Source organism: Misgurnus anguillicaudatus, unplaced genomic scaffold, assembly GCF_027580225.2.
Source record: "Misgurnus anguillicaudatus unplaced genomic scaffold, ASM2758022v2 HiC_scaffold_31, whole genome shotgun sequence".
Taxonomy (NCBI): Eukaryota; Metazoa; Chordata; class Actinopteri; order Cypriniformes; family Cobitidae; genus Misgurnus; species Misgurnus anguillicaudatus.
In genome coordinates this window covers 5715819-5787907 of record NW_027395281.1, presented here as the reverse complement: position 1 = coordinate 5787907, position 72089 = coordinate 5715819, and the positions used below count along the sequence as shown (strand labels likewise).

General features: G+C 37.9%; 2 protein-coding genes and 1 long non-coding RNA gene across 3 annotated transcripts; all 3 read right to left on the bottom strand.

Annotated features, from left to right (window-relative positions):
• Positions 1-26943: 26943 nt before the first annotated feature.
• On the bottom strand, positions 26944-31898 carry LOC141362994 (uncharacterized). Its single transcript, XR_012368520.1, has 2 exons — positions 30574-31898; positions 26944-27501 (listed from the first exon to the last, which is right to left on the bottom strand). It is a non-coding gene; the product is annotated as an uncharacterized lncRNA (long non-coding RNA).
• A 3350-nt stretch (positions 31899-35248) lies between these two features.
• Positions 35249-46463, bottom strand: LOC129453201 (myosin heavy chain, fast skeletal muscle). The gene is made up of 40 exons (XM_055217326.2): positions 46309-46463; positions 45873-46085; positions 45635-45778; positions 45410-45566; positions 45297-45324; positions 45098-45212; positions 44919-45011; positions 44758-44821; positions 44568-44666; positions 44381-44484; positions 42914-43052; positions 42706-42824; positions 42461-42610; positions 42206-42376; positions 41819-42125; positions 41568-41638; positions 41391-41478; positions 41194-41311; positions 40951-41074; positions 40734-40870; positions 40394-40649; positions 40051-40293; positions 39791-39967; positions 39541-39686; positions 39360-39450; positions 38886-39275; positions 38675-38801; positions 38484-38602; positions 38193-38389; positions 37922-38105; positions 37665-37830; positions 37453-37577; positions 37001-37309; positions 36710-36913; positions 36507-36632; positions 36131-36301; positions 35945-36049; positions 35760-35855; positions 35525-35656; positions 35249-35334 (listed from the first exon to the last, which is right to left on the bottom strand). Exons 2-40 carry the CDS (start codon positions 46071-46073, stop codon positions 35317-35319), a joined length of 5811 nt encoding a protein of 1936 aa, XP_055073301.2. The 5' UTR covers positions 46074-46085; positions 46309-46463; the 3' UTR covers positions 35249-35316.
• Positions 46464-54649: 8186 nt separating this feature from the next.
• LOC129453202 (myosin heavy chain, fast skeletal muscle) lies at positions 54650-66441 on the bottom strand. The gene is made up of 40 exons (XM_055217327.2): positions 66331-66441; positions 65910-66122; positions 65682-65825; positions 65442-65598; positions 65329-65356; positions 65122-65236; positions 64941-65033; positions 64780-64843; positions 64599-64697; positions 64417-64520; positions 62967-63105; positions 62678-62796; positions 62421-62570; positions 62166-62336; positions 61786-62092; positions 61533-61603; positions 61363-61450; positions 61168-61285; positions 60940-61063; positions 60711-60847; positions 60368-60623; positions 60041-60283; positions 59781-59957; positions 59532-59677; positions 59349-59439; positions 58875-59264; positions 58659-58785; positions 58468-58586; positions 58185-58381; positions 57913-58096; positions 57657-57822; positions 57447-57571; positions 57042-57350; positions 56769-56972; positions 56545-56670; positions 56199-56369; positions 55336-55440; positions 55151-55246; positions 54922-55053; positions 54650-54751 (listed from the first exon to the last, which is right to left on the bottom strand). The coding sequence occupies exons 2-40, from the start codon at positions 66108-66110 to the stop codon at positions 54734-54736; spliced, it is 5811 nt and encodes a 1936-aa protein (XP_055073302.2). The 5' UTR covers positions 66111-66122; positions 66331-66441; the 3' UTR covers positions 54650-54733.
• Between the last annotated feature and the right edge of the window lie 5648 nt (positions 66442-72089).

The following is a 72089-nucleotide window of genomic DNA, read 5'->3' as shown; positions in this document are numbered from 1 at the left end:
AGAAATCATACCAGGAGAATCAGCGTCGTCTGAAACGCCTAGAAAAATAGGTCCCTGGTGACAAAATTTTCAGACCCATACTAAAAATTTTCAAAAAAAAAAACAAGTCCAAACTCAAAAATACTTCTCACAGAAATCATACCAGGAGAATCAGCGTCACCTGAAACGCCTAGAAAACTTGGTCCCTGGGGGTGACCAAGAAAAATCTCAGGGGGTGCACTTCCAGGGGGTGCACTCTTCGTATTTATGCCTATAACCTAACCTAACCTAACCCTAACCTAACCCTAACCTAACCCTAACCTAACCCTAACCTAACCTAACCCTAACCTTCCTATCAAGAGATATTTGAGGATCAGTCATTTGACTGATCCTGCATTTACCCCCTATACCTAACCTAACCCTAACCCTAACCCTAACCTAACCCTAACCCTAAACCCTAACCTAACCTAATCCCTAACCTAACCTAACCTAACCCTAACCCTAAAAGGGAACAGTTTGAACTTGGATTGAAGTCTCTACGACCTTCCTATCAAGAGATATTTGAGGATCAGTCATTTGACTGATCCTGCATTTACCCCCTATACCTGGTGTAACCCTAAAATCACAAAAAAACACCAAGTCCAAACTCAAAAATACTTCTCACAGAAATCATACCAGGAGAATCAGCGTCGTCTGAAACGCCTAGAAAAATAGGTCCCTGGTGACAAAATTTTCAGACCCATACTAAAAATTTTCAAAAAAAAAAACAAGTCCAAACTCAAAAATACTTCTCACAGAAATCATACCAGGAGAATCAGCGTCACCTGAAACGCCTAGAAAACTTGGTCCCTGGGGGTGACCAAGAAAAATCTCAGGGGGTGCACTTCCAGGGGGTGCACTCTTCGTATTTATGCCTATAACCTAACCCTAACCTAACCTAACCCTAACCTTCCTATCAAGAGATATTTGAGGATCAGTCATTTGACTGATCCTGCATTTACCCCCTATACCTAACCTAACCCTAACCCTAACCCTAACCTAACCCTAACCCTAAACCCTAACCTAACCTAATCCCTAACCTAACCTAACCTAACCCTAACCCTAAAAGGGAACAGTTTGAACTTGGATTGAAGTCTCTACGACCTTCCTATCAAGAGATATTTGAGGATCAGTCATTTGACTGATCCTGCATTTACCCCCTATACCTGGTGTAACCCTAAAATCACAAAAAAACACCAAGTCCAAACTCAAAAATACTTCTCACAGAAATCATACCAGGAGAATCAGCGTCGTCTGAAACGCCTAGAAAAATAGGTCCCTGGTGACAAAATTTTCAGACCCATACTAAAAATTTTCAAAAAAAAAAACAAGTCCAAACTCAAAAATACTTCTCACAGAAATCATACCAGGAGAATCAGCGTCACCTGAAACGCCTAGAAAACTTGGTCCCTGGGGGTGACCAAGAAAAATCTCAGGGGGTGCACTTCCAGGGGGTGCACTCTTCGTATTTATGCCTATAACCTAACCCTAACCTAACACCCATTGTCACTCGTTTTTACTCCTTTTCACTTCTTTCTCACACATTTTCACTCGTTTTTGCTCGTTTTTACTCGTTCTTTTATCCCCCCACCATCCCCTTTCCTAACCCCAAGGTTCGTGGGGAAGAGGCATAGCCTTTCTCAGTCATTTTCAACCCTTTTCACCCTAACCCACTCGTTTTTCACTCGTTTTTCACACATTCTTTTATCCCCCCACCATCCCCTTTCCTAACCCCAAGGTTCGTGGGGAATGGGCATAAGAAACCATTCAAAATCACAAAAAAACATTCAAAAATCACAAAAAAACACCAAGTCCAAACTCAAAAATCCTTCTCCCACGACGTACGGTAAATCTGAACACTTTCGTCTGACATAATTCGACTACGAGGAACACGCCACACTTGTCCCCGTGTCTCTATGACCTTCCGTTCTCGAGATATAAGCATTTTAATGTTTATTTCCGGTTTTACACAGACTTCCGGTTATCACAGGAAGTCGAGCGTGGTACCAAAAGAAGCGCAATCGAAAAGGGAACAGTTTGAACTTGGATTGAAGTCTCTACGACCTTCCTATCAAGAGATATTTGAGGATCAGTCATTTGACTGATCCTGCATTTACCCCCTATACCTGGTGTAACCCTAAAATCACAAAAAAACACCAAGTCCAAACTCAAAAATACTTCTCACAGAAATCATACCAGGAGAATCAGCGTCGTCTGAAACGCCTAGAAAAATAGGTCCCTGGTGACAAAATTTTCAGACCCATACTAAAAATTTTCAAAAAAAAAAACAAGTCCAAACTCAAAAATACTTCTCACAGAAATCATACCAGGAGAATCAGCGTCACCTGAAACGCCTAGAAAACTTGGTCCCTGGGGGTGACCAAGAAAAATCTCAGGGGGTGCACTTCCAGGGGGTGCACTCTTCGTATTTATGCCTATAACCTAACCTAACCTAACCCTAACCTAACCCTAACCTAACCCTAACCTAACCCTAACCTAACCTAACCCTAACCTTCCTATCAAGAGATATTTGAGGATCAGTCATTTGACTGATCCTGCATTTACCCCCTATACCTAACCTAACCCTAACCCTAACCCTAACCTAACCCTAACCCTAAACCCTAACCTAACCTAATCCCTAACCTAACCTAACCTAACCCTAACCCTAAAAGGGAACAGTTTGAACTTGGATTGAAGTCTCTACGACCTTCCTATCAAGAGATATTTGAGGATCAGTCATTTGACTGATCCTGCATTTACCCCCTATACCTGGTGTAACCCTAAAATCACAAAAAAACACCAAGTCCAAACTCAAAAATACTTCTCACAGAAATCATACCAGGAGAATCAGCGTCGTCTGAAACGCCTAGAAAAATAGGTCCCTGGTGACAAAATTTTCAGACCCATACTAAAAATTTTCAAAAAAAAAAACAAGTCCAAACTCAAAAATACTTCTCACAGAAATCATACCAGGAGAATCAGCGTCACCTGAAACGCCTAGAAAACTTGGTCCCTGGGGGTGACCAAGAAAAATCTCAGGGGGTGCACTTCCAGGGGGTGCACTCTTCGTATTTATGCCTATAACCTAACCCTAACCTAACCTAACCCTAACCTTCCTATCAAGAGATATTTGAGGATCAGTCATTTGACTGATCCTGCATTTACCCCCTATACCTAACCTAACCCTAACCCTAACCCTAACCTAACCCTAACCCTAAACCCTAACCTAACCTAATCCCTAACCTAACCTAACCTAACCCTAACCCTAAAAGGGAACAGTTTGAACTTGGATTGAAGTCTCTACGACCTTCCTATCAAGAGATATTTGAGGATCAGTCATTTGACTGATCCTGCATTTACCCCCTATACCTGGTGTAACCCTAAAATCACAAAAAAACACCAAGTCCAAACTCAAAAATACTTCTCACAGAAATCATACCAGGAGAATCAGCGTCGTCTGAAACGCCTAGAAAAATAGGTCCCTGGTGACAAAATTTTCAGACCCATACTAAAAATTTTCAAAAAAAAAAAACAAGTCCAAACTCAAAAATACTTCTCACAGAAATCATACCAGGAGAATCAGCGTCACCTGAAACGCCTAGAAAACTTGGTCCCTGGGGGTGACCAAGAAAAATCTCAGGGGGTGCACTTCCAGGGGGTGCACTCTTCGTATTTATGCCTATAACCTAACCCTAACCTAACACCCATTGTCACTCGTTTTTACTCCTTTTCACTTCTTTCTCACACATTTTCACTCGTTTTTGCTCGTTTTTACTCGTTCTTTTATCCCCCCACCATCCCCTTTCCTAACCCCAAGGTTCGTGGGGAAGAGGCATAGCCTTTCTCAGTCATTTTCAACCCTTTTCACCCTAACCCACTCGTTTTTCACTCGTTTTTCACACATTCTTTTATCCCCCCACCATCCCCTTTCCTAACCCCAAGGTTCGTGGGGAATGGGCATAAGAAACCATTCAAAATCACAAAAAAACATTCAAAAATCACAAAAAAACACCAAGTCCAAACTCAAAAATCCTTCTCCCACGACGTACGGTAAATCTGAACACTTTCGTCTGACATAATTCGACTACGAGGAACACGCCACACTTGTCCCCGTGTCTCTATGACCTTCCGTTCTCGAGATATAAGCATTTTAATGTTTATTTCCGGTTTTACACAGACTTCCGGTTATCACAGGAAGTCGAGCGTGGTACCAAAAGAAGCGCAATCGAAAAGGGAACAGTTTGAACTTGGATTGAAGTCTCTACGACCTTCCTATCAAGAGATATTTGAGGATCAGTCATTTGACTGATCCTGCATTTACCCCCTATACCTGGTGTAACCCTAAAATCACAAAAAAACACCAAGTCCAAACTCAAAAATACTTCTCACAGAAATCATACCAGGAGAATCAGCGTCGTCTGAAACGCCTAGAAAAATAGGTCCCTGGTGACAAAATTTTCAGACCCATACTAAAAATTTTCAAAAAAAAAAACAAGTCCAAACTCAAAAATACTTCTCACAGAAATCATACCAGGAGAATCAGCGTCACCTGAAACGCCTAGAAAACTTGGTCCCTGGGGGTGACCAAGAAAAATCTCAGGGGGTGCACTTCCAGGGGGTGCACTCTTCGTATTTATGCCTATAACCTAACCTAACCTAACCCTAACCTAACCCTAACCTAACCCTAACCTAACCCTAACCTAACCTAACCCTAACCTTCCTATCAAGAGATATTTGAGGATCAGTCATTTGACTGATCCTGCATTTACCCCCTATACCTAACCTAACCCTAACCCTAACCCTAACCTAACCCTAACCCTAAACCCTAACCTAACCTAATCCCTAACCTAACCTAACCTAACCCTAACCCTAAAAGGGAACAGTTTGAACTTGGATTGAAGTCTCTACGACCTTCCTATCAAGAGATATTTGAGGATCAGTCATTTGACTGATCCTGCATTTACCCCCTATACCTGGTGTAACCCTAAAATCACAAAAAAACACCAAGTCCAAACTCAAAAATACTTCTCACAGAAATCATACCAGGAGAATCAGCGTCGTCTGAAACGCCTAGAAAAATAGGTCCCTGGTGACAAAATTTTCAGACCCATACTAAAAATTTTCAAAAAAAAAAACAAGTCCAAACTCAAAAATACTTCTCACAGAAATCATACCAGGAGAATCAGCGTCACCTGAAACGCCTAGAAAACTTGGTCCCTGGGGGTGACCAAGAAAAATCTCAGGGGGTGCACTTCCAGGGGGTGCACTCTTCGTATTTATGCCTATAACCTAACCCTAACCTAACACCCATTGTCACTCGTTTTTACTCCTTTTCACTTCTTTCTCACACATTTTCACTCGTTTTTGCTCGTTTTTACTCGTTCTTTTATCCCCCCACCATCCCCTTTCCTAACCCCAAGGTTCGTGGGGAAGAGGCATAGCCTTTCTCAGTCATTTTCAACCCTTTTCACCCTAACCCACTCGTTTTTCACTCGTTTTTCACACATTCTTTTATCCCCCCACCATCCCCTTTCCTAACCCCAAGGTTCGTGGGGAATGGGCATAAGAAACCATTCAAAATCACAAAAAAACATTCAAAAATCACAAAAAAACACCAAGTCCAAACTCAAAAATCCTTCTCCCACGACGTACGGTAAATCTGAACACTTTCGTCTGACATAATTCGACTACGAGGAACACGCCACACTTGTCCCCGTGTCTCTATGACCTTCCGTTCTCGAGATATAAGCATTTTAATGTTTATTTCCGGTTTTACACAGACTTCCGGTTATCACAGGAAGTCGAGCGTGGTACCAAAAGAAGCGCAATCGAAAAGGGAACAGTTTGAACTTGGATTGAAGTCTCTACGACCTTCCTATCAAGAGATATTTGAGGATCAGTCATTTGACTGATCCTGCATTTACCCCCTATACCTGGTGTAACCCTAAAATCACAAAAAAACACCAAGTCCAAACTCAAAAATACTTCTCACAGAAATCATACCAGGAGAATCAGCGTCGTCTGAAACGCCTAGAAAAATAGGTCCCTGGTGACAAAATTTTCAGACCCATACTAAAAATTTTCAAAAAAAAAAACAAGTCCAAACTCAAAAATACTTCTCACAGAAATCATACCAGGAGAATCAGCGTCACCTGAAACGCCTAGAAAACTTGGTCCCTGGGGGTGACCAAGAAAAATCTCAGGGGGTGCACTTCCAGGGGGTGCACTCTTCGTATTTATGCCTATAACCTAACCCTAACCCTAACCCTAACCTAACCCTAACCTAACCCTAACCCTAACCCTAACCCTAACCTAACCCTAACCTAACCCTAACCCTAACCCAACCTAACCCACACCCTAACCCTAACCCTAACCTAACCCTAACCCTAACCCTAACCCTAACCTAACCCTAACCTAACCCTAACCTAACCCTAACCCTAACCTAACCTACCATTTTCCTAACCCCAAGGTCACATGACCTAAGCGTATATCCCCCCCATTCCCTAACCCCAAGGTCACAAAACCTAAGATTATCCTTCATTGACAAATAGCCCCCAACCCTGTAGGCCACAACCCTTTATAATTGAAACACTATACATTCATAATCCCTATATCACAATACATTGAATTCATTTATACTATACAAAAGTATAGTAGCATAATACACAGGATTTTACACACAGTATAAATATAAATATTAAAAAAATACCCCATAGGAGGCACACACACTATATACACAGTATATATACACACATATAATAATTCATATTAAAACACAAAAATTACAAACACAAGACACTGATGAGATTAAAATTATACATGATTAAAGAATTGTTCACCTGTTGATTGTGGATGTGGAACTCACAGTTTCTCTACGTACATGGATACCTCAGGTATGTTCTTATACCTTTTGACATACGGTACAACAACCATACATACAGTGGGACTGTGGGGTGGGGGCCTTTCTGTTCCTGGGGGTGCTGATGGGATTGCTCGGAGTGGTCAGTTGACTGATGGCCCATGCAAACCGAGTCTGGACTTGTTCAGTCTCTGGACTAACCTGAACTCCTAACCCTAACCTAACCCTAACCTAACCCTAACCCTAACCCATAACCCTAACCTAACCCTAACCTAACCTAACCTAACCCTAACCTAACCTAACCTAACCCTAACCTAACCTAACCTAACCCTAACCTGAACTCCTAACCCTAGGTTAGGTTAGGTTATCTTGGGGTTAGGTTAGGGTTAGGTTTAGGGTTAGGGTTAGGTTTAGGGTTGGCACAGTTTTAGTTTTAGGGTTAAGTTAGGGTTAGGTTTAGGGTTGGCACAGTTTTAGTTTTAGGGTTAGGTTAGGGTTAGGGAGACTTGGGAGCATCTAGGGCCAACACGTTACACTATACCATGTTGCTATGATTGTCTAACATCTGGGGTTAGTGTTTTTATTGGCTTTAGGCAATGTAGATAATTCCTAACCTATGTTGTTTATTTGGCAGGAATCTTGATTATTCTGGTTTTTGCTTCTGGTCTTCATTCATTAACCATCAAGTTGTTTTCATTGATCCATGTGCAAACTGAGGACAATGAGGTCAAGTAAGGAATATTTCATCTTTACCTCAAAATAACAAATGGAACTCATTCAGAACCAAGACCACCAATGGAAGACATTCTTTCTGTTAAGTAACAGTTAAGTCATTTTTTCTAATTTATATGTGCTATCATGTAATATGCTTATGACTTACATCGTATGTAGGTTTCAGGCTTTGGATTGAGAAAGCATTGCTTTCAAACAAGGATGTGTGTACTTGCGTAATTCCGAGTTCAGACTGAATGATTTTAGCCCTGATTTTGACTTGCTGATAGGTTTTGAGAAATCGCAGACATATTCCCAAAATCACAGGCATATCAGTGCTTGTGCGCGTGAGTTGACAATCACACAGTGTGAGTTATTAAACACGCAATCTGAGAGAATCAGCGATAAGTCACAGACACTTGTGAGATATCTGGTATGCTAAATTTCTGGACCTGTCGGCAATTCAAATTGATGCCATATGAAATGTATTCTGACTGAAAAAAACATTGATGATGACCTACAGCCAGTAAGACAGTACCATGCTGGGCAACTGAAAGTTTAGGGAGGAGTTATGAAGGTACAGACCATAATATCAGCAATCATGGATTTGGTTCAGAAGTGGGCTTCTACTTTTATTAGGGGTCAAGCCCAGAATGTGGCGAAGACCCCTATTGTATCCATAAGTTTTCTTTTTTATTATTATTATTTTATATTATTCCTCCGCCATTGCGGTCTATGGCAGCCCATAGAACCTTACATAGGAAAGTTATGAAATTAGGCACACTAATAGAGGACTGTCCAAATAATATCCACAGCAAATTTGGATTCTCTATCTCAAACCCGCTAGCACCACCAACAGTCCAAAGTTGCACTTACGTTTTTGCTCATAACTTCTGATCCGTAAGAAACAAAATTCTTGCTTCCTCTGATTTCATGGGTCAAGACAATTCGATTGGACCCTATGACGTCATTTTCCATCATGAACATTTTTCCGCCATTCTGAATTATTCGTAAAACCTACTTTTTCAAACTAGTCCTAGAGTTTTTACCGATTGCCACAAAAATTGGTATGTAGCATCTAGAGACCCTCACGGCAAAAAGTTATTAAAAGAATTTCGATAAACCAATCCGTTGTCATACAGCGCGTCAACGAATTTTACGTAGAGCGCAATAAAACATATTTTAGGCTGTATCTTCGCCAAACTTAGACCTATTGACACGAAACTTGGTACTTGAGATGCCAGTCAGGAACTGAGGGTGCATGCACAGTTTCGTTGCAGTGCCACCTAGTGGACAGACGAATGTTTTATCCGCCTATAACTTTGGCTGTGATCAACGTATTTTCATGGGACTTGTTTCCTTGGAGTTTTGAATAGTTGTCAAGCCCAACGATACCAACCATGCCTGGATTCGCCTTATGGTTTGCCCTGCGCTTCAAAATACAGAGATATAGACAAAAAACTACTCAAGGTGGACAAGTTAGGAGGTGAACAAGTTCGTTTTAAGCCTATAGCCTGCTGTAACCCTAATTTTCACCATTTCGGTCAACCCTTCTCTACACACTTTTTCACTCATTTTCACTCATATTCACTCATTTTCACTCGTTTTACTCATTTTTCACTCGTTTACTCGTTTGACCCTTGATCTTGTGCTTAATTTCCAGCACTTTGATGTTTATGTTGGAGGTGCTGCAGATCAGGTTGTGGTATACACAAATCACAACCCTTTGATTTTTCTCAATCACATGCACAATTGTAACCAGCATTTAATGAGGTGGAGTTTAATTCTGCAAGGTTATAACTTGAAGATTAGGCACATTTCGAGGATATGATAATGTAGTTGCAGATACATTGTCTCTTGCTTAATTGGTATATCGTTGTAAATAAATTGTGAAGAAACAATTTATATTTATTGCACGTAGTTCTGTTTTACTTCTGTTTCAGTTTAGCATGTTTTGAGCAATTGCTGAATGCCAATTTGTTTGTATATTTTTAGTTAATGTTTATTTGCAAATATTTATTAATTATATTGTTAACTTAAATCCCAATTTATTTTCTTTAAAGGTGGGAGTGTTACACTATTGAACAGTGTTTGCGCTGCTGCACAGTTTTGTTGCATTTATGCTCCCGCTGTCTTTTTCTGTTTCTCCTATAGGCCATGTTGCATCCCGCTGGCTGCTGATTGGGGGCTGGGCAACTTCTATAAAGATGCCCTGTATGATGTTTGGGCTCGCTCTCACTTTCCATCTGCTCTTGACGGCAAACTGAGCACAACTTCTTGGTGTCTCGCTGGTAACACTTGTTATGTTCTTTGTCAAGGTTTTTGTGCTGATTTAATAATCGTGTTTTACAAACACGTTCCTGGTATGGGATTGAGTTTTGTTGTTTGTAGTGCACATTTTATATTTAAAGTTGGTGGTATTTGGTGGTGGGTTTTCATGTTATTTAGTTTATGTTTAGTTTAGTGTAGTAGTTAAAGGACCCGGAAGAATTACAATGAAACTTGTCTTTTGTTTTCTGGTAGGGAGGTAGGCCTATAATATGATTTGTGGTATTCTTATAACAGACATGATTCCATGCTAACCTATATGCTCTTTCAAACAACACAGGGTTAATGAAATGAATATGAAATATTTTGTTATAAATTCACAAGTATACCTTATCATGGTTTTACTACAGAAAAAGTAGTTTCCTCTTACAGTCCTGCCTACAAGGCTCATTATGCAGCTAATTATGCAAGTCTTTTGTTTCCTCAGCTGTCAATCACAGATTTTTCAGGAGCTTTCACACCTCCTTGCATATTGCCTTTCTAATCAAAAAGTGTCTTATAAATTCTAAATCAATATATTGTTGTATGTGAATGAGTAGGCACAATGATTTTCACATCATTTAAAAGAAAAAACATTCAACTACAAGATCCTGTTTTGAAAGTCTTGTGAAAAAATGGTTAGAATAAGTTTTATAGACTTATATCAGTGACCTAAAAATGTAGCTTTTTCAAAAAACCATGCATATTTTTTTCTCTCAAAAATACAAACATGTACATACATGTTGCCCATATAATATAGTAACCCAGTTTGTGCTAAACTCAGTGTTATGCCATTATTATGTTTTAAGCAACTGAAAAAAGCACAAATGTCAGTGCTGGTCAAAACTTCCCAAGGGCCCTAAAAAACCCTTAGACTTCAGAGGGTTACGGTCAATCATTATAACCTTGAGAAACTGGTGTTATGGTTATGCAAAGGGTATCAGTTACCAGAGTTCAGACATTGTTAGGCTCTTACGTTAATGTACTTTGGCACAACAGTAGAGCCCAGATTAGCTCTGGAGAAGCTCTCAAATGTCACTGTAATACTGTTTCACGTGCCTTGCAAAGCTTTCGTGTGACAAAGAAGCAAATGTGGGTACAACAATCATTTATTCTAGTCCACATGGAAACTGATGCAGAGAGGACAGAAAGAGTAATGATGACACTTTTTGCCTAACCTTTAAAAAAGTCTTGACACTTTAAAAATGACCAGAAACCTTGTTCCCTTAACATGAAAACATCTGAAAATGTAATCTAAATTAACCTGCAGTAATAATTAATTACTTGCTTTGCATGCTGAATATATATATATATATATATATATATATATATATATATATATATATATATATATATATATATATATATATATATATGCTGTGTAGTTGAACAAGTATATTTTTGATTGAATTTAAAGCTCAAATTGAATCCAAAAATGAATCACTCACAGATGGTTGGTGCCCCAAGCAGCCACTTTTCGACTCTCCTTTAAGTTTATCGATCATCATTTGTCATGTACAGTGGAAAGGGGACTTTAAAGTAACCACGCTGATTTTAAATCAGACAAACATAACCGGCGGGCTGGATAAACATGATTGGAGGGCCTCATTTGGCCCACTGGCCACCAGTTGACTGGCCCTGTTGTAGACTAATTTTCTTCATAAAAATACAAGATTAGAAACCTTCAGAGCAACAGAGACATACATTTCTATTTTATTTATTTACATATAATTAAATGAATGAATGAAATGACAGTCACTGATTAGCTGTATTTGAAATCTCTCTCTGTGCAAGATTTTAACTTCAAGTGTTGTGGTTGGAAACCCAGTTGGCAATTATTAAACAGTCTGATTTTATCATATTTAAAATAAACATCAAAAAAGTTGGTGTAATATTATGCATTCATTTGTCTCCTTAATAATATTTTCTATTGTCTTATGTTTTCACTGGGATCAGTTGGACTTGTGGTGTTGTGTGGTTTTGTGTAAAATAAGTCAAATTTTGTACAAAATTTATTTTGAACCCATTTAAATGTGAAAACTAATTTACATTAGATTAATGCATCACACAATGATAGCATGAAGAAGGAAACATTAGCTACTAAATCTACTAACTGTCCAAGATGGTGTGGTGGTGCATGTACTACTGTATGTGTCCACACTTGGAACTTTCCCTTGTCCTTTTGCTTTTCCTTGCATGGATAAAGGAATGTGCCATCTTCACTGCAAGTATGCACAGATGGCAAGAGGCTGTGGAATAAATTCTAAGGTGTTGACGCCATATAAAATGGTAACGTGGTCAATAAAATTATAAGGCATCTTCTTCTTAGGGGTAGTCTTATATTAGGACCTTAAATAAATATAGCTGTTTGATCACAGCTTTGCCATTTGTCAGCAAAGGTCACAAGCAATATTGTGGTCTTAAGTTGATAGCTTTGATATTAGGTGGCCATTTGCTTTAACCTACTCAACCGTAAACACTACTTTTTAATAGAATATGAAACTTTTGGTTCATTATAATCATCTAAAGCAAGACTCGTAAGCAAAAGTTTGTTCCTGCTGTGATAATTTGAAGCAGTTTTCTTTAACTGGCCAGAAAGTGGGACACAGCTGATTGTAAGGTAAAAAATTTTATCTTACTTGAATTTAAACATGCTGTTGATTTGTTTTAGTACATTTTGGCTAAAAAAGTAATTTAGTCATATACAGTCAAACCAAATTATTCACACACCATATATATATATATATATATATATATATAAATGGGTTCACGACATTATAGTCATATATTATTATTATTATCATTATCATTATTATCATTATAACTACTATTTTATTATTATTATTATGCCCTATAATATTTGTGCCTTACAGATCGTATGTTGTAGAGATAACTAATTTTGGGCAGAAATCCCACACAAAACTCATTTGCACATTTCTGTTGGACACCAAACTGACACTACAATAAAATAATTTAGTCAATGTTTTATGCCTATTTTATTATATATTCAGTTGAGCTTTAATTACTTTCTAAACACCTTTGCAAAACAGTTTATGTCTTAGCATGCTAAGTTTATCTGTTGAATCTGTTATCTGTGTTTAAATGCATGATACACTGATAATGTCTTATGAGCTTTATACAGTTAGGTCCATAAACATTTGGACAGAGGCACATTTTGTGTTATTTTAGTTGATTAAAAAAAGTATTAAAGTTAAAGTCACATAATGAATATTGTCTTACGGTGCACACATTCAGCTTTACTTAGAGGGTATTCGCATAAAAATTGGCTGAAGGATTTATGGATTACAGCCATTTAATATGTAGTATCAAAAGTAATGGGACAGTTGCCTTAAAAGCTGTTTTATGGACAGGCATTGTCTATTTATTATATAATTTCCAAGGTCTGGAGTTGATTTTTAGTGTGGCATTTGCATTTAAAGGCTGTGAACCCAAATCATGCAGTACAGGGACATCTCCATGCAAGTGATACAGACCATGTTTATGTTTCAAAAACATAACAAATTCATTAGAGATATAGCAGGAACATTAAGAGTGGCCACATCAACAATTTAGTACATTCTAAGTAAAAAATAACACACTGGTGAACTCAGCAACATAAAAATGTATGTCTATATAGTATAACAGTAGTGGATGATTGTAGTGTTGTTTTTGGCAGCCTGTTTTAATTTTAGTTTTAGTCTAGTCTTTGTGTCAAGCTGTCATTTTAGTTTTTATTAGTTTTAGTCACTTTTCTGGGCATTTTAGTCTTATTTTATAGTCAGACTTATCATGACGATTTTTGTCTAGTTTTAGTCGACAAAAACTGATAACATGTTATTCTAGTTTTAGTCATGGATTCTAGAAATTGTATTTAAATCTCTTTTTAGTAATGCAATTCTATTTAACCCATATAGTATAATGACCTAGTAGTAGTATAGACAAAACAATATTTTCTTTTAGCCAAACTCATTTCAAACAAAAGTTATCTTGTTATATTATTGTTACCTTATAGACTCAAGAATACATCCATTCCAGACATGGAAGATGCTCTGATTTGAATGTACAATATATTTATTTTACTATCCTCTGAGTGAGTGACTTCACTGTTTTTAAGAGTCTAAAAGTATACCTAACCTTAACCCTAACAAGAAGTAGTCTATGCAAAAACATATACATACATGGCCGCTGCTGGTCCAATGGGTCAAAACAACTATAGTAGCCATATCACCCTGTAGCCCAAGACAGCCTGCCCACTGAAGCTAAGCAGGGCTGAGTGTGGTCAGTACTTGGATGGGAGACCACCTTGGAAAACCAGGTTGCTGCTGGTAGAGGTGTTAGTGAGACCTGCAGGGGGTGCTCAAACCTGTGGTCTGTGTGGGTCCTAACACCCCAGCATAGTGATGGGGACACTATACTGTCAAGAAAGCACCGTCCTTCGGATGAGACGTTAAACCGAGGTCCTGACTCTCTGTGGTCATTAAAAATGCCAGGATGTCCTTCGAAAAAGAGTAGGGGTGTGCCCCGGCATCCTGGCCAAACTTGCCCATTGGCCTACTAATCATCTCTCATACTAATTGGCTATATCACTCTATCTCCTCTCCACTAATAAGCTGGTGTGTGGTAGGCGTTCTGCCGCAATATGGCCGCCGTTGCATCATCCAGGTGGATGCTGCACATTGGTGGTGGTTGAGGAGATTCCCCCATTCATATGTAAAGCGCTTTGAGTACTGAGAAAAGTGCTATATAAATGTAAGGAATGATTATTACTATTATTAGTATGTGTATGAATAGAAATATGCTATCGATTGTTATCATTTATAATTGCAGCACACAAACTACAATCATACAAATATGCAATTATATATTATAGTTTATATTTCTGCATCTGTACCTGTGTAGTTAACACTCTGGGGTCGACTGCGGCGCGGGCGCCGCAAGCTCTTTATTTTTCATTCACTCACTCCTCATTCATAACTCACTCTGCAAAGATACTTAGATAACTCTGCTGATTTTGGACATACAGATATGATTTATACATCATTTAAAATGTTAAAGTGTCTAGTTTTTTTCTGTCCACTCCCAATAAAAACAGAATGTTGTGCTTTTCGCAAAATGAAGAAAATAAACATGATGCGCGTTTTGTTCTCTCTTCCTCAGTGAAGTCCTTTCTCAAACGCGTCAGAAAAATTAACTGTAACTTAACGAATATTTGTCATGGAAACAAAAGATAAATGTCTACATAATACTTGGAATGTCAGCTTTTAAATTATTTAAGTGAGATCGAAAACATATTGTCATACGGTGTAAACTGTACGAGAAGGTGGACAAGTACCGTCTTTCTCTTGTTACCTGATTATCTGTAATGAGATGAGATCGCCACACCCCCGCGCCATTGAAGTGAACGAGCAGAAACATCCATATGCATAACTCGTGCCTCCTGCAGTCAATGGATATGCAATTCACAATCCAGTCTCTCCATTCCTTGTTGTTTCATCGAATGCACCAAACACGACATCTAAATCCTTATTTACTTGCGTATGTGTGTCAGTATCTCCAGACGCGAGTGTTTTCTTTGTTCTTCCGTCAAACATTTCCCGCGAGGGGAACACACATAAACAAACACATGAGTCAGGAAACTCGACGCGGTTTTTGATATTCTTATAAAATACGCGATTGCAAACAATACAATCCTTATTTAGCTGCGTCTAAGCGCATATCTCTGCACAGCAAGTTTATTAAACACAGGATCACTCGCGTGTGCACACATACTGCTTTCATGATCAACATGTGAGGTAATGGCAGCTGTAAACAAACATTGATAAGTTTTTACACGCTGGTCCCTTGTTGTGTTTCTACAATAATGATTACAAAAACAAATAAGAGTCCAGGCAACGATAGGCAGTTTTTGTTTTGAGCTGTTTACTGCACAAAAGTAAAACTCTCGCTGGCCAACCAAACACCCCTTACAAAAATTAACCATGGTTTTACTACAGTTAAAACCAAAAAAACATGGTTACTGTAGTAAAACCATGGTAACCACAAAATAACCATGGTTTTGACAACCATTTTAAAAAATCATAGTTAAACCATGGTTAGTGTAGTAAAAACATGGTTTTGCTTATAGTAATCAATTCACCAAAAAACCATGGTTACTACACTTTTACCACAATAAAACCATGGTTAATTTTTTAAGGGACTACCCTGTGTTCATTTTTACGATGCCCAAAACAGTACCTTTACTATGATTACTATGGTTTTTAAAGGTATACTTGTGAAATTAATAGAAAATATTTCTATATATACAATTCAATTCAATTCAATTTTATTTATATAGCGCTTTTCACAATTTGGTAATTGTATCAAAGCAGCTTTACATAATAGATGCAGTGAAAAGCACAGAAAATCGACAGATAGCACAACATAATAAACGATAGCACAAGCAGTTAAATTTGCTACGCCTATAAATCAACATTATAAGCAAACGTATTACTAAAGTAACGTATAGAAGTTAAGCCCAAAAAGGCTGCCTCCCCGGGTTGAAAAAACCCCTAGGAGAAAAAAACCCCGGAATTTTAGCCGGGGAAGTAAAAAAAGTCATAGGAGGAAAAAACCCTTGGGAGTTATATATATATATACACATTGAAACGGAAGGAGATTAAGCGGGGATTAAGCGGAGATTAAGCGGAGATTAAGCGGAGATTAAGCGGGTTCTGCCGGTGGTCTTTGGTCAGGCATCAGCTGGACATCACGTTGAAGAACAGCTAGTAGATCAGTTGTGTGCCGACGTTCACATGTACCGGAACTGGATCTGTTTGTCTCGTCCTCGGGATCAAGGACGAGACAGGGAGAGAGAAACAAAATCTTATTAGCGTAGGGGCCGTTCACATAGAAAACAAGTGTCACACAGTAATGTGGTTTTAGTCAGCTCGGTTCCGGACAGGCTAAATATTGCTGGTTAAGTGTATTACATATAGTTGATGATTTTAGAAACGGAAACAGAACTCGTTTGACTAAGGCCAGAGGCCCCACTGCCGTCGTTAATACTAACGTACAGTGGCAAACGGTTCTGTATGACATACTATTTTAAGGTCATGGGAAAAGGCCAAAATTGCAAGCCGGCCATATGTGACCCGTCACGGAAACCAGGGACACAAGTCGGCAGCACAAGTTTCGAGAAAATGAGAAACAAAGTTTTTTTTTCAAAATTTGTGATTTTCGTTTTATTGCAGAATCTGTTAGTTGAGATCACGAAGAAGCCTCTCCATGTTTGAGATAGCAGTTTATGTATATTTAAAGCGTACATTTTGCGGTTAAAATAGGCTTGTTTTCCGGAGATTCTAGCGTGCAGCGGGGGGCGTCATTGTCTGTGTGTATATTTACATACTGTATAAGCTTGTGTTTTCGCCTCCGCCCCCAAAGGGAACAGCGTGACTACTGAATAAGGATAGTTCGCCCAAAACTGAAAATAATGTCATTAATGACTCACCCTTATGTCGTTCTAAACTCGGAAGACCTCCATTCATCTTCGGAACACAGTTTAAGATGTTTTAACATTAGATTTAGTCTGAGAGCTTTCTGTCTCCTCCATTGAAAATCTATGTACGGTTTCCATGTCCAGAAAGGTAATAAAAACATCCTCAAAGTAGTCCATGTGACATCAGTGGGTCAGTAAAATTGTGTTGATGCATCGAAAATACAGTTTGGTCCAAAAATAGCAAGAATTACGACTTTATTCAGCATTGTCTTCTCTTCGGGCTCGAGCGTGAAGTCACGTGACTGTAGTGACGTGGCTGCTCTGTCCCTTAGACATGTTTGCTTAGTTTTATTTTTTTTTTCAAACTTATAGCGTGCGTCTCCCCAGACTGTAAGTGAAGCTCGGGCGCACAAAACAAAAGAAAGGGCGGAACAAATAACAGTCAACCGCATATACGTCAGCCGCGTCACTGACTTTATGGGGCGCCGCAGTCGGCTGACGTTAAAGTACCGCGAGAGCTCTTTAAGAAATCTTACGGAGTAGTTTAATTTCGACTCGCTCTCGCGGTACTCTGACGTCATCCGACTGCGGCGCCCCATAAAGTCAGTGATGCGGCTGACTGTTATTTGTCCAAACACACAGAAGTTACACAGAGATCGTTGTATTCTTTATATAATTGGCTACATGTTTTGTCTATCAATATTTTCTATGAAGTCATTGGCTGATGGAGGAACGAGCGAGCGATTGGTAACATCTCTTAAGGACTTCACGTTTTCGACGGTGCTGTTTTTGGATTATCTATTTTCAATACAAACTTTGAAGGCGGGTTCATGTGTTTAACGGAACGTAAATACCGGAGTGTAATCTGATATACCCTTACATGTTACGATGTAAATAGTCCTCAGATTGTATATTATATTGTATTACCAGAAGTTCATGCGAAATAGACTATATATCTATATTTCACGGATTATACGCATTTGTGGACAAAAATCATTGGATGATTCACACATCTGAAACAGACTGGATTCGACTTGTGATCCCCGCAAAGGTAACGTTAAAAGTCCTGTTTATTTTTGCATTTTGTCATTCGGACTTCTGTAATAAAATACTACATATGCTGCTAGAACAACTGTATCTCAAAACGGCTTTACAGGGGGTATGGCTTAGCTAAATGAGATGTAAATGAGCCCTATTGTCTCTCCAGCCAGGGAAAAGGGAAAGTGTTAACTTTTTTCTTTCTCAAATTTCTCAGCATTCTATTTCTTGAATGTGTTACATTCAAATGGCCACAACTTCTCCAAATCTTATCAGATTTCCATGTGTTACACATCGTTGGAAAGCTTAGAATCTGCACTTTCAGAATCTATGAATAACTCAAAATGCCCCAGATCCGACTTGTGTCCCTACTTTCCGTGACTGGTCACATATTTGGCAGTTAAGACTCAATCGAAAACCAATTCAAAGTTTCAGCATATTACTAAAGAGTATTAATGAGATTTACCATGCTTTGGAGTGTTAACCAAAAAAAAGGTTTTAATTTATTCATTAATTTATTTATTTATAAGGTTGTACAAGCTAGCTATTAGGAGATAAGTACCATTGTTAAAACAACTATTTGAAAGCCTTGTTAAAGAGAAAAGTTTTAAGTCTAGATTTAAAGTTATCTACTGTCTCTGATTTTCGGACGTCGGTTGGTAAATCATTCAATAGCTTAGGGGCTAAGTAGGAAAAGGATCTGCCACCTTTAGACACTTTTGATATTTTAGGGATAATTAAGAGGCCAGAATTTTGTGACCGCAATGCACGTGATGGATTGTATTCTGAGGGTGCTAGGCCATTTAAGGCTTTGTAGGTGATTAGTAATATTTTAAATTGTATACGATATTTAACTGGTAGCCAGTGTAAAGATGCCAGAATTGGGCTTATGCGGTCATACTTCTTAGATCGAGTAAGAACTCTTGCAGAAGCGTTTTGAACTAACTGAAGCTTGTTGACCTGTTTTGCATGGCATCCTCCGAGTAACGAGTTACAATAGTCTATTCTAGAGGTCATAAAAGCGTGGATAAGCTTCTCTGCATCTGATGCAGACAACATATGGCGTATTTTTGAGATATTTCTAAGGTGGAAGAATGCTGTGCGGCAGACATTGGAGATATGGCTGTCGAAGGATAAACTGCTGTCGAACATCACACCTAAATTCTTGAATTATACACACATTGTATAATTTTTTTTGTTATAAATTCCCAAGTAAACCTTATCATGGTTTTACTACAGAGAAAGTTACATTCCTGTTGAACATTCCCACAAGGCTCATTATGTGGCTCATTATGCAACTCTTATGTTCCTCAGCTGTCAATCACTGATTATTCAGGAGCTATCCCACCTCCACGCATACAGCCTTTCCCAGGAAAAAGTGTCTTAGAAATTGTAAATCAATATATTGCTTTATGTGAAAGAGTAGGCTGAATGATTTTCACATCATTTTGAAGAAAAAACTGTAGACTACTAGATCCTGTTTTGAAAAGTCTTGGGAAAACATGTTTAGAATTAGTTTTGTGGACTTGTATCAGTGACTTAAAAATTTAGCTTTTTCAAAAACAATGCATAAACATTTTTCTCTCAAAAATACAAAGATGTACATACATGTTGATCATATAATATTGTAGCCCAGTTTGTGCTGAACAGAGTGTTATGAGAATTTTGCCATTTATATGTTTTTAAGCAACTGAAAAAAGCACAAATGTCAGTGCATGTCAAAACTTCCCCAGGGCCCTAAAAACCCCTTAGACCCCAGAGGGTTAATGGACTTTGGCTTAATCTAATGTGATAAAGCTGACATGTCAGTATAAATCCAAGCAATTTTGGAGAATTACTAAATGTCTTTCTTGTAAGTAAATTAAAAGTCAGTTTTAAGAAAACTGCAGATGTCTATTAATAAAAGAAAAGGTTGATTTGTATGGTTATGTTCTCTCAATAATACAGGTGTTTGATTGATTTAACACTCAAGTATCCAGCTAAGTAGGTTTTGTTCATTCAAATATTATTATCTTGTTATTAGCATATACAAAACAACAAATGTATTAAGCATAGATATCTTTACCATGTTTCAAAATGCAATGCAACACAATATCATTTAAACAACTGTTACATGATATAAATTTAAACATTGTTATACTATTTGAATCATGCAGATGATTTGGTGGTGTCAGCAATCAAAACTTGTAAAGCGCTTTGGATGGCCATAGGTCTGTTAAAAGCGCTATATAAATGCAGTCCATGCAGTCCAAAGCTATACATTTTAACAGAATTGTGAACTAACCGGCAAATGATGCACAGGCTTTATTTTGGACTTTTCTTTTCCATTTGGAGACAGAATGTCTTCCCGGTCATAGCGATCCATCAATTGTGTATGAGCGTTTTACGGGGCAAGCGGCAAAATCGCAGCACGGCTACAGCTTTCTCATGAAATGGAAGCAGTTTTTGCAGCATTTAGTACCAATCTATTTATCTTAAATGGCCTGACATGAAGAGCCTAGTCCGCAAAAATAATAGGATTTTGGGTGCACAAGCAAGGTGTACGGACCAAATCCGCTTCACTTCTGTTACCGCACCCGTTTTTCCACTTTCAGCATGTCTCCTACTGAAAAGGAACTAAACACTTGTAGTTGCCGCATACCGTGTGAAACATCCATTACTGTGCAAACGAAGGCATATGATTTCAAATTTTTATTTTGTAAACCACTATTAGTCTTGTTTTTATTCATCAACAATATTGCAGAGACGGTCACGAGCGCTGTCTTCGTGCTTGGGCATCGAGCACTCCGAGGCTGCGTTCGTGGAGAGATTTTGTTCTCTCTGTGAGAGCATAACCCTCTTGGATTGCGGAGATGACTGTCGTTTCTACGGGAATGATGTCCGCGCCTTTGCAGTGCTGAATGCTGCCATGGTGCGGCTGCCAAGCGCTCACAGGATGCTTTTCGCATCACTATGCTGAGTAGGTCGGGGGATGCATCCTCCACCTCCCAGCCTTCTCGTCCTCAGCCGGTTGAGGCTCCGGTGGAGACCGCAGAGTCGTGTTCTACAATTTCTGCCGAATCCATTGAACCTCCTTCTGGTCCTTTTCCCTCCGAGGCGGACTTCGACCCGGAGATGGCGGCCGTGCCCGCTCGAGCGGCAGAACCTGTAGGGTTGGAGGGGTTAACCCCCCTCCTCCCGAACCAGCCAGTCTGCATAATTGGTACATCGGAGCTGTTCGGGCCTCTTGGTCCTCACCTCCTGTGCCTTTCTTTCCCGACGGCACAAAGAGCTGACTCAAACATGGAACTTGCGGCCGTCTATGGCCGTTCAGCCTTCGAAGGCTTCGGTTCCCAGCTCGTCTCGTTGGGTTTTACGCATGATCCGCCTCGGGTTACGAAATACAATTTACCGGCACATCCCCAAATTCGCGGGAATTCGTTTCAATACAGTGGAAGCGTCCGATGCACATGTATTGCGTGCAAAAGTCGATGTCCTGCTGGCGAAGGACTTATCGAGCCAGTCCCTCTTACCGAGATGATGATAGGGTTTTTCCAGCCTTTATCTCATAGTACCCAAAATACGCAGCGGATTACGACCAATTTGATTTACGCACCGCTCTCCAAATGAGATCCTTCAGGATGATAACACCGAAGCACGTATTTCAATGTTCAGATCGGTTTGCAGCCTTAGATCTATAGACGTGTACTTCATGTGTTCATCTCCCATCGCCACAGGCCGTTTCTTCGCTCTGTGTTCGTGGGGAGGGCATATCAATACAAAGTACCACCATTCGAGCTGTCTCTCTCTCCTCGTGTCTTCATAAAAATGTTAGAGACGGCATTAAAGCCCCCGAGAGAGAGCGGTGTTTGCATTCTGCTTATATTTATGTCGGCTTATAATAGCTCATCCTCGGCAGACACTGCGCGAACACAGACACAGAGACTTTTTTAAAAGTTTTTTTTTATTTTAAAAGGAAGTCTTTAGGTCAACTGGGAAAAGAGCATACTTTGCCCCATGCAGAGGATCTTTTTTCTTGGTGCCTCCTGGCATTCTGTAGCACATACGATGCCCCCAGCACGGGGTGAGCAGCCACGTATGACGGGCTTGCAGTCTCAGGGGTGTGCATAGCACCCCAACGGCCGCGAGCGGTGGGCTGTATATCTGGGACTCGTACGCTCCGCTACGGAGATGTGAGGGAAGGATGTATTAGTCGGCACCGACAACATTGCGACTGTTGCGTATATCAACCATCAAGGCGGTTTTTGCGCTCTTGTCACCTGTTGCATCTCACTCGCCATCTCCTCCTTTGCAGTCAGAAGCAACTGAGGTCCCTTCGTGCCATTTACATCCCGGGTTCGCTCAATACAGCGGCAGACGCGCTTTCCCGAGCTGCGTGCCCTGGCGAATGGCGACTCCACCCCCAGACGGTTCAGCTAATTTGGAAGAAGTTCGGTCATGCGCAGATAGATCTGTTTGCGATCTTTTGTCTGCATACTAGTGCGGGTAAATGGTGTATGGAAAATTACAGCTAATTAAACAAAACATTTCGGTTACAGCTGTAACCCTCTTTCTCTGAAGGAAGGGAACGGAGACATCACGTTGTGACCAACAAATTGGGAACGCACTTCGCTGGACCAATCTGCTTTGAGAAACTCTTATAATACCAATGAACTTGGCATGCAGGTATTTGCACCTTACGGTGCAACCCTGTCGCGCAAGTATTTAATGAGGTACAGGTGCAGTTACCAAAACACAGATTTTTGCTGAGAAAGCCAAGCATCTAGTGCTCAGCAGTGGAACAGCAAACTGTGGTGACGGGACATCTCCGTTCCCTTCCTTCAGGGAATGAGATTTACATCTGTAACCGAGACGTACCCTTTCAGTCGGTCACTATGACGTCAAGTCGTGACTGATGAATTGGGAATACCTACCAAAGCGCCACTGCAGCTGACCCTTCCACTGCCTGTGTAAACCTTCCATCTTCCATCTTAAAGAGACAGAACCTGGGCTTATTGCAGAGGGGCCGGTCACTACAAGTTCCTTAACCCACGATAGTGAACTAGGCGAACTGGGAAGCGAATCCTGCCTGGCCGAAACTATGAGACGCTGCGGAAGCCACCCTATGGAATTATACCACTGGATGGCGCTATATAGCAAATAGGTCTATAAGCATAAACTAACTGAACTGCATCACACACTAGGCAAGGCAAGTTTATTTGTATAGCACATTTTATACACAGAGGTCATTCAAAGTGCTTTACATAGAAATGAGAAAACAATTTATAAAAAAAACAATATGTAAAAATAAAAAGCACAATGCAATCCATTGTGCTGCAACTGTTCAGCACCAAAACGGAGCTGCAAGCTCTTTGAGAAGAGAACATGAGAGGAAACCGGCTCAATACAAACACTATAGAATATAGTGAATGTGTTAGGTGTTGCCCAGCCAGCAGCTCTACAAATGTCTGTTAGCTAGGAACCACGAGCCAATACCCAAGATGATGCTACACTTCTTGTAGAATGCACTCTCAACGTAAGAGGGCATGGAATGCCCTGCTTTTTGTAAGCAAGGGCAATTTTGTCCACAATCCAATGGGACATCCTCTGCTTTTCATTTCTGCTGACAACCATAATAGACAACCATAGGAGGAATGAATCCCATATCCGCAGATCCAAGAGAGTCATGCCCTCGCAGTGAGAACACGAACCCCCCACAAATGCACCCTCAGCGTGCTCGAGGCCCAGGCACAAGAGACAGAGCTCATGACCATCATTAGGATCCATGTACTTCCCGCATCCAGTGCTGCACCTTCAAAATGCCATCTTTAAAAAGATGCAAATCTCCACAACATAAGAAGACAAAAATGACAAAAATTCAACTTGTGTTACTCTTTTAGAGGAAGTACACTCTTTAGATGCTTTGTTGATGATGCACACAGGGGAGAGGCAATGCACACACTCAAATAAAAAGAAAGAGGTGGAAACTGCAAGCACCCGCTGTGGTATTGTCAGTCCAACCAACTTCAGCAACAATGTACTCCTGTAGAGCAGAGTAGCTTCTCAGTAGCAGATACTGCCTGCTTTTGAAGCAAAAAATGCTGATTTGGTAATGTGCACCTACTGCTTACATACCCACGCTGCGGGGTGGTGGTGGCAGATGCAAATACCTGCATGCCAAGTTCATTGGCGTTTAGTACTTTTTCGAAGTTCATTGATATTTCTAGCAAGTTCCCAATTCGTCGGTCACAACATGACATCGTAGTGACTGACTAAAAACTAATATTTACATTTGTAGTTTTTTGTTTGCCAAGTTATTAATGTTATTGATATACAGATGGATATGTCAAACTTTAATCCTAATTGTAGTGTTATTATAGCACCATTAAATTGATGGAAAAGATAAGTTTTTAAAATCAACTAAAATAAATCGATAACTTTTGGCATTGTACCTTGAATTACCCTAGGGGAAAGAGAGCTGATGTGAATTTAAGATTTCTAAAAGAGAAAATGATTTACAAATTGGAGAATAATTGTATTGCTTTCGAACATACAGTAGGTATTCCTCATAGACAAAGGAAATGGAAAAATTAAGTATCTCACCTCTGCCAGTTCACTATGAATCCTCAGGAGTCAGGAGCTGCTTTTACATAGTGTCATAACTGAGCGCTCAGCAGAACTGTGCAGCTGCATATGATCATGTTGTTTAACTTGCACTCCCAGTGGAAGACAGCATGGTTTTCTTATTCAATTACTTTTTCGCTTAATACTGCATGCCAGTGATATAAACATTCTTACAGTCTTTATTCATTATTTTTATTAACTTAATGTACCTAATGTACCTTAATAAAAATAAGCAGAAGAAGAAGAATGGCTTAGGTTCAGTGCATATTCTTTCAAATGATTTTGAGTAGAACCTTGCCACTAGTATTTGGTTTTGGGGGCAACAGTAATACTTGCTTTGAAGTTCATCCATTTCTGTTTTTATGTTTGTGTGGGTTAGGACACTCATTACTTTGTTATTGTGTTTTTGGACACTCATCACTTACCAGTTTAAGCATATGTTATAAAACAGACTGATGTACTGAAACTTCCTACATTCAACAAAATGCAATGTTTTTAGGAATCCTCTTTTTTGCCATACAAAGTAAAATCTCAGTGTTTTCTTTATGCTGTTTCCTTATATTCCCATCGTACATGTTAAAGGCACATTCATGATTTTACAATGCAAAAAAAAGATTTTTAATTTTTTTATTTTTATAAAAAATATATTTTTATTTTAAAAAACAAACTTGGCAGGTTTTTTTACCACAGCAGATGAAATTAAAATCTTACTTACAGACGCATGTCCAGATATAGACTAAAATAGCTCATCCATCCAAATGAAAAATAACATTGCAGATTTTTTATTGGCTTAGTGGTCACTGCATGTAAACTGGAATCACGTTAAGCAATGATGTTATGACCCTTAAAGTTATAAACAGACTGTTCTTATATGGAATAATTATAAATATAGCACAGCAAGGACTGGTGTTGCGCAATTAGGTCACGAATCTAGTCAATAGTGTAGAGTTTAACCAGACCCATTATGACTTCGGACGGGGTCTCACTGCAAGTACTTTGTTTTCCTCTAAATCTATATTTTTTTTAAATAGCCTAATGTTAAGAAAAAGTGTGTATTTAGCTGATGTTATGCGACTGCTGATTATTTGTAATGTAGATTAAGTCAAATGAAAATGTGTTTACTATGTCTTTCAACTGGTACCGTCTATACTATTTTTAGGGGCAATGTCTCAAATCATTATCAAATTATATATTTAATAAATATCACATTTACAAAAGTCTGTTTATATAATTAACCATTTAAGTGAAGCCTGTTAGTGAACTGTAAGGATTTAATAAGAAATTTATTTCTGATTTATTTTTAAAGAAAATGAAGGGTTTTTATTTAAAACTTTTGTTACTGTCTAGTACTTATAGATGCACAAATATTCAGTTTATACTGACACTATAGACACACTTTTGTGTGTGGAGGGCTATAGGGCTAATTTATGTTGATCAATGAGCCTTTGCCATCAGTGGTGAAAGCAGAAGCTCAAGACAACCAGGGGGTTATGGTTAGTTTAGGGTTCAGGCTCACTCACCAACTTTTAAGGGATTAATCCCGACTTGTTAATCCATCAGGATATTAAGGAGACACTTTCATAATGTTGTTGTTTTGTCATAATAATGTTTTTAATCTAGATGTTTTAAACCATTTATAAATGAATTAGAAAAAGTCACTCCTCTTTATGCATCAATTGCCCTTCTTCTCAACATTTTCCTATCCTCCTTCTATGTTTCATATAAAAATGCATGTATTTTGTTAAAATAAATTGCACTTCCCAATTCTGCTTATGATGCTTTTCTTGTATAAGTTGGTTTGGGTGAAAAATGTCTGAAGAGTATTGTACAGTAAATGCAATGAAGATGCACATGAAACTGCTTCCACATTTTATGGATTTCCATTTCACTCCACCTGTAGTCAGGTTTTTATTGTTGATTTTATGTGTGTATGGTGTCTTCAAAAGACAAGTGCCATGTCCGTTTTTTCATTAGTAAAGACCATTGGTAAGCATTTTCCTGTTTTCTACATCGGTGGTTCTCAAAATACAAAGTCAAACATACTTATGCCGCAATAGTTAGCTTGACAGGAACCGAGCACCCACACATCCATTATAATAAATGAAGAGTTTCGTTGCAAAACGAGATAACCACCGTTTTTTTAATTGTTCAGAAATCTCATTTTTTGGTTATGCATTCCAATTACTTTCAACGCAACTGCAGTTGGTTTGTTTTGACCACCGACCACCGATCCGTCTGATGCCCATCCTCAGGCTGCCACATTGATGACTGCCCAGCAACAATGTGCAGCTCTGTTAAATTCTATAATATAGTATGCATTCTATTATTTATATATATATATATATATATATATATATTAGGGCTGTCAAAATTAACACCTTAATAACATGTTAACATAAATTCATTTTAACTACACTTTAACTAATAACAAGTTGAATTTTCACAATTTGACCCTTGGCCTAGGACTCTATTGGATAAATTGAGATGCAGCCTTAGACCAGGGGTCTTCAACGTTTTTTGGGTCGGGGACCCCTTAGATGAGAGAGGCATGGAGCAGGGACCCCCTAATACTAAATGTGTAAAACAGAGATATTTAAGTAAGCAGTAAGGTACGAGAGGCTGCCTTTTCGTATTAGGCACAACGCAAAGTGGAGTAAAGTACAACTGATGATCAATTAGAATCAAGGACTGGAACTGTTTTATAAATAGAAACAAACCATATTGTCACACAGCCATATTAACATGCATTATTTTTTTTGTTAAAATAGATTTTGTTTTTATATTAATATAATAATATTAATAATAATAATAATAATAATAAAATAATATTATTTTAAGGTATTTGCAGTGTAATATATTTTCATTTTATTGTGAATTGGACAAAGGCGTTCAGTTTATAAAGATGACTGATCATGGTGAATGGCACAAAGACTCTCTATTCTGCTGGGGATAGAGGTTGTGCTACTTTATAATTTTGAGGTCTGTTGCCTTTCTCGTGTATCATCATCACGAGTTTGAGTAACGCAGGTTTATTTTCTGCATAGCTTCATATTAGAGATGCGCGGTTGGCGGTTACAGCCGCGGACTCCGCGGATAAACCGCGGATCGGGCGGATGACGTGACGAAAAATAATATTTTAATTAAATTCGGGCGGGTGGCGGATCGACTGCTTGTTATTAGCTTTGTTCTTCAAAGCATACGACCTTAAAGGTGAGCATTATGTCTATCAAGGTGGCAGGCTCAGAAGTTCGCGAAGAGAACTGAAATGAGACGGTCTAGCCTTCAGAGGACCCATAATTTGGGTCACCTGTTGCACGCGCCCCCAGTTGCGCCCATCGCGCCTGTCAGCAATAAACAGCGGAGACATTTCTGACTTATTAAAATAAATATGTAATCAGAAAAATATGAATTTATTTTAGAAAATATGACACATTGATGTAGATTAAACTATTCAACAACAGTATATCAAATAATCAACCTTAGAAATATACGCAACATAAACCAAATAATATTAACACAAAACATAACTTATAATACTAAAACAGTGACAAGAAAAAGTTTTCTAAATACACTTTTATTTAATAAAGGTTTTAATTGTTTGGGATAGCCTCGGCATGTTAAGGATCCATTCGTTCTATCATTAACAGCGCAGAGAAATGAGGACGCATTCTGACACAGCTCTCATCAACGCCGGCGAAGGAGGTACGTGGCAAACTCAAAAAAATGAGAATTAAAAACAAAGGAAATAAAAGGTCAGAAAAGGGTTGCCTGGAATAAGTTTTACAAAGTGGTAAATCAGGATGATACCAGTGCAGACTATGTAATTTGTGCGTTTAATTTAGGCTATTTATTTATTTTTGTCCCATGTCATGTGCGCCGATCGGAGACTGGTCTTTATGATTTAAGAAAGCATTCAAGTGAACAGTACTAAACGAACTTGAAGCAAAAATAAATTTCAGCAAATGCAAACTTCAATCAAACATAGTAAGAGGTGAAGTATAGCTTTAGCCTACAGAAATGCTTATTGCATTAATTTTTAAATGTGTGCGAGGTCCGTGCACGTCCTTCGCTAGCTAAACGAGCATTAAATATTAATGACGTTGAGTTTATTGTTTTTATTAATTTATATTCACAAAACTTATCAACAAAACATCGATTAAAATTAAGAGACAAATTATCTGAAACGAAATTCATTTTAAAGTAGAAAACAAAACTTAAATTAAACTCGAAAATAATGTCTGACCCATTACAATTCTCCCTTTATATTGGCCTTTACAACGCCCTATATGGCGTTTAAAATTACAGTCCATCTTTCGTAATAAGCTAACTAAAATTAAACAAAACATAAAAACATTACAACAATATTCAAACCCAACAATACTCAAACATAAATATAAAATAGACATTATGATCCATGTTAAAACAATCCGATATAGCATTTATAATAGCTGGTTGGTAGAGGTTTACTATTTTTGTCAAAACCTCCGTTGCAAACCTCCATTTACCTGAATAAAATAATTTTTACTTTGAAAATGATGCGCTGTCACGTTAACACCAGCTGTTTGTTTACATAAGACTCCATCTACATTTACACTCAGCGCAACGTCTGATTTCTTAAACTAAAACAGGGTCTGCAGCGTTGACGAACGAATCCGTTTATGAGGGTCGAAAACGGTGATGTAGATGAAAGGCGTAAACGTAGCAAAAGTAACGTATTTTAAAGGATAAACGCATTAATGTAAACATAGCCTGAGTTCACTGCTTATATTCTAGGGCTTTCTAGTATCGCGGCTGTCATCAGCAGCGGCTGTCATCAGCAGCACCTTGCATCGCCCAGTCAGCGGATGGCGGGCGGGTGCGGTTTTGAAAACTGGTCAGAAACGTTGGTGCGGATGGATGGCGGACGGATGATGAGTTTTGTGATGCGGTTGCGGATGAAATAAAAGCCCATCCGCGCATCTCTACTTCATATCAGACTCAGGAGAACATGCAACGAGTCCGAGCGCATCTCTTTGGGGCAACTTTTTGAAAGGCGGATTTCAACCTGACTATGAATCTTGCACAAAGCACCATCACGGCGCGTGTTTCATTCATTTTTAAAATCGAGCGATAGTTTTGTCACAGTTTAAAATGCAGGCGCGGTGTGGTGTAATTTGCCTGTTGAATTAGCGCTTTAAATCTGAACCGCGTGAAACAGCCGTCCAAGTTCAGAAATATAGATGAGACAACATGTCGCAATGATTCTAAAACGACATTCTGAAAGAAAGACACACATAAGATTTACCTGTTTTTTGATGACTTTTCTGTCGCTACTGCTGCTTCCTGAGTGGACATTTATAATCTTTAGATATTTTATTTTGGTCCGCTGGCTAAACTGAACGCGCGCCTTCAAACCTATGCGGCCACGCACGTGCACAACTTAAAGGGGACATGTAACATTTTGTACATATATTTTACGTTTTTAACCAAAAAATAGCCTGTCATTAAACATCATTTGGCGGACCCCCTGCAGTTCCGTCACGGACCCCCTGGGGGCCGCGGACCCCCGGTTGAAGACCCATGCCTTAGACAGTAAATAATCAATAAACATCTAAAATTATCGTTTTCTAAAATGTGTACCATCCTAAATGCTTAACTAATAGATCTGAATCTGAGTATAGTCTGAGATTTTGGTTTTGTTTTTAAAACATTAAGGAAGTAAAAATTAAAAGTGCAGGGCTTTCTTTATGTTAAAATAGTTATTTAAAGAGAGAGATAAAGTTAAGGACCTGATTGATGATTAAAGAGCTATTAAGAGCTACAAGACTTACATATCTGTATGCACACAGGCACACGATCCCAATTTAAAAAAATATATATAGAATTGCTGTTTTAAAAATAGCTGTTTTCACAAGAATTCACAGTCATAATCGGTTATGTTTTAAGTAAATGTTTGATTAACTGTTGGGGGAAAATATGTGATGTGTAACATTATATTAGATCCTTGCATTACAGTAGATATAAAAGCTGTCTGTCTCAATAGCACTATTTGGACGGGATTCGTTTCCAAACGATGTTTGCATTTCAACATGTCCCCCACGACGTCTGTGATTTTATGAATCGATTCGGACAGGATTAAAATTCTTCGGCTATTCCAGAGATGGTAGTGTCTGTTCCGTGTGTTTGGGCGTTGCAGAAGATTACGTGCTCTGGATATGTTTACATTTAGGCATTTAGCAGATGCTTTTATCCAAAGTGACTTACAAAGATGAGGAAACAATCAAGCAATTTGTCATAAGAAGGCAATAATACAAGAGGTGTTACCAAGTTACAAGTTTTCCCAATTATGAAACAATAACGGTTGAGAAAGAAAAGGAGTTAGTTAGTGGTTATTGTTGTTGTTGTTTTTACATAGAAGAAGGGATGTGTCTACAGTCAGTATCATCTTGTCAAGTATATTGGGAAAAGATAAGTTTTTTGTTGTTTTGAATGTAGCAAGAGATGTGGCTGATTGGACTCCTAAAGGAAGAGCCAGAGAAAGCTCTGTAATGGAGCAGTAGTGACTTATACCTGACATGCGCTTCAATTGGTAGCCAGTGGAAAGAGTGTTTGTAATATTTGATATTCTGATGTAAAAATTATTACAGAACATCTAATTTATGAATTAAATTTTAACAAATCAAAATAAATTATACAAATCTTAAAGTAGCCTACATGTTTTATATAACTGGCTGCATATAATAACCCCCCCCCCAAAAAAAATAAAGAAATCATTTGTTTTAGCCAAAACATGAAACAAACCTTGCTTTCATTAGATATTGCTGGCAAACTCAGACCACAACCACCGGCTAAACCAGTTTAATTCGCTTACCCGCCTCCTATCCCTACCGTATATATATATATATATATATATATATATATATATATATATATATATATATATATATATATATATATATATATATATATATATATATATATATATATATATATATATATTAATTCCTCCCAAGGGTTTTTGTCCTTCTAGGAGTTTTTCCCATTGGGTTTTTTTCCTAGGGGGGTTTTTCGTCCCAGGGAGAGTCAGCCAACTTTGGCTTAACTTAGCACTTTACTGTATACATTACATTATTAATATGCTCGCTTGTACGGTTTAACCGCTATCTCTACTTCTTATATTATCTATTGATTTTCTGTGTTCGCCTCTACATCTTCTCATGTAAAGCTGCTTTGCAACAATTAACACTTGTGAAAAGCGCTATATAAATAAAATTGAATTGAATTTAATTGAACATTTGCATCTGGACTGGATTACATTTCTTAGAGGACCTTTTGAAAGTTTTGTGCAATTTTTAAAGTAAATAGATTTGATCTTTATTTTAAAATATATTTTAAGTAGACTTTAACTGTATCCTTAAAGCTATCATTATAACAATGCACTGAAAGCATATTCCTAAAATACATTATTTTATATCCTTAAGATTTCAAGTTAATTTTGAAAGTAAATGTAATGTAAAGATATCTATTATTTAGGGAGAAACAACACAAATGTAAAAATAACCAAAGAGAGCAGTATGTATAGTAACATTTTATATTATACATGTATACATTTGTAATGTACTATTAATGTAAATAAGGTACACTTAAATTTCACTAATAGGAGAGTCCATATTATTAAAATTGAATATAGCCCTATTCTCATATGAATGTCTGTAAAAATATATTTGCATGCCTCCTCCACAATAAAACTTTTTGCTGTTATGTATATTACTAGACTTCGCACACGCTGTAGTGGAGCGATGATGAAACTTTGTTCCCATATACAGTAATTCTCATCATTTCAGTTATGAAGGTGTAAATGTTTAAAATGCACACCAAAATAAACACTTCACTGATGCAGAAAAACTCTTTAGTGGTGTAAAAGAATGTGCTAAATGACTTTGCATTAATCCCTTTTATAAACTTATGTAGTTTTGGACTTCTATTAAATTATCACAAGACCTTGGTGTTTCTCAAAAAACAGAAGATAATTTTGTCTGGAATTTTTTGGTGGGTGGTCGGAGGAAAATCCATACATTCTAGATTCGGATAGGAATAAAATCATTGACTAACCCCTGTAAATGATAAAAATACCCTACGTCCCCAGAGAAGCAATTACCATTTTTTTAGTCAATTGCATGCTGGTGATTTCTGCTAAATATTGTACACTTTAATCAACTTAAACAGTTTTTTTTACTTAGAAACTAAATACGTTTCAGAGGAAACAGAATTGCGTGATTTGAATCATGCATTTGACGTGTGGTCAGACGCCACAATGCACATATTTACTAACCCTTTCTGATCAGATTCAGACCTAAGGCACATTAAAATATATTAAAGTGACTATATTTCATTAATGTTTGACCATACACTTCTAAAGAGTAGCAGTAAATAATCGTCTATTGCATACAATGTTGTCAATATTAACGCTGTCTAACTTGTTATTAGTGATTAGATGCTGTGTAGCTTATAGCTAACGTTTAGGGTTTTGCAAAAAGCAGTTAACCTGTTATTCTGGAAAATTAATATATGGTTAAAGATTGACTTTATTGATACATATATGCCAACAATCTTTTTGGTACATTGTAAATTATTTTATCATAAATTGTTCCATTAAATTCATCATTGTATTGCAATAATGGAAAATATGCACAAATTAATTTCGTTTTATGATTGAGGTCCAGGTTGCAGCATACAGTTTTATATGGCTCATCTAAATGACTGTAAATGACCACAGACCAGGGGCGTAGCCAGTAATGGGCCAGGGCGGCACTGGCCCGCCCACATAACTCCCTGGCCCGCCCAGGCAAGTTTAATCAAAATAAACTTTTTGTTTATTTTTATTATTCAAATGTATTTAAGAAAATATATTAATATAATCCTGATTTATTGTTGACCGGTGTGTGTATAATTTGCTTTCTAAATAAAATGGAGTTGTTAAAGCAAGTTGTAGGAAGCCTCCGGAACGTAATTGGTTGCTAGGGGTTCTGGCAGGTAGACTCTGTGGGGAGCAACGGGCTCTGGCAGCCAGCCAGCTAACTTTGCTAACTGCTTTTTTAGCTAATATTAAAATTGCCACAATAATGGCTAAAGTTTCTTTAATGTGTTATTTAAAAAAGCAAGAGTTGAGGAAGACGATACGCCACTGCCTCCATCTGCCGAGTCCAACCAGCTCAGTTCTTCAGACTCATCAACCCACAAGCCGGCTAGTCAGGCGCGCTGGTGGCGCCAGTTGCCGCTTGCTCCCTGGCGGCAGTTCCAGTGCGCTCTCCGGTCAGACTGACACAGGTTGACCCGCCGATCTAACGGCAATTGATGAACCACGTACAACCCAATTTGAATCCACGAGTACTACTACTGAAAAATAACTCTGTGACTCTTTGGACTATAATGAGATCATTTCTGTTTTCAACATTAAACCCAGGCGTTTGCGTCTTGTTTTGTAGAAAGAAAACAACAAAGGTAAGCCTGTTGTTTAACTCATTTCCTTAATTTTTGCTCGGTAAGTGATTTAACTAAATGGTGTGTTGTGTATAGATGTATGCCTTATAGGTTAAGTTACATTGTTTAATTTAAACGAGTTGCTATTTTTTGGCACAAAAGCTTAATTTCCACCAGGCTGATTGCACTGTATATGGTTGATTTAATATAAATTAGGCAGTGTGTTGTTATTTATTTAAAACCGTGCTCTGCTGAGAGTTTTCATTATTTCAATTTCCTGTTACTTTTAGCGTACTTTATTTCAGGTGAACTGTTTTTGCACTACTGACTAGCCTAAGACTGCCTGGCCTGGTTTGTCCAGCCTTTATTGAGCTACAGTATGTGTTGGTTGAACATGTTTAGACAGTGTTTTATTATTGCCTTAGCCGAAAATTGCAAAGGAAAGATGTCACTGTTTTTGCAGTTTGTCTATTCTTTTTTCTACTCTAAGGTTTAATTATTATTTAAGTCATTTTATTCTAGGATAAACTATTGGCCCACTCACTTTTGCCCCAGCCCACCCAAAATACAATTTCTGCCTACGCCCCTGCCACAGACGTTTCTTGGTCACATGATTTTTTAACAGATGATGACACAGAAAGACGATAAGAGAATCTAGAGACTTGCTGACTAGATAAATTGTGTGAACTCTTCAGTAATAAATCTGGATACCTTGCACTGGTTGCAAACTTAAAAACAGTAGTTTGATGTGGTGTGAATAAAAAGAGTGGCAGACAACATGAATTAACCCTTTTTAATGGACACTGTTTAGACACATATTATATGCTTGTCTGTAGGTCCGCTGTCTTTATTCTTCATCTTTACTCTTTAAATGAATACAAAAAAATCAATGTGATCAATAACATTTTAGTAATTTAATAGTATAATTAAATAGTTCAATTTTAATTCAAGCTATATTATAAAATGTTACTTAATTAAAATTATCCAATTTCAAATAATTTTATTTAATTTACTTTAAAATTTACATTTATTTTGGAAATGTAGAAGGTTCATACCTTTCCAATGTCACGGCTCTTCGCTCTCAGTTTGTTGACCTGGGACTCTGCAATGTCAGCGCGCTCCTGAGCCTCCTCCATCTCATGTTGCACCTTCCTGTACCTTGACAGGTGAGTGTTGGCCTGCTCCTCCTGTCATGGTTACACAAGATGCCCATTTCATTAGATTGCATGATTTAATGCAACTAGAGACTTTAAGAAAAATAAAGATTACATGAAGAGATTTTATACTTACAGCTTCCTCAGCTTGACGCTTGTAGGCCTTGACTTTCAGCTGCAGCTTGTCCACCAGATCCTGCAGTCTGTTCACATTCTTCTTGTCTTCTTCAGTCTTTCAATGTAAATAGTGTTAATTCTCTGGGTTAAACAATGTATACAAAAATAGTAGGTGATTAAGCTACAATCACTGAGTTGTTTTACCTGGTAGGTGAGCTCCTTCACTCTCCTCTCGTATTTGCGCACTCCTTTAACAGCTTCAGCACTACGTCTCTGTTCAGACTCAACTTCAGACTCCAGCTCACGCACCTTCATAAAAGGGGTTATAGTTATTTTTCACAAAATCACTGGCATGTTTAGAGTTTAGAGCTCCTAAACATTCAAACCTACCCTGGACTCCAGTTTCTGCAGCTGTTTTTTTCCACCTTTCATGGCCAGACTTTCAGCCTCATCCAGACGATGCTGTAGGTCTTTGACAGTAACCTCTAGGTTCTTCTTCATCCTCTCGAGATGAGCACTAGTGTCCTGCTCCTTCTTTAGCTCTTCAGCCATCATTGCTGCCTAAAATAGGAGCAAGTGAAAATGTACTAAACGTACTAAACCAAATGTACTAAACCATTGCCTATAAATACAGATACCTTCCTTGAAAGATAGAATACAATTCTAAAACTGCAGAAAATAAAATATGCTAAATATTTTACATCTACAAAGTAGGGTAATGCAATGCAATGGAAATATGTAAATGCAAAATATTTAAAACACTTACATCAGTGATGGCCTTCTTGGCTTTCTCCTCTGCATTTCTGGCCTCCTGGACCGAATCATCCACCTCACCTTGAACCTGGACCAGATCACTCTCAAGCTTCTTCTTGGTGTTAATAAGACTTGTATTCTGTGAGACATCAGCAGTTTTTAGTCAGAATGTTACGAAAAAAACTTACTGTTGTTATAAAAGTGACTTTTTCATACCTGAGAATGCAGCAGTCCTACGCGCTCACTGGCATCCACAAGCTCCTGCTCAGCCACTTTGCGGCCTCTCTCAGCTTGCTCCAGTGCTACTCTCAGTTCCTCAATCTCTGCTTGCATCAGGTTATTCCTGCGCTCCACCATTGCAGCCTGTTCCTTCATGTCTTCCTGACCTCTGATGGCTTCATCAAGGTGCAGTTGGGCATCCTGTGGCAGGTTTAGGGAGTCAATATTCATGCTTTATTTTTATTCAGACAAGTAAACCTTTTGTCAAGACATTTACAGAAAGATTACCTTGAGTTGGCCTTGGACGTTCCTCAGCTGTTTCTGGGCCTCAGCAGCCTGGCGGTTTGCATGACTCAACTGAATCTCCATCTCATTGAGATCTCCCTCCATCTTCTTCTTGACTCTCAGGGCATCGTTTCTGCTCCTGACCTCAGAGTCCAAAGTGCTTTGCATGGAATCAATAACTCTTTGGCTGTTCCTTTTGATCTGCTCAATCTCCTCATCTTTTTCAGCAAGTTTTCTGTCAATTTCACTCTTGACCTGGCTCAGCTCCAGCTGGACACGAATAATCTTGGATTCTTCATGTTCCAAAGTGCCCTAATAAACAGTAGTAGGGTTTTATTAACATGCTAGAGGAGTTTAATTAAATTTTATCTATATAGTGCTTTTCAGAATTGTTCATTGTTCAAAATTAGACAGTGTGGGTAATAGATTTTTGCAAGTACTTAATGTAGCTTTACCTCAGCTTCTTCAAGCGCAGTCTGGATCTCTGCTTTCTCAGACTCCACTGTTTTCTTGGCTTTCTCTAACTCATGAATGCTCTTTCCGGTCTCTCCAAGCTGCTCCGTAAGGTCAGAAATCTCCTCTAAAGGTTAAAAAACACAGTTGTAAAATATGCATTTTTAATGCCAATCTTTTATCCACTCTTGATATCTGAAAAAGTGCCATTTACGTTGCAAATTCTTGTTCTCCCTCTTCAGAGTCTCCAGGTGATCAAGAGTTTCCTCATAGGAGTTCTTCATCTTGAAGAGCTCAGTGCTGAGAGAACGAGCTTCTTTCTGAGCACCTTCTAGCTCAGCCTGACCTTCCTCATACTTCTGTTTCCACTCTGCCAGGACCTGTTAATGAATAAATAAAATGATAATTACATAGGTAATTTAAAAAAATATGGATCATAGTTTAGATATGCAGATGAGTCATGTTTTTTACCTTGTCAAAGTTTCTCTGCTTCTTGTCCAGGTTCGCGGCCAATGCATTTGCTCTCTCCACATCAATCATAAGGTCCTCGACTTCACCCAGCAATCTCTGCTTGGTCTTTTCCAGAGAAGCACACTTGGAATTTACAGCCTCAATTGATTCTTCAGCTTCTTGCAGACGCTGGGCCAATTTTTTCCTGGAAAATTTTTAGAAAATTGATGAAATGGTGATATCTTAATCATAACAAAGGTTTCTTCAGTTCTTCTATTTTCAATTTACATACTTGGCTTCCTCAAGCTCCTCAGTGCGCTGGATAGCATCAGTCTCATATTTGGTTCTCCACTGAGCCACCTCACTGTTGGCCTTAGACATGCCACGCTGAAGTTCACCTTTTGCCTCTTGTTCCTCTTCAAACTGCTCTCTGAGCAAATCACAGTCATGGCGAGCAGACTGGACAGCATGGGCCAGAGCGTTCTTGGCCTAAAATTAAACCAAATACATTTAGCACAATTGAAGGCTCCTTGAATTACTAGAAGTCGAAATACATTTCACTTCTACATGTGTAGTGATGTACCTTTACTTCCTCCTCAACGTGTCTCTTGAGTTCTTCAATCTGCTGAGTGAAAGCCTGTTTTCCTCTAGTCAGCTGAGAAACAAGAGCTTCTTTCTCCTCCAGCTGGCGAGCCAGTTCACCTGTTAATTTGCTTTAGATTAATAATTTTGTGAAACAGTTTTATTAAGAACAGAAATTGGTTGTGCACTAACCATTCTCAGTGGCAAGTCTTGCTTTTTGGGCACTTGTGTCATTGAGCTGGCGAACATTTTCATCATTCTTGGCCTTTATTTCACTCAGTTGGTCTTCAAGAGTGCGGCACATCTTCTCTAGGTTACCCTAACAGCACACAGTTATATAAAATACAATGTTTTACACATGTCTCACTGCATTTTCATTTAATAATCTTCTAGTTGTCATTACCTTTGATTTGGCCACAGCCTCCATGTTGCTTGATAAGTCATCAATTTCCATCTTGTATTCACTCTTCTCCTTCTCCAGCTTTTGCTTGACACGCTGGAGGTTGTCGATCTGTTCTCCGAGCTCGGCCACACTGTCTGCCTGCTTCTTTCGGAGAGCGGCCGCTGTAGCCTCATGTTGTAAGGTGGACTCTTCCAGATCACGACGCAACTTCTGGAATTCTGCTTCCCGCTTCTTATTCATCTCAATCTGGGCAGAAGTGGCACCACCAGCTTCCTCAAGCCTCTCACTGATTTCTTCAAGTTCCCTGGAGAGATCAGCTCTCTGCTTCTCCACTTTAGCACGAGCAGCTCGCTCTGCCTCGATTTCCTCCTCCAGCTCCTCAATGCGGGCCTATTTTGAAAATATACATTTAGTTCATCATACTTGTAATGTGAATAATCCTAGTTAGCTACTCCATAATATAATAGACATTACCTGAAGTTCTTTGATTTTCTTCTGAAGCTGTGCCCCCAAAGACTGTTCATCTTCAATCTTGCTGAGAAGCTGACTTATCTCAAAGTCTTTCCTGTTTTAAAATCAAATGTTATGTAAAATGTCTAATCAAAATATTACTGATGCAATGACAACTACAGAATTCTGAAGAAATCTTTCACACTTTTTGATCTTTTCGTCTGATTGCTGTTTGTCATTTTCCAGGTCCATTATAGATTCCTGGGTCAGTTTTAGATCACCCTCAAGCTTTCTCTTTGCTCTCTCAAGGTCCATACGGAGCTTCTTCTCTTGCTCCAGTGAACCCTCAAGCTAATGTTACAAAAAGAGTGCATGAAAATCAAACACACAGCAACAGAACAATGAAATAATCTCCACAAGTATTATTAGCCTTATTCTCATGTCAAACATCTTACATCATCCACTTGCTGCTCAAGTTTTGTCTTAGCTTTAGTCAGAGTGTTGACTTTGTCTTCCTCTGCTTGAAGGTCATCAAGGGTTTGCTGGTGTGCCTCTTGGAGGGCTTTCTTCTCTTTGGTCAGCTTGGCAATACTCTCATCCTGAGAGGCCATCTCCTCAGTCAGGTTTTTGACCTACATGCAAACATTGTTCAGTGATTTCCTTGTCAAGTATAAACACATGAGCCGTGTGTAGAAGATGTGATTAAAATGTGAACCTTGTTTTCTGTTGCATGTTTCTCCTTTTCCACTTTGGCCAAGGTGAGCTCCAGGTCATCAATATCTTTCTTCAGTTCAGAGCATTCATCTTCTAGTTTCCTCTTCTTAGCAGTCAGTTCAGCATTGATCTCCTCCTCATCCTCCAGTCTCTCGGTTGACTCTTTGAGTTTGGCCTCGAGCTGAATCTTGCTTTTGATAAGACCTTCACACCTCTCCTCAGCATCAGATAGATTGTCAGCTTCCTATTCATTGGAATGGGGTAAACAAGGTTAATTTCTTTAAGTATTTAAAGCTATGCCTTTGAGGACCATGATTATTGGGCTTCACAACTGTAATACTCACAGATGCTACTTGCAGTTGAAGATCATTTTTCTCCTGCAGGAGTGACACCATTTTCTCCTCAAGCTCCTTCTTTTTCGCTAGTGCCTTTGCTAGATCCTCCTTCATTTTCTCATAGTTCTCCTTCATGGCTGCCATTTCTTTCTCTGTCTCTGCACTCTTCAGAAGAGGTTTAATCTTGAAGTACAGCTTCATCCATGGCCAGTGTTTCACATTCACGAATGAGCGGATGTTGTATTGAATGCAATAAATTGATTCTCTGTGTAAAAATATTATCAGTTATTTTTGATATTTTTCAAACCAGTTAATTTGTGTTCCAAACACTTTTGTGACTACATTGTACCTCCTTTCCATCATTTTGACAAACTCCTTCCTCATTACATATCCACGGCAAAGGGCCTGAGTCATGGTTACCAGCGAGGCTAGTTTCTCATCTCTCATCTCTTCAAGAGTACCCAGCAGACCAGCTTTAAAGAACACCTAAACAATATTTGGAAATGCTATAAGGTGAAAGGCAGTTTTCCTTTATGCAGAACTCAGTATTTGGATTTTTGGCTTACCTTGGTGTGTCCAAATTTATACTGTGTGTGGTCGACATCAATAGAGCCCAAGAGTTTCTCTGAGGCCTTTTTGTTGTCAATGAACTGTCCCTCAGGGATGACACTGGCATTTAATACTTTGTATCTGGAGAACAATCAGGGTAAGTTATGTTTTTGTTAAAACACAGCAAAAATGGAAAAAAGGTGGTATATCATATGAAACTCAACTGGTGAAAAAATTATATGTTGAGATATTTACAATACCTTTGCTTGAAGTCACCATAAAGGATTCTGCTGGGGAAACCTTTCCTGCAGATTCTGATACCCTCCAGCACACCATTACACCTTAACTGATGGATAACCAGGTGGTTCTCCATCAGACCTGGAACAAAGACATTAGAATGGATATAAGGATGTTTTAAAACAATAGATACATTTTACATTTCAGAAATTTTTTTTACCTGGAGTCTTGGACTCATTAGGAATCAAGCAACGCACAAAGTGAGGGTGAGTGCTCCTCAGGTTACTCATCAGCTTGCCCAAGTTCTCCTGTAAATGTGTTTATTTCATTAGAGATTAGTTTGTTTGTTATTGTAATGATCTTTACTTTCTACATAACAAAGAGATTCGCCTCATACCCTAAACAGTGCAGACACTGTCTGGAAGGAACCACCCTTCTTCTTTCCTCCCTTCTTTCCACCACCTTCAGCTGTTTTGTGTTAATTGTAACAAATAGTGTAGTTAATGTAATTAATATTGTATTATCATTTCTTGATCCATTTAATAAATCAGTCTGTGAAATGTCTGTTGTTGTATATGTTTATCAATTATGATAAAGGTATGTTCTAGTTTTGAGATAAAAACATGTAATAAATTCTGTCATTCTTACCTTCAGCGGCTCCATGAGTGACATACAGGTGGCACAGAAGTTTGACGGATGACTTCTGATAGAGTTGCACAACAGAGTCATTTAGTGGATCCTTGTTCTTGTCCAACCAGCCAGTAATGTTATAGTCAACAGTGCCGGCGTAGTGCACTAGAGAGAAGTGAGCCTCTGCCTTGCCTTTGGCAGGTTTGGGCTTCTGGAAGGCTTGATTTTTGCCAAGATGCTGATCATGCAGCTTGTTTTTGAAGCTCATGTCTGTGGCTTTGGGGAACATGCACTCCTCTTCAAGGATGGAGAAGATGCCCATTGGCTGGTGGAAAATATTTACGATCAAGCACAAGTACAATTTATAAATATAATTTTTAAAGTCCTTTGTGAAGTCTTTTATACCTTCTCAATAAGCTCAATGCAGGCAGCCAAGTCCATTCCAAAGTCAATAAACTCCCATTCAATGCCTTCTTTCTTGTACTCCTCTTGCTCCAGCACAAACATGTGATGATTGAAAAACTGTTGCAGTTTCTCATTGGTGAAGTTGATGCAGAGCTGCTCCAAGCTGTTGAACTGACATTTCAACATAAGAAAGTAATTTTTTATCTTTACATTAAGATGTTGATCTGTAGAAACATATTAGTAACGCATGCTCACATCGAAGATCTCAAATCCAGCGATGTCCAGCACACCAATGAAGAACTGTCTGGGCTGCTTTGTGTCCAACATCTCATTGATACGAACGACCATCCACAAGAACATTTTCTCATAAATTGACTTGCATAGAGCGCTGACTGAATTATTCACCTGTGAATAGTATATAGTTTTTTTGTGTGTTTCACATTTTTATTAAGATGATTTTAGGATTTGTATGTTCAATAGACAATCATTGTGTTTGTCACCTGTGGTACAGTTTGGCCTTTGGTCACATATTCATTTCCGACCTTTACTCTGGGAAAACACAGAGCTTTCAGCATGTCTGCAGAGTTCAGGCCCAAGAGGTAGGCGATTTTATCAGCCACTAAAGAAGCAGAGATTTCCAGACAATAGTCAGTAAATTAGTGTTTGTATATATATATAGAGCATTTCTGTGAATGAAGTTTATCTCACCCTCAGTGCCATCAGGTTCAGCCTGCTCCTCTCTCTGCTTCTGCTTGAACTTCATGTTGCCATGATGCATCACAGCACCTGTCAGCTTGTAGATGCCCATTTTCTCATCAGCATTGAAGCCCAGAATGTCAATAGCAGTCTGTTTTGAGAGGTAAACACGACATTTAAGTGCCAAGAGAGGTTTTTTGCTACAGTAATGGCAAACATTACTGTATGTTTACCATTACTGTAATGTATTCCAAACATAATCGCAGTGACATAAATTTGTGTTTTGCAAAGTTTGCTGCTTAACCTGTTGTGGTGATCATTCATATTGTTTCAAGATTATTGCGCAGAGTTATCTAATGCATTTTTAATAATAGAAAAATGCTTCATTGGCTAAAGAAATTAACTTTTTGAAGTTTTGTTTTTGGGCTGTTCAAAAAATGGACAGCTAACATAATTTCACTAATCATATCAGCAGCGCATTTAAAAGAGTACTAGTCAGGACTAGTCAGTGGATTCACTATCATACTGATTGAATCATAAGAGCAGACTGATTGATATACAATTAAGAAAGAAGTGCTTCCAATCATTGTGTTTTTGTTAACAATGGATACCTCCAAAGAAAAAAATGCAGCCATCATCGCTTTGCATCAAAATGGCCTCATATGCAAGGAAATTACTACAAAGAATATTGCACCCGAAATAACCATTTACTGGATCAATAAGAACTTCAAGGAGAGAGGTTTGGCTGCAGTGAAAAAAGCTTCAGGACATTCCAGAGTGTCCAGCAAGCGCAGAGACTGTCTTCTCCTGATGGAATCGTGTTATCACCAGTACAGAGCTTGCTCGGTATTGGTAGCAGATATGTGTAAGTGCATCTGCATGCACAGTGAGGTGAAGACTTGGAGTCAAGAAGGGCAGCAAAGAAGCCACTTCTCTCAAAAAAAATTAAGGACAGACTTCTAATCTCCAGGAAGTACAAGGATTGAACAGCTTAAGGTGTAAAATTAAAATTCTCTGATGAAGCTCCCTTCTGACTGTTTGGGACATTCAGAAAATCAATTTTCCGGAAAAGAAAAGGTAAACTCTACCATGAGTCCTGTGTCATGCCAACAGCAAAGCATCCTGAGACCTCTAAGCACTAATAAGCCAAGAATGGATTGCCATTAACCAGGAGGCCCAGAGGTTAATATCCAGCATGCCAGAGCGAATAGAAGAGGTTATGAATAACTGACTCTTTGTATATACTAAATGTTTTGCATTTAAACTAAAGCTTATCAGTGTTTTTCAGTATACCATAGAAACATGTCAAAGAATAATCTACAAATCTACTGAAGCAGCAAACTTTGCAAAAAACTAAATTCTCTGCCAATACTTATGACCATGACTGTACAATATCTTATGTGGTATGTTTTTTCCGTTATATATACTCATAAATATATCATAAGGAATCAAAAAATAATAAGCCTGTTGTCAACGTACATCTGTGGCAATGAACTCTTCCACATCATCGATACTCTTGACAGTGATTTCACCCTGGCTGATCATTGGATAGTCATAAGGATTTTTGGTGATGAGCAAGGCCTCTGTAAAGAATTAATGTTCACGTTATTAACACTGCTCTTAGACATTGGCTTTTATCAATCGTTCACTACTGTAGATTTCTTACCGATCAGTTCTGGTTTGTGTCCAGTCATCAGCTGGTAGAAGATGTGATAGCTCCTCTCAGCAGACAGCTGGAATGTTACTCTTGACTTTTCCAGCAGATCTTTAAAGAGAAACAGTGGCTTTTAGTCACTAATGCACATGTTGGACCAACGATAAAACATGTACATTTGGTCGAGAACACTGAGACTCACAAGTTTCAATATCAGCTGAGGCCAGTTTGCCAGTTGTCCCAAAGTGAATCCTGATGAATTTACCCTAAAGAGAAAGACATTATTTAAGACACCTTTAAATGTCTGCCAGCTTAGTAAGGTATAACAGAAATGACAATGCATTACATCAGACTTCAACTTACAAAACGAGAGGAGTTGTCGTTTCTTATAGTCTTGGCATTACCATAAGCCTCCAGCAGGGGGTTGGCTGCAATGATTTGATCCTCCAGTGAGCCCTGCATATAAGATTGGTAATATTAGATCAGTAATGAGATAAATCAATTAATACTGTAGTCCATGTGTAATCTATGTTTTCGCTAACCTGCATTTTTCCAGCAACAGGTTCTGCCTTCTTGGCTCCAGACGATGCACCAACGGTTGCAAAGTACTGAATGACACGCTTTGTGTTCACAGTCTTTCCTGCACCAGATTCTCCACTGGAGGTTCAAACAAGATTTTTATTCACAAAACCTCTTACATATTTGTAAGGAAGTTACATGAAGAGAAAGAAATGAACTTACGTAATCAGAACAGACTGGTTCTCACGATCTGAAATAAAATCGTGGAGTATTTCTAGTGTTTAAAGTCCCATTATTTTACAAAAGCTCATCAGTAAATATCTGAATCCACTTACCAGTGAGCATGAACTGGTAGGCATTGTCAGAGATGGAGAAGATGTGGGGTGGAGCTTCAATCCTCTTTTTGCCTCTGTAACCATTCACAACAACTGTATCGTACACTGGCAGCCATTTGTATGGATTGACAGTGACGCAGAACAAACCAGAGTAGGTCTGAAACAGAGACGTGTGTTCAACATCAACCTCATCGCAGGTATTAAAAGTGATGTTGTTAGACTTACATAGATCATCCATGCTGCGTAACGCTCTTTGAGGTTAAACAGCACAGCAGGCTCATTGAGGTGGGTCATCATGGCCATGTCCTCAATTTTGTCAAACTTGGGTGGATTCCTGGGAAAGATTTCATCTTCTTTGACAGTGGTAGTCTGACAATAAAAAACAACAGTTATCAGGACTGACTCAAGATACTAGTAACATGAAATAATTCCTGAAGATCACAATTAATAGCTTTAAACTTACCTTCCCAGAATCAGTTTTGACAGTAGCTTTGCCACCCTCTTTACTAACAAGAGTACCCTTCAGGTACATCTCATCTGGATCAGTTACAAAGAAGGCTGTTTTGGCATCAAATGGGGTGTTCTGGGCCTCGATCCTCTCTCTCTCTGGTTTGCGGAGGAAAACGGCCGCCGGGCCAAAACACTCCATCTCACCGTCTCCCATGGTTGCAGATTACTGTGGTATAAAACGTACACTAACATTTTCCATTTTTTAGATTTTATTGTGCCCTTGTACAAGAATGTTTATTAATTCCTAAGATTTTATATTTTTATTTGGTAAGTTATTGATGTTATTGATATGCAGATTGATGTTACACATTTTTTTTATTATAGCATCATTAAAGTGATGAAGAAATATTTAATATTAATATTTAAGGTAATGATTATTAGAGTTTTACCTTGTTATGCCCCCAGAGGAAAAGAAAGCTGATGTAAATTTAAGATTTCTGAAAGAGATAAAGCAGGTGAGAGAATTATTTTATTGCTTTCCAGCACAGGTATTCCTCAAAGATAAAGGAAATTAAATAAATGCTGTATCTCACTTACCTCTGCAGGCTCACTGTAAATCCTCAGGAGTCAGGAACTGCTTTTATATAGTGTCATAACTGAGCGCTCAGCAGAACTGTTCAGCTGCATATGGTCATGTTGTTTAACATGCTCTCCCAGTGGAAAACAGCGTGATGTTCTCATTTACTGATCTAAATGCTGCATGTCAGTGATATAACTATAGTTATAGTCTTCATTGTTTCAAAAAATAAGTGTATATAATGTTTAAACATTTAGACATTGTAGAAGAATAGTATGTAAAAAATCAGGTGTTTGGATAACACACACACACACACACACACACACACACACACAAATATATATATATATATATTATGGTATATGGTATATATACCATAAGATTAGGTAGTATTTTTTCGGGGCAACAGTAATACTTGCTTTGATAAACTAACTACTCTCTTTCATCCAAATGACCTGTATGCTGAAGTTCTTACATTTCTGCTTTCTTGTTTGTATGGGTTACTTAGGACACGCATTACTTTGTTTTTGTGTTTTTGGACACTCATCACTTACCAGTCCAAGCACATGTCAGACTGATGTACTGACACTTCCTACATTCAACAGAATGCAATGTTTATTACCATCTTACATGTTAATGGCAGATTCATGCTTTTACTATGCAAAAAAGATTTTAAAACAGATATTTATTTAGATTTTGGTGTTGGTCAATTTAAAATAAAATCCTGGCAAGCATCTTCTGCCATCAGGAGATGAAATTAAAATCTTACTAACAGATGCATGTCCAGATATGGACTGAAATAGTTCATCCATCCAAATGAAAAATAATACCATTGGCAGATTTTTTATTGGCTAAGCTCACTGCACATAAACTGGAATCATATTATGGAATGATATTATGACTCTTAAAGTTATAAACAGCCTGTTCTTATATGGAATAATTATAAATATAGCACAGCAAGGGCTGCTGTTGCGCAATTAGGTCATGAATCCAGTCAATAGTGTAGACTTTAATCACACACATTATGACTTCAGACGGGGTCTCACTGCAAGTATTCTGATTTTCTCTGAATCTATCTTTTAAATAATAGCCTAATGTTTAGAAAAAATGCTTATTTAGTTCATGCCATGCTACTTATGATTATTTGTAATGTAGATTAAGTCAAATGAAGATGTGTTTACTATATCTTTCAGCTGGTACCGTACTTAACCGAGTCTGAATTATTTTTAAGGGACAATTTCGCAAATCATTATCAGATTAAATACCTAATAAATGTCACATTTACAAAAGTCGGATTATCTACTTATCTAATTGAAACCTGATAATGAATTGTAAGGAATACATTCAGAAAAGGTGATGCACAGAATATTGTAAATGAGTGAATCAATACTAAAATCTAGTTCACTGGACGTTCTTGCTAAAAAAATAATAACTTGCTAATTAGATTAGCAAAAATACTGCTGTATGGTATCATTCACACAAGGAAATTGGGTCTCATTCACTAACAATTGCATTTGTTTTTTCGTATTTATATGCACATTTGAACTTCTCATAAAAACTTTCCACTGAATTCATAACATCTACGTGTGTACACACATTCATTTTTATTTGAATATTCTTATGTTAGTGAATTTGAAGTGTTCTGAATGAGGGGGTTCGTGCACGCAGTTGGTAATTTGCATGATACACAACCAAACCGGCTCCATAAGTCATTTAGCAGCACAACACTTGTCCACAGAAAATGTTAGAGCAGATTGACACCAAAGCAAAAGACCAAGAAAGAAATGGATGATCATATTTATTATTGATAAAGTTTCCGTTTTGCTTTGGATTTTTAATTTGGGAGGTGTTGTTGTCGGTGGAGGAAGCCAGATGTGCTGTGTGTGTCCACCGGACTAACGGGTAGGCCTATTGGTAAAAAAAAATAAGTATATAAGATGCGATAACAAACACCTTTAATATGACTTCACCAAAGACGCGCATCTCAATTTAAAATAAACAGATAGGAGACCTGGATCAAGTGATTGACATTTGGACCTCTCATTACGTTTACATTACATTTACATTAGGCATTACAGTAATCTAGACGCATGTGAGGAGGCAAAGCATAATAAATTCTCATTACACACATATCTTTGTAAGTGTAGAAAAAATAATATAGCTTATATAATAATAATATAGATGATTTATATATGCTAATAATATATAATAAACAAATATTATATGATATAATAATGTAAATATTATATATAAACATTATTGTTTACATTATAATTAGAGGATATTATTAGTGTAGGCTTAGGTGATTATTGCGTACGTGTGGTACAAGTTGTTCTTTAATTTTTTTCTTACATTTACAAGAAATTTTAGTACGAAAGATTTTGTTGAATCATGATTTGTTCATGTTTACGTACAATTATGTCCGTACGCATGCTTAGTGAATGAGAACAAATGCCTGGTAAATGCATAGTTTTTTGGTCATATAGCTCTGCTTTTATTTCCATAAGATAAAATATTGAGCAAGGACAGCATGTTTAAAGTGTCTACATTATTACTGTGGGTCAGATACAATATTCCTGATTACTCTTTTTAATGAACAGAAGGTTAGGGACATTGGTTTTAATTAAGAGTTAGTTTTAAGGGTTTTAATTTAAGGCTTTTAGGGAGAGAATGCTTTATTGTCATTGTACGCTAGATACAATGAAATTGCAGAGCTATTGCATAAGGTACGTGGTACATAATAGACAAAAGGAGACAGAAGACAAAGTAGATATTACAAAAGGACAAAACACTGCACAGCACTAAGGAGTGGGGAAATACACTGTTATGTAATAGTAACTGTGATACACATTTTGGTCAAGTTAAGAGTAAAAATTATACACCTATGATCAGTGATGCCGGTACCGCGTTACTTAGTAACGCGTTACTTAGTAACGCGTTACTCTAATTTTACCACTTTTTTTAGTAACGAGTAATCTAACGCGTTAATATTTCCAAACCAGTAATCAGATTAAAGTTACTTATCCAAGTCACTGTGCGTTACTATTTTGGAAATTTTCCTTAGTAAAATATATATTTTCTTGTATATTTCTTCTTGCGTCTCGGGAAGTGAAGTCAGGTGTGCGACAAGTCACGTTTTCAGCACGAGGACAATTCAGGTCACGTGTAAGCGACACAAACGTAAACAACGTACAATGGAGAGAGAAGAGAGATGCAGCTACAAAAACACTACGTCAAATTAAAAAAAAAAAAACATTTGGAGTCGCGGCACGGCGCAGACAGTCAAACTAAGAGCAAGTCCCACCCGGTGGTGAGAAGCAGTGAGCAGGAGTTCATCCACTACCCAAACAACAAAAGCTGGACTTCAGTGCAAAACCAGTAAGTGTGGGAGAGTTAAAGAACGAAAGTAACAAAGCGATTTTCTCCGAGTCCTGATAACATCTAAATCTCACTATGACAGCATATTAGCACATCACCTCTGAAAGAGTTGACAAATATCGCATTATTTACTCACCGATTTCCACGTGTAGATCCAGAACTGTGTTATCAACCATGATAAGTACATTCCAAAAGCGGTCTTTTTTTCTTACAACGCGTTGTTTTTCTCGTTTCATGTGTTACAATACTGATAAATCTACAAGGTATTTAGTATATAACATCCTGAAGACTTCTCAGTTTTTCAAAATAAAAGTAAGTCGAGTTTATAGAGTAAGTAGATCTTGTCGGGTCAAAAGTAACACTTGTTAGTTTTGTCCCGCTGCTAATACTGTGTATAATATGGTAAAAAATTGATATTATTCTAATTTGATTTAATTTTATTTTCATAGTGTTCAAACTATTGAATTTTTTGTCTCAGCAATTTAAGTTTGTACTGTTGGTTGCTTTTGAAACATTTGATAAAACTGAAATTTAAAATAAAAATGTAATTTAATTATTTTTTACAAAGATAAATGACAAAATAAGTTTGCAGTTACATATTAAAGAGGTCATAGTAATATATATTTAATAAAAACAAGTGTAACACAAAAATCTATCATGTTTTGTTGTGTTACTTTTGACCCACCTGTGTGTTACTTTCGTCCCTTCTGTCAAGGTCAAAAGTAACAATTCACTACTCTTGTTTAAAGTGAAATTATACAGAAGTCGTTTTACATTTGTTCAAAATTCCAGCTGGTTTTGATAGACCACACTTGTGAGTTATTGACCACAGCAAAAATATATCTCTGTCTAAAACATTAGCTTTTAAAATAAAGTTTTTCTGAAAATGGCCCCTGCTCACCCCTATTTATGTTAAGTGAAGTCAAGAAAGACTATATATATATATATATTTTAGTTTTTTAAAACACAACAGTTCAACTTAAAATGTCAGGAGATACATTGTTGACGTTACTGTTAAAAATGCACTTCCAATAAAGTGAGTGTTGGCAAAACCGGTTGTCATTTTTAATGTTGAGGCAGTGGGGGTGTTGGTAGCTACTGGAATGTAACTAACAAAGTAACTTGTAATCTAACTTAGTTACTTTTAAAATCAAGTAATCTGTTAAGTAACTTAGTTACTTTTTAAAGGAGTAATCAGTAATCAGATTACTTTTTCAAAGTAACTGTGGCATCACTGCCTATGATACACAACACTGTGATACACATAAAAGAAAAACTTGTATTACTGTCTAGTACTTATATATGCACAAATATTCAGCTTATACTGACACTAAAGACACACCTTAGATTTTGCTGATTGAGCCTTTGCCATCAACGGTGAAAGCAGAACAACCAGGGGGTTATGGTTAGTTTAGGGTTCAGTCTCACTCACTTACCTTTGAGGGATTTATCCTAGCTTGTTAGTCCTTTGGTATATTAAGGAGAGAATTTTATAGTTATCTTACAGGTATGTGCTAATCAGAGTTGGGTTACTGTGTAACGCATTACTGTACTCTAATTACTTTTCCTGATAACGCAGTAACGTAACGCTTTACATTTTAAATGTATGTAATTTGATTACAGTTACCCATGACAACAAAATTACGTTACTAGCGTTACAAATTAAGTGTTGAAAAATTTATTAAAATGTATTTTAAAATGACGTTTTGCCGTTGCTCAGCAACGTCTGTTAACGAGCATGCGCGCAGCATCAGTTAAAGGCGGAGTCCACGATGTTTGAAAAACGGTTTGGAAAGGAGACGGGCCGACTACCAAAACACACTTAGAGCCAATCAAATCAAATCAAATGCCGGGTTGCGTATGTGTGGGGCGGGTCTATCAACAGAAGGTCCAGATTCTATTGGGGTAGGGGCGTGTTTGTTTAGGTGATTTCAAATATCAACATTGGCTTTCAAACATCATGGACTCCGCCTTTAACGTGCATGTGCATAATCACTCGTCGGAGACGCAAGCAAATGGATGCTGTGTGATCGGTGGTTGATCATAAGTGGAATACAGACAATTCATGTCCAAAAAAAGTGGGCTTTGCGCGATGACATCTGGTCTGCCAGAAGCGATTGTACAGGTGTGTTTTTAAATCACTAATGTACAATAAGGTTTTCTTTGTTAACATTATTTAACTATGTTATTTAATCATGAGCTCAATGCGTGCACTTGCATTAATTAATCATATGTTTATTTAAACAATTACCAAAACAACTTTTGATTGTTATATTGTTAGCGAACTAACATGAATATTAACATTCTTTAACTTGACCAAAAAGCCCTCGTGAATGCGATGACGTGTTAAAACTCTAGTTTCTGTCTCTGTGACCGCGAATGAATGTAGATAGATAGATAGATAGATAGATAGATAGATAGATAGATAGATAGATAGATAGATAGATAGATAGATAGATAGATAGATAGATAGATAGATAGATGTTAATAAATGTAGAATGTTTAATGAGAAATGTTAAACATGTGTAACTTATTATAAAAGCAACAAATATTTCTGCATCATTATGACCAGTAATTTTAGGAGAGGGCAAATCACACCAAAATAGCTTTAAGCATTCAAATATGACCTTCGGTGTCTCGTCTCTTGTCTTCGCCCCCTTCTTCTCCCTGTTAATAGTTTAATCATTAGTTCATTACCCTCACTTGTTTTCTCCTTATCCTGTTTAGTTTTTCATATTTAATGCCATTGTGTTCTTAGTCCTGTGCTTGTTCATTTTGTACTGTTACTGTGTGATTCTGTCTAGTGTTAGAATCATAGTCAAGTCTAGTTTAAGTCATCTGTCAGTATTCCGTGTTTGTTCTGCCCCCACGTGGGCTCTTGTTTTGTCTGTGTTATAATAAAGTGTTTTCGGTTCACCCCCGTCATCGCCTGCGTTTGGGTTCATCCGTCCTTGTTTCTGACAGTTTCACTTTGTAGCTTTTTTACATTTGATGTTGTCAAAGTAACTTAAAAGTAAAGTAATTAGTAATTAGATTACTTTTTGCATGTAGTAATCAGTAATGTAATCAAATTACAATTTTAAAGTAGTAATTAGTAATTTGTAGTGGATTACTTTTTTAAGTAACTTACCCAACACTGGTGCTAATCTATATGTTTTAAACATATTTTGATAACTATGGTATTTTAAAATAATGTACAGTAAATGCAATTAAGATGCACATTAAACTGAAGAAGAACTACATTCACATTTAATGAATTTCCACACCACCCGTAGTAAAGTTTTTATTGTAGTTTTCATGTCTGTATGGTGTCATGTGCATTTTCAATTGTAAACCCCATTTGTGACTATTTTCTTACTAAAATTGCAGTTTTGAAACCACCTGTTTTCTACATCAATGGTTTTCAAAGTGTGGTACAAACCTACTTATGCCGCAATAGTTGGCTTGACCGGAACGAGCACGCACATTATAATGTATAACTGTATCCCTTTAACAGTATACCTGAGCGGCCTCTACGCTAATAGCACCTTGTTTCTGTTTTCCTGTCTCATCCTCTTTTGCCCGATATATATATATATATATATATTTCACACAATGCATACGTGAACTGTGCATACTCAATCACCACATTCTCCTGTCGATCCTCAAGGCTATGGGTGTCTCTGGAACGGTGCTACTATGGTTCAGGTTTTACCTCTCAGGCAGATCATTTAGAGTAATCTGGAGAGGTGACGTCTCTGAACCCCATTGTCTCAATACTGGGGTACCTCAAGGCTCAGTGCTTGGACCACTGCTCTTTTCTATATACATGATATCCCTAGGTTCTGTCATTCGACAACATGGTTTGCCTACCACTGCTATGCAGATGACACACAATTCCACTTGTCATTTCACCCTGACAATCCCACGGTTTCTGCTTGCATTTTACTCTAGATAAAGGATCATCATCTTCTGCTGAACCTTGCAAAGATGGAACTGCTTGTCATATCAACTGACCCTACGATTCACCATTACACCTTCCAGGACAGCCAAAAACCTGGGAGGGGTAATCGATGATCAGCTTAGCTTTACGGAGCATGTTGCCAACAACACTCGCTTTTGTAGATTCATCCTCTACAACATTAGGTAAATTACACCTTTCCTACCTGAGCATGCTACACAAATCCTAGTCCAGGCTCTTGTCCTGTCCAGACTGGACTACTGCAATGCGTTATTGGCCGGACTCCCAGCCTGTACAACCAAACCCCTATAGATGATCAAGAATGCTGCTGCAAGAGTGGTCTTCAATTAAACAAAAGAGGGCGCATGTCACTCCTCTCTTTGTCAGGTTTCAATGGCTTCCTATAGTAGCTCGCATCAAATTCAAAGCTCTGTTCCTGGCCTTTAAAATGTTTTATTAAAAAATAAATATGGGTACAATTACATCAGAGGTATCAATGAAGTTAGTCTGTTTGTATTAATTGTAACGGGGGGACGATACATATACGGCAACCATCTTTTTAGAACACTGGAAAATATTTATCATAAATTGTGGCATTCAATTCAATCTAACAACTTATATTGTATTGCAATACTGGAAAATTTGCACAAATTAATTTTGTTTTATGATTGAGGTCCAAGTTGCATCTTACACTTTTATATGACTCATCTAAATGACTGTGACTGAACACATGTATTTCATTATTCGGTCATGATTTTTTTGACAGATGATGGCCCAGAAAGACAATAAGAGAATATAGAAAAATGCTGACTTGATTAATTGTATGACTTCTGCAGTAATAAATCTGGATACCTTGCACTAGTTGTGGTGTGAATAAAAAAAGTGGCAGACAACATAAACTTAGAAATCTTTAATGGATACTGTTTTAGACAAAGCAGAAGCAAGTCATATTATATGATTGCCTGTAGGTCTGGTGTCTTTATTCTTCATCTTTACTCTTTAAATGAATACAAAAAGATTTGGTCAATAACATCTCAGAAATTCAATTTTATACTTAAATAGTTTCATTTTAATTGACTCAATATTAAAAAAAAAGTACCTAATTATTCTATATAAAATAATTTTATTTACTTTTAATTTTATTTAGGAAATTTAGAAGTTTCTTACCTTCCCAATGTCACGGCTCTTGGCTCTCAGCTTATTGACCTGGGACTCTGCAATGTCAGCGCGCTCCTGAGCCTCCTCCATCTCATGCTGCACCTTCCTGTACCTTGACAGGTGAGTGTTGGCCTGCTCCTCCTATTAAGGTTACACAAGATGTCCATTTCAGTAGAGTTAATGTTTTCATAAAAATTGAGATTTTGAAAATTTTCAAGCAATGAGATTTTAGACTTACAGCTTCTTCAGCCTGACGCTTGTAGGCCTTGACTTTCAGCTGCAGCTTGTCCACCAGATCCTGCAGTCTGTTCACATTCTTCTTGTCTTCTTCAGTCTTTTAATGTAAATAGTGTTAATTCTCTTGGTTAAACAATGTATACAATAATATTAGGTTATTAAGCTACAATCGCTGAGTTGTTTTACCTGGTAGGTGAGCTCCTTCACTCTCCTCTCATATTTGCGCACTCCTTTAACAGCTTCAGCACTACGTCTCTGTTCACCCTCAACTTCAGCCTCCAGCTCACGCACCTTCAGAAAAAGAGTGTAGTTATAATCCAAAAAATCACTAGCATGTTTAGAGCAAGGCCGGGTCTACAGATTTTCCCTCTGCACCCCCAAATAATGTCCAGTCAACCATAAAAAGTGGTGTCTATTTACAGAAATTTCATCCCTGTTGGGAAACGTTATTTATATTAGTGTCCTCCCACCAATGTCTGGTTATCTTAAACAAAGCTCGAGGGTCTCTTTAGCCACATTTAACTCACAAGAAAAGTACTACTTTTCTCTACAATGGTAACTTAAAAAACACATCTTTAAAATATATATTTCAGAATAAATTGCCATTCACAATTACATAAACATAATAACACATAGTCAAACATCCCCAACATAGCCCCTTCTTAGACTTCACATGCAAAAATGTACTATTTTTATGTTCAGAAGGGGGTCATTGTAAGGTAAAATGTGATGTTTTATAATGTTACGTTATAATATCTTATTTGCAATGTTATGAACAAAGCAGTGCGATTTATCTTTGGACTTGTCGAAACACAAATAGTATTTTTGGGCTTGGGATTTTCTCATGAATAGATTATTTAAAGCGTTGTGCTTTGTTGTGATATTTTAGCATAGTTGCTGCAGCAGAATGTATGATAGGGTCAGGAATTCATAAAAATATAGCCTATGAGTCTGCCATACCTTGGCTTTAGGTGAATTGACGCATATTGAATGTCGTTACCATATTATCATATCTATACAATGTTGACATTAAAAACATTAAAACCTACCCTGGCCTCCAGTTTCTGCAGCTGTTTCTTTCCACCTTTCATGGCCAGATTTTCAGCCTCATCCAGACGATGCTGTAGGTCTTTGACAGTAACCTCCAAGTTCTTCTTCATCCTCTCCAGGTGAGCACTGGTGTCCTGCTCTTTCTTCAGCTCTTCAGCCATCATTGCTGCCTAAAATAGTGAAAACTTTTTAATCCATAGACTATAGATACCGACAACTTCCATGAAGGATAAAATACAATTCTGAAAGTACAGAAAATAGAAAATGCTAAATATTTTACATTTACAAAGTAGTTTAATGCAATGCAATGGAAATGTGTAAATGCAAAATATTTGAAACACTTACATCAGTGATGGCCTTCTTGGCTTTCTCCTCTGCATTTCTGGCCTCCTGGACCGCATCATCCACCTCACCTTGAACCTGGACCAGATCAGCTTCAAGCTTCTTCTTGGTGTTAATAAGACTTGTATTCTGTGAGAGATCAGTGTTTTTAGTCAGAATGTTACAAAAAAACGTACTGTTATTATAAACGTAGAATTTTCAAGTTTATTGTTAATAATTTTTCATACCTGAGAATGTAGCAGTCCCACACGCTCACTGGCATCCACAAGCTCCTGCTCTGCCACTTTGCGGCCTCTCTCAGTTTGCTCGAGTGCAGCTCTTAGCTCCTCAATCTCTGCTTGCATCAGGTTATTTCTGCGCTCCACCATGGCAGCCTGCTCCTTCATGTCTTCCTGTCCTCTGATGGCTTCATCAAGGTGCAGTTGGGCATCCTGTGGCAGGTTTAGGGTGTCATTTTTTTGTCATGCTTTGACTCTATTTTAGACATCCAAGAATAGTACCTTGAGTTGGCCTTGGACGTTCCTGAGCTGTTTCTGGGCCTCAGCAGCCTGGCGGTTGGCATGACTCAGCTGAATCTCCATCTCATTGAGATCTCCCTCCATCTTCTTCTTGACTCTCAGGGCATCATTTCTGCTCCTGACCTCAGAGTCCAAAGTGCTTTGCATGGAATCAATCACTCTTTGGCTGTTCCTCTTGATCTGCTCAATCTCTTCATCTTTCTCAGCAAGCTTTCTGTCAATTTCACTTTTGACCTGACTCAGCTCCAGCTGGACACGAATAATCTTGGATTCTTCGTGTTCCAGAGTGCCCTAATAAACAATAGTGGGGTTTTATTAACTACTAAAGGGAGTTCAATTCAATTTTATTAGACAGTGTGGGTAATGGATTCTTGCAAGTAGCTTTACCTCAGCTTCTTCCAGTGCAGTCTGGATCTCTGATTTCTCAGCCTCCACTGTCTTCTTGGCTTTCTCTAACTCATGAATGCTCTTTCCGGTCTCTCCAAGCTGCTCAGTAAGGTCAGAAATCTCCTCTGAAGGTAAAAAACACAGTTGTAAAAATTGCTGTTTGATGCCAATCTGTATTCCACTTTTGATATCTGAAAAAGTGCCATTTACGTTGCAAATTCTTGTTCTCTCTCTTCAGAGTCTCCAGGTGATCAAGAGTTTCTTCATAAGAGTTCTTCATCTTGAAGAGCTCAGTGCTGAGGGAACGAGCTTCTTTCTGAGCACCTTCTAGCTCAGCCTGACCTTCCTCATACTTCTGTTTCCACTCTGCCAGGACCTAAAAATGAATTAGCAAAATGATAATCACATGGGTCATTTAACTGTATGGATCAGAGTTAAGATTTGCAGATGAGTCATGTTTTTTTACCTTGTCAAAGTTTCTCTGCTTCTTGTCCAGGTTGGCAGCCAATGCATTTGCTCTCTCCACGTCAATCATGAGGTCCTCTACTTCACCCTGCAATCTTTGCTTGGTCTTTTCCAGTGAAGCACACTTGGAGTTCACAGCCTCAATTGATTCTTCTGCTTCTTGCAGACGCTGGGCCAATTTTTTCCTGTGAAAGTTGTAGGAAATGGGTAAAATGGTGATGTGTTAATCATAACAAAAATTTCCTCAATTTTTTTTATTTTTAAATTACATACTTGGCTTCCTCAAGCTCCTCGGTGCGCTGGATAGCATCAGTCTCATATTTGGTTCTCCACTGAGCCACCTCACTGTTGGCCTTAGACATTCCACGTTGAAGTTCAGCTTTTGCCTCTTGTTCCTCCTCAAACTGCTCTCTGAGCAAATCACAGTCATGGCGGGCAGACTGAACAGCATGGGCCAGAGCGTTCTTGGCCTAATATTAAACATACATTTAACACAATTAAAGGCTCCTTGAATTACTAGAAGTAGAAATACATTTCACCATGTGTAGTGATATACCTTTACTTCCTCCTCAACATGTCTCTTGAGTTCTTCAATCTGCTGAGTGAAAGCCTGTTTTCCTCTTGTCAGCTGAGAAACAAGAGCTTCTTTCTCCTCCAGCTGGCGAGCCAGTTCACCTGTTAATTTGCTTTAGATTAATAATTTTATTAAACAATTTTATTTGGAACAGAAATTGGTTGTGCACTAACCATTCTCAGTGGCAAGTCTTGCTTTTTGGGCACTCGTGTCATTAAGCTGGCGAACATTTTCATCATTCTTGGCCTTTATTTCACTCAGTTGGTCTTCAAGGGTGCGGCACATTTTCTCTAAATTACCCTAACAGCACACAGTTATATAAAATACAATGTTTTACAGATGATGTCTCACTGTACATTTTTATTTAATGATCTTCTGCTTGTGATTACCTTTGATTTGGCCACTGCCTCCATGTTGCTTGATAAGTCATCAATCTCCATCTTGTACTCACTCTTCTCCTTCTCCAGCTTTTGCTTGACACGCTGAAGGTTGTCGATCTGTTCTCCCAGCTCGGCCACACTGTCTGCCTGCTTCTTTCGGAGAGCGGCAGCTGTAGCCTCATGTTGTAAGGTGGACTCTTCCAGATCACGACGCAACTTCTGGAATTCTGCTTCCCTCTTCTTGTTCATCTCAATCTGGGCAGAAGTGGCACCACCAGCTTCCTCAAGCCTCTCACTGATTTCTTCAAGTTCCCTGGAGAGATCAGCTCTCTGCTTCTCCACTTTAGCACGAGCAGCTCGCTCGGCCTCAATTTCTTCCTCCAACTCCTCAATGCGGGCCTATTTTGAAAATATACATTTAGTTTATCAAAGTGGTTATGTGATTTTTTCCAGCCAAGTACTTGATGATATAATAGACATTACCTGAAGTTCTTTGATCTTCTTCTGAAGCTGTGCCCCCAAAGACTGTTCATCTTCAATCTTGCTGAGAAGCTGACTTATCTCAAAGTCTTTTCTGTTTTAAAATAAAATGTTATGTAAAATGTCTAATCAAAATATTACTGATACAATGACAACTACAGATGGTAATACTGAAATCTTTCACACTTTTTGATCTTTTCGTCTGATTGCTGTTTGTCATTTTCCAGGTCCATTATAGATTCCTGGGTCAGTTTCAGATCACCCTCAAGCTTTCTCTTTGCTCTCTCAAGGTCCATACGGAGCTTCTTCTCTTGCTCCAGTGAACCCTCCAGCTAATATTAGAAAAACAGTGCATGAAATCTAACAGTCAGCAACAGAACAATGAAATAATTTTCTCATTTATTATTAGCCTTATTCTAATGCCGAACATCTTACATCATCCACTTGCTGCTCAAGTTTTGTCTTGGCTTTAGTCAGAGTGTTGACTTTGTCTTCCTCTGCCTGAAGGTCATCAAGGGTTTGCTGGTGTGCCTCTTGGAGGGCTTTCTTCTCTTTGGTCAGCTTGGCAATGCTCTCATCCTGAGAGGCCATCTCCTCAGTCAGGTTTTTCACCTACATGCAAGCATTGTTTTTTGATTTCCTTGTCAATTATTAACACATGCGCAGAGTGTATAAGACGTGATTAAAATTTGAACCTTATTTTCAGTTGCATGTTTTTCCTTTTCCACTTTGGCCAAGGTGAGCTCCAGGTCATCAATATCTTTCTTCAGCTCAGAGCATTCATCTTCCAGTTTCCTCTTCTTTGCAGTCAGTTCAGCATTGATCTCCTCCTCATCCTCCAGTCTCTCGGTTGACTCTTTGAGTTTGGCCTCAAGCTGGATCTTGCTTTTGATAAGACCTTCACATCTCTCCTCAGCATCAGAGAGATTGTCAGCTTCCTATTCATTGGGATGGAGACAAAGTTTTTAAAACTATGCTTTTAAAATCCATGATTATTTGGCTTCAACAAGTGTAATACTCACAGAAGCTACTTGCAGTTGAAGATCGTTTTTCTCCTGTAGGAGTGACACCATTTTCTCCTCGAGCTCCTTCTTTTTCGCTAGTGCCTTGGCTAGATCCTCCTTCATTTTCTCATAATTCTCCTTCATGGCTGCCATTTCTTTTTCTGTCTCTGCACTCTTCAGAAGAGGTTTGATCTTGAAGTACAGCTTCATCCATGGCCAGTGTTTCACATTCATAAATGAGCGGATGTTGTATTGAATGGAATAAATTGATTCTCTGTGTAAAAATACCATTGGTTACTTTCATTTATTTCATACTATCATAATCATTTGTGTTCCAAACACTTTTGTGACTACATTGTACCTCCTTTCCATCATTTTAACAAACTCTTTTCTCATGACGTATCCACGGCAAAGAGCCTGAGTCATGGTTACCAACGTTGCTAGTTTCTCATCTCTCATCTCTTCAAGAGTACCCAGCAGACCAGCTTTAAAGAACACCTAAACAATATTTGGAGAATGTAAGTGCTAAAAAGTAAAAGGCAGTTCTCCTTTATGCAGATTTCAACTTAGTCTTTGGAATTTTGTCTTACCTTGGTGTGTCCAAATTTATACTGTGTGTGGTCGACATCAATAGAACCCAAGAGTTTCTCTGAGGCTTTTTTGTTGTCAATGAACTGTCCCTCAGGGATGACACTAGCATTTAATACTTTGTATCTGGAGGACAATCAGGCATAAAACACAGCAGAGATGACAAGATGGTGGTATATCATATGAAGCTCAAATGGTGCAATGATTATATGTTGAGATATTTACAATACCTCTGTTTGAAGTCACCATAGAGGATTCTGCTGGGGAAACCTTTCCTGCAGATTCTGATACCCTCCAGCACACCATTACACCTCAGCTGATGGATAACCAGGTGGTTCTCCATCAGACCTGGAACAAAGACATTACTAAGGATGAAAAGATATTTTAAAACAATAGATACATTTTAAATTTAAAAAATGGTTTACCTGGAGTCTTGGACTCATTAGGAATCAAGCAACGCACAAAGTGAGGGTGAGTGCTCCTCAGGTTACTCATCAGCTTGCCCAAGTTCTCCTGTAAATGTGTTTATTTCATTACTGTTTAGGTTTTTATTGTAATGAACTTTACTTTTTACATAAAGAGATTTGCCTCATACCCTAAACAGTGCAGACACTGTCTGGAAGGAACCACCCTTCTTCTTGCCTCCCTTCTTTCCACCACTTTCAGCTGTTTTGTGTCAAGGCAACACAAATATTGTAGTTAATGTAATTAATATTGTATTGCCATTTCTTAACCATTCTTGACCATTTAAGTAAATCTGTTTATCTGTCAAAATATGTTTATCAATTCTGAAATATATATGTTCTAGTTTTGATATATACAAATGTAATATATTCTGAAATTCTTACCTTCAGCGCCTCCATGAGCGGCATACAGGAAGGCCAGAAGTTTGACTGATGACTTCTGATAGAGTTGCACAACAGAGTCGTTCAGTGGATCCTTGTTCTTGTCCAACCAGCCAGAAATGTTATAGTCAACAGTGCCAGCGTAATGCACCAGAGAAAAGTGAGCTTCTGCCTTGCCTTTGGCAGGTTTGGGCTTCTGAAAAGCTGCACATTTGCCGAGATGCTGATCATGCAGCTTGTTTTTGAAGCTTGTGTCTGTGGCTTTGGGGAACATGCACTCCTCTTCAAGGATGGAGAAGATGCCCATTGGCTGGTGGAGAAATACTCAAGCTTAAGCACAAGTACATAATATAAACATTGTTTTGTCAAGTCTTTATTCTTACCTTCTCAATAAGCTCAATGCAGGCAGCTAAGTCCATTCCAAAGTCAATGAACTCCCATTCAATGCCTTCTTTCTTGTACTCCTCTTGCTCCAGCACAAACATGTGATGATTGAAAAACTGTTGCAGTTTCTCGTTGGTGAAGTTGATGCAAAGCTGCTCCAAGCTGTTGAACTGATATTTCAACATAAGAAAGTCATTTTTGATCTTTACATTTACATTTTGATCCTTAGAAACATATTAGTGACTGATGCTCACATCAAAGATCTCAAATCCAGCGATGTCCAGCACACCAATAAAGAACTGTCTGGGCTGCTTTGTGTCCAACATCTCATTGATACGGATGACCATCCACAAGAACATTTTCTCATAAATTGACTTGCATAGAGCACTAACTGAGTTATTCACCTGTAAAAGAGTGTACGTAGTTTATGAATTTTATGTTTTACATTTTAATTAAGATCATTTTAGGTTTTGTCTGTTCAATAGACATTAATTGTGTTACTCATTGTCACCTGTGGTACAGTTTGGCCTTTGGTCACAAACTCATTTCCAACCTTTACTCTAGGGTAACACAAAGCTTTCAGCATGTCTGCAGAGTTCAGGCCCAAGAGATAGGCGATTTTATCAGCCACTAAACAAAGAGAAATTTTCAGATAATGGTCAGTAAATAAATGTTCGTATTGTACTATGTCTTTGTATATATATATATATATATATATATATATATATATATATATATATATATATATATATATATATATAGTATACACAGAGTATTTCTGTGAATGAAGTTAATCTCACCCTCAGTGCCATCAGGTTCAGCCTGCTCCTCTCTCTGCTTCTGCTTAAACTTCATGTTGCCATGATGCATCACAGCACCTGTCAGCTTGTAGATGCCTATTTTCTCTTCAGCGCTGAAGCCCAGAATGTCAATAGCAGTCTGTTTTGGGAAATTAATACAACATTTAAGAGTGTTTTTGTTACAGTTACATGACATAAATGTTGTGTTTTGCAAAGTTTGCTGCTTAAGCTGTTGTGGTGTTCATTCACATTGTTTCTAGATCAGGTGTCTCCATCACTGATCCTGGAGGGCTACCGTCCTGCATACTTCAATTCCAACCCTGCTCAAACACATCTCACTGCAATTATCAAGCAACCTTGAACTAGTTAGGTGTATTAACTATCCTACTGATTGGAATGTAAGAGCAGACTGATCGCTCTACAAGGACAAAAGTGCTACCAATTATTGTGTTTTTGTTAGCAATGGTTACCTCCAAGGAAAGATGTGCAGCCATCATCCCTTTGCATCACATTGGCTCACATGCAAGTGAGGTGGCTAAAAAGAATATTGCACCTGAAAGAACCATTTACTGGATCAACAAGAACTTCAAGAAGAGAGGTTCGGCTGCAACGAAGGCTTCAGGACGTCCCAAAGTGTCCAGAAAGCACCAGGACCATCTTCTCCTGATGGAATCGTGTTATCACCAGTACAGAGCTTGCTTGATATTGGTAGCAGGTTTGTGTAAGTGCATTTGCATGCACAGTGAGGTGAAGACTTGGAGTCAAGAAGGGCAGCAAAGAAGCCACTTCTCTCCAAATAAATAACAATCAAGGACAGACTTAAATTCTACAGGAAGTACAAGGATTGAACAGCGTATGGTGTAAAGTGAAGCTCCCTTTTAACTGTTTGGAAAATCAGGAAAATCGGTTGTTGGGAGAAGAAAAAGTGAACTGTACCATGAGTCCTGTGTTGTGCCAACAGCGAAGCATTCTGAGTGGGCTCTCTTATAATTCTGCCCTAAAACACTGCCATGAGTAAAGAATTCTATCAAAACATCCTGCATGAGCAACTTCTCCCAATGATCCAGGAGCAATTTGGCGATGATCTGTGCACTTTCCAGCATGGAACACAATGTCACAAGGGAAGAGTGATAATGAAGATCGTTACATAAAAATGTTAAATCCATGGTTAGGCAACTCAATGAATCTCAATCCTATAGAGAACCTGTGGTCAATCCTGAAAAGGTGAGTGAACAACCTTTTCATTATTCATTATTTTTAGTATACCATAGAAACATGTTGAAGATTAATCTACAAATACTGGAGCAGCAAACTTTGCAAAAAACAAAAAAATTCTCTGCCAATACTTTTGGCCATGACTGTACATTATCTTATGTGGTATTTTTTACATTATTTCTACTCATAAATATATCATAAAGAATTAAAGATAATAAGCCTGTTGTCCACGTACGTCTGTTGCAATGAACTCTTCCACATCATTAATACTCTTGACAGTGATTTCACCCTGGCTGATCATTGGATAGTCATAAGGATTGGTGGTGATGAGCAAGGCCTCTGTGAAGAATTGAAGTGCACTTTATTAACACTGCTCTTAGACTTTTTATCAATCATACACTACTCTAGATTTCTCACCGAGCAGTTCTGGTTTGTGTCCAGTCATGAGCTGGTAGAAGATGTGGTAGCTCCTCTCAGCAGACAACTGGAATGTTACTCTTGACTTTTCCAGCAGATCTTTACAGGATAACATTGGCTTCAGATGACTAATATTCATGCTTGTTTAACGATAAAATAGTTTTAAAACAATGCTACTCACAAGTTTCAATATCAGCTGACGCCAGTTTCCCAGTTGTACCAAAGTGAATCCTGATGAATTTACCCTTAAGAGACAGACATTATTTAAGACACCTTTAAATGTCTGCCATCTTAGAAAGGTATAACAGAAATGATAATGTATTACATCAGACTTCAACTTACAAAACGAGAGGAGTTGTCGTTCCTTATAGTCTTGGCATTACCATAAGCCTCCAGCAGGGGGTTGGCTGCGATGATTTGATCCTCCAGTGAGCCCTGCATATAAGATTGGTAATATTAGATCAGTAATGAGGTAAATCAATCAATATTGTAGTTCATGTGTAATCTATATGATTTTGCTGACCTGCATTTTTCCAGGAACAGGTTCTGCCTTCTTTGCTCCAGACATTGCACCAACGGTTGCAAAGTACTGAATGACACGCTTTGTGTTCACAGTCTTTCCTGCACCAGATTCTCCACTGGAGGTTCAAACAAGATTTTTATTCACAAAACCTCTATATGTTTTTACATATTTTAAGAAAGTTACTTGAAGAGAAGGCAATGCACTTACGTAATCAGAACAGACTGGTTCTCACGATCTGAAATAAAACCATGGAGTATTTGTAGTTTTCAAGATCCAATTATTTAACATAAACTCATCAGTAAATATCTGAATCCACTTACCGGTGAGCATGAACTGGTAGGCGTTGTCAGAGATGGAGAAGATGTGTGGTGGAGCTTCAATCCTCTTTTTGCCTCTGTAACCATTCACAACAACTGTATCGTACACTGGCAGCCATTTGTATGGATTGACAGTGACGCAGAACAAACCAGAGTATGTCTGAAACAGAGACGATGGTCCAGTGTGTTACAGTTCAACATCGACCTCATTGCAGGTATTAAAAGTGATGTTGTTAGACTTACATAGATCATCCATGCTGCGTAACGCTCTTTGAGGTTAAACAGCACAGCAGGCTCATTGAGGTGGGTCATCATGGCCATGTCCTCAATTTTGTCAAACTTGGGTGGATTCCTGGGAAAGATTTCATCTTCTTTGACAGTGAGAGTCTAATATTAAACAACAGAAGTTATCAGGACTGACTCAAGAAATTAGTAACATGAAATAATTCCTTAAGATTTTTTTGAACGTACCTTCCCAGAATCAGTTTTGACAGTAGCTTTGCCACCCTCTTTACTAACAAGAGTACCCTTCAGGTACATCTCATCTGTATCTGTTACAAAGAAGGCTGTTTTGGCATCAAACGGTGTGTTCTGAGCCTCAATCCTCTCTCTCTCTGGTTTGCGGAGGTAAATGGCCGCCGGGCCAAAACACTCCATCTCACCGTCTCCCATGGTTGCAGATTACTGTGGTATAAAATATACACAGGGTTAGGGACAGTATGTTTATTAATGCCTAATATTTTATTTTTATATTTTTGTTGCTAAGTTATTGATATGCAAATTGATGTATCAAACTTTAATCCTAACTTTAGTGTTATTATAGCATTATTAAATTGATGAAGAAGAGTTTTTTAAATCAAGTAAAATAAGTTAATAACTATTAGCATTTTACCTTGTATGACCCCACAGGGAACCAAAGCTGATGTGAATTTAAGATTTCTGAAAGAGAAAAAGCAGGTGAGAGAATTATTTTATTGCTTTCCAACATACAGTAGGTATTCCTCAAAGATAAAGGAAATTAAATAAATGCTGTATCTCACTTACCTCTGCAGGCTCACTGTGAATCCTCAGGAGTCAGGAACTGCTTTTATATAGTGTCATAACTGAGCGCTCAGCAGAACTGTAAAGCTGCATATGGTCATGTTGTTTAACATGCTCTCCCAGTGGAAAACAGCGTGATGTTCTCATTTACTGATCTTAATGCTGCATGCCAGTGATATAAATGTTCGTAATTCATTATTTTTTATAAACTTTTAAATGTACATAATTTCAAAATCTTAAGACATTGTAAGTTAAGAAAAATAACAGGTGTTTGGATAACACTTATATACTGTATATGCCACAAATCACATGTTCTATTTTTATTAGGTTGTAGTGTTCTTTAAAACAATTTAAGGATTGAAATTTTATTTTCATCTAAAAAGCTTTTCTGCTTGATACATTTATTTTATTGTGATTTATTTACCATCCCAGTGTTTTCATCCTGCGGATTGTATGGTTCATTGCTGCATATCAGTCATATTCCGTTTTTATCCAGAAAAAAGGTTAGTTTCTTCTTCTTATTCTACTATTTTTGTTGCTTAACAAGATGATTTTCAACATTTTGTTTAAAAAGAATGACATACTAATAAACTAAAATGCTTTTAAGGGTAAATTTGGCCACATGAATTTGTCACATTTTAAAATTTCTTCTATAGGTTTCTGTTATTTTTTTATTTCTTTATTTATGAGAACATAATGTTTGACGATTAATTTGATATTACTGATGCTATTTCAGTGTAATGACTTGGCACAGAAGAGAAACTCAGTTCAGATGCAGAGAAGCCCACAGATGGCACTGGTATTTAGTTTCAGTTGCACAGCCAGAATTGATTTTATAAATAACTGACATCCTCTAGTAACTAGCATGCTAATAGTTGTTAATGGTTGTTACATTACACCGAAAGAAAATCATTCATTTTTTTGATACGTATAACCTGTGTTTTTGTTTTCTGAAAGAGTTAAGTAGTTTTTTAGTTGCCAATAAAAGCTCAGTAGTTCAGGTACATACTGTACCGTAGTAAACTGGAAACATAGTGTTATAAACAGCATGTGCTTTTATGCATAAAACATACATTTAAAGAAGGTCTGCGGACATTTGGGTCAGCATTATAGCGGCAAAATGAAAGCTATTATTTGTTGTGTTTATTGTTATGAAGTTCGGCTTGTTGTTAATATAGTTAGGAATTCTGCACTGTCTGTAAGAAACTATTTATAAAGGCATTAAAGGCGGAGTCCACGATGTTTGAAAAACGGTTTGGAAAAGAAGACGGGCCGACTACCAAAACACACTAATAACCAATCAAATCAAATCAAATGCCGGGTTGCGTATTTGTGGGGCGGGTCTATCAACAGAAGGTCCAGATTGTATTGGGGTAGGGGCGTGTTTGTTTAGGTGATTTCAAATATCAACATTGGCTTTCAAACATCATGGACTCCGCTTTTAAACCCTATCTGAAAACATTTATGTCAAAAGACAACTAAAGCATGCAGCTTTAAAAAAAAGATATTATTCAAAATAGGAATGTTATAAAATGTCCAGAACGATCAGTAGGATATCTTTTCAAATAATTATAGCTGCAAGCAGTGAGGAGGGAATTAAGCAGTAAGCACCACCCTATGGCCATGTCAGCACTGTTTCAGATATCAATAATCATTTCTCAAATTAGCATCACCATTTCTTCAACATTACCCTGACCAGGGGCCTCATTTACAGCCGTTAAACTCTCAAACAAATGCTAGGCTACTCTCTATGTCCTCATTGTAATCGTGCTAACTATAATGTTCATAACAAAACCAGCATGAAAAAACATGTGTTCGCCTATAACACTAAACTACTGTACTATTTAAAGAAAATAAGGAGATCGCTATAGTAATAAGTCTGTTAGTAAAAGGAAATTTCTATTTATGTTTTTAAATTAAAATGATTAATTTTATATTTATGCTCATTGTAAAGCACACTTGTGCTGCTGGAGAAGAGCACGCATATATCAGACGCACCGACTAAAGGAGTTGAAAACATTTAGCGCTAGTGATAGAATACCATCTTTCAAACAAACAATTGGATTCAAGTCTCAATATCAGCATAAATTAGGTGTTTTGCATTGACTGTTTATTGTTAAAAATGGGCGTATATGAGGCTGTTTAATGTACGCACACTTGCTGTTGAAAGGGAACATGGCTTACAGGTCTCGGTACGCATGGTTTTATAAATCGAAATATTTTTGACGGACACCATTTTTGGCGTAAACTTTAGTAAGGATTCTACGCACAGTTTTTTAAATGAGACCCCAGATCTGATGCAATTAATAGTGGGTTGTGTCAAAGTGGGTTGTAAGTGCCATACTTCCTGCTGCAATGGACCTTCAGATCATTCCATATTCTAAATAGTCAAACTACAATGGCCTATAATAATAATACTATAAATAATAATCTTTCAATTCAACTTTATTTATGTAGCGCTTTTCACAATTGTTTAATTGTTTCAAAGCAGCTTTACATTAATAAAAGCAGGAGAAAACACAGACAAATCAGAAGACACCAAAAGTAGCAAAGTACAGTGGCTCAGATTAAACCGTACTAGTTAGCGGAGTAATAATGTAACTTATAGAAGAAACATCTAATTTAAGCTAATATCAGCTGACTTCCAACCGAGAGAGAGAGACAGACATAGCTGATCCTATAGAGGATATGGTATATTATAACATTTTATGGGAATTAAAAATGAAAAAAAAAAGAGTAAGTGGTTGTTTGTCACTGGGCAGATCCAGTAGCTAAAATACTATATATGAAATACTTTAATACTATATTTTAAATACTATCCTATTAGATTTAACCCTAAATTAGGCTGCTGTTTTGATTTGTTTTAACTCAGCTTTAATTATACAGCAGTAACAATGCTGAGGCTGTTCTATGGTCATTGGATATTCAATTACAACAGAGGTCTTCAAACTTGCTCCTGGGGACCCATTGTCCTACAAAGTTCAGTTCTAATCCAGATGCAACACACTTTTTTGACTGATCCTGAAGATCTTGAATGGTTGGGTTAGGTGTTTCTAGTTAGGGCTGAAGCTAAACTCTGCAGGACGGTGTTGCACCAGGAGCAGGGCTGAAGACCTCTGATTTACAAAAGTGCTATTTTACACAGGAATTGTGTCTCAGAAAAGTAATATCCATGTCTTAGTCCAGACATTTGTGGATTTAATATTAAAATTGTACATCTGCAAGGTATAATTTTTCATTTAGGATTTAGGGCCCTATTTTAACGATCTAAGCGCATTGTCTAAAGCGCACAGCGCAACGTCTAAATGGACGTGTCCGAATCCACTTTTGCTAATTTAACGACGGGAAAAATGGTTTGTGCGCCGAGCGCATGGTCGAAAAGGGTGGTACAATTTTTAATGAGAAATGGGAGTATTTCGGGCGTAACATGCCATAAACCAATGAGATTCTCAGCTCTCATCCCCTTTAAAAGCCTGTTGCGCTGGCGTTATGTCTAATCCCTATTTAGATGACGGACTTTGTAAACTGAAAAACTAAGTGGAGAAAGAAGATCCCCAGTTTAAGATTAATGTTAAATAATTGTGTTGTTTTTCACTTGTATTGAAATTGTTGTTTTTTTGGATTAAAACCTTTAAAACCCGTTTTCTTTTAGTCATGGAAGTAAAAAGCAGGCTTGTAATTGCTTTAAATGTATGGCTATCCAATATCATCAAAAAATTATTTACAAGTATGTAAGAAAAGGTTTTTACTCTAAAAATACTTTATTTGTAACAAACAGGAGATAAAGAATTTACAAACGGCTCTCCTTTCAGCACTTGGACAGCGTCACGAGATTTTTTTTTAAGCATTACTTAAAAATGTTTCTCCTCTCGCCATATCCACAGAGTCATCATATACAATAAATCCGTGAGGTAGCATTAAAAAAAAACATTTAAAAACAGATGCATTTGTTTAAAGTAAAGCATTTATTTACTTACCAGGCTTCAGGTGAAGCAGCTCTTTGTGCCTTCTAACGTCTCATAATTAGTCCTCATTTATGTCCAAGAGACTCAATAATAATCTTTTACATTCAATCCTTTAATCTTTCATATTTAAAAGCATTTTTGTGCTGCTGCGCATTCATGTATGTGTTAAGCAAACCCGCGTTGTCGTCCTGTTTAGGCACATATTACTAATGCGCTCTTTAAACAACAACAAAAAAATATTGCGCCATTGACTTTAGACTTTAGAGCAGGTTTTTGTTGGTCAATGGCGTAGTCTATTTTAGTCGCCTCAAAATAGCAACGCGCCAACAATGCGCCTGAACACACCTCGTTTTCAGACCAGAACGCCCATGGGCGCAAAAGGGGGCGCAAATGCATTTGCTATTTAAACAACGCGGCGCTAAACGTGAAAATTAGGGTGGAAAATAGCAAATGACACTTGCGTCGCGCATTGCGCTGCATTGAGCCGGGTGTAAGAAAGAGCCCAAAATATCTATAGAGATAATTAAAAAAGGTCACACTAACTGTACTTATGCCCAAGGTTTAATGAATAACTCAAAGCAAAATGCATAAAGTTTGTCCTTTCATGCGGTCCACAGTCCAGGTCAATTTTGGTAATGAAGTGGTGACCATTCTCTTGTCAAGTGTACATAGTAATAGTATTTTAGAAGTAACAACAGGTAAGTTTTTGCACAAATTTGGATTTGAGGAAACTTTGAAGACTTCAGAAAACATGTTGCTTCTGTTCAGTTAAATCTCAGTAACTTGGGTTTAGAAGGTAATATAAAGAATATTCTACTTTTTTTCAGTTTACCTTCACCTAGTGGATTAAAAAAAAATGCTACAGGTACATAGACCAAACAGGTCCTAAATAACAGACTCTCAAACTGCTTTTTTTCTGATTTGTGTGTTTTACTTAGTTACATTTACTTGAGTAAATATTTTTGTTTACTAGTACTTTTTCTAGTGAAAAACTGTACTTTATTTTGTTACATCCGGTGGTGTTACTCCACTACTGTCAAATGGTTATAATTAATGAATATATACATATATTTTTTTTTTAAGTTTAGATGGCTTGTTTGAAAGTCTTGTGAGATGTTGGAGAGGCTGCGTTGCGAGAGGTGGCTACGCATCACACCCTTTAGCGCGCGTTGATGAAAGGAGATGGCCGAAGCAGAGGAAGGCATGTGCGAGTTATTGGAGGCAGATCACGCGTGGCCTCAAGTTCGCTTTATGTTTTCACTTCAAGTGGTGAAAAAGAAAAGTTTCATAATGCGATTCACGCTGAGTGCACCAAACGAACCGACATATTACAGGAATTTTAGCTTGATCCTGAAACAACACGTAGCGGTATGTGTCACAGTGATGCCTATTTGTACTATTAATGGTAACTTGGTAACTATGGGCACTTTTACCTTATTGTAATACTATTTCAAACACTGTCAGAGGGTTTTTGTCATATGCGCACTTGTGCAAGCAGTGACACATCCTGTAAACCTTACAAACAACAGGCATTCACATCTGTACATTTCCATATCATTTCCTCACAAAACTAAACAAACTGATTAGCATAATGTGACATCTTGCATTTATACACAAATCTGGGCACCTCACTAAAGTGTAGAAA

What these genes read in the sequence shown, in the direction of transcription:
- LOC129453201 (XM_055217326.2), bottom strand. Translation starts at nt 46,073, where the DNA reads ATGGGAGACGGTGAGATGGAGTGTTTTGGCCCGGCGGCCGTTTTCCTC. An exon ending in ATAAATTTGGACACACCAAG is followed by an intron (nt 40,871 to 40,950) that starts GTAAGCCAAAAA and finishes AATATTGTTTAG; the next exon opens with GTGTTCTTTAAAGCTGGTCT. An exon ending in GTCAAAATGATGGAAAGGAG is followed by an intron (nt 40,650 to 40,733) that starts GTACAATGTAGT and finishes ATTTTTACACAG; the next exon opens with AGAATCAATTTATTGCATTC.
- LOC129453202 (XM_055217327.2), bottom strand. Translation starts at nt 66,110, where the DNA reads ATGGGAGACGGTGAGATGGAGTGTTTTGGCCCGGCGGCCATTTACCTC. An exon ending in GTCAGCTGATATTGAAACTT is followed by an intron (nt 64,698 to 64,779) that starts GTGAGTAGCATT and finishes TATCCTGTAAAG; the next exon opens with ATCTGCTGGAAAAGTCAAGA. An exon ending in AGAAGATCAAAGAACTTCAG is followed by an intron (nt 59,265 to 59,348) that starts GTAATGTCTATT and finishes TTTTCAAAATAG; the next exon opens with GCCCGCATTGAGGAGTTGGA.